General features: G+C 41.0%; 2 protein-coding genes across 4 annotated transcripts; one reads left to right on the top strand and one right to left on the bottom strand.

Moving 5' to 3' along the window:
• The first annotated feature begins 18,174 nt into the window (after positions 1–18,174).
• On the top strand, positions 18,175–23,074 carry LOC125018475 (indoleamine 2,3-dioxygenase 2-like). Its single transcript, XM_047602392.1, has 10 exons — positions 18,175–18,387; positions 19,125–19,220; positions 19,328–19,447; positions 20,057–20,175; positions 20,289–20,303; positions 20,409–20,508; positions 20,642–20,759; positions 20,872–20,923; positions 21,175–21,323; positions 21,487–23,074. Exons 1-10 carry the CDS (start codon positions 18,298–18,300, stop codon positions 21,861–21,863), a joined length of 1,236 nt encoding a protein of 411 aa, XP_047458348.1. The 5' UTR covers positions 18,175–18,297; the 3' UTR covers positions 21,864–23,074.
• A 1,060-nt stretch (positions 23,075–24,134) lies between these two features.
• insyn2ab (inhibitory synaptic factor 2Ab) lies at positions 24,135–44,021 on the bottom strand. 3 transcript variants are annotated; one of them, XR_007113949.1, is made up of 6 exons: positions 43,901–44,021; positions 43,532–43,694; positions 36,724–37,894; positions 33,443–33,514; positions 25,666–26,137; positions 24,135–25,501 (listed from the first exon to the last, which is right to left on the bottom strand). XR_007113949.1 is itself a non-coding variant. In XM_047602364.1 (4 exons), the coding sequence occupies exons 2-4, from the start codon at positions 37,887–37,889 to the stop codon at positions 25,954–25,956; spliced, it is 1,422 nt and encodes a 473-aa protein (XP_047458320.1). In that variant the 5' UTR covers positions 37,890–37,894; positions 43,532–43,866; the 3' UTR covers positions 24,135–25,953. The 3 variants fall into 3 exon arrangements, 1 of the variants encoding a protein (XP_047458320.1); XR_007113950.1 differs by lacking the exons at positions 43,532–43,694; positions 43,901–44,021 and having other exon boundaries at positions 36,724–38,206; XM_047602364.1 differs by lacking the exon at positions 43,901–44,021 and having other exon boundaries at positions 24,135–26,137; positions 43,532–43,866.
• Positions 44,022–64,232: the final 20,211 nt, after the last annotated feature.

Below are 64,232 nucleotides of genomic sequence, written 5' to 3'. Positions count from 1 at the left end.
GACGTAACATCTGTTGTTTTTCTTGTACAGTGTGTATTTACAGTTTAGAGTTCTCATCAACAAACCACACAACATGAACACCACAGTCATTGTGGGTGTCATGCATTAGAAATCTCTGTGATATTTACACAATGAGACAGTTATTAGCATAAAATGCATGACATGTAGGAATTATAGAAGTAGGAGATATGTTATGTTGAGCAGTCATTAAGTGCAAACAAACAGAAATGGCCTTAAATGTGCATGACTTGTTTTATTATGAAATATAATACAATACATGACTTCACGTGAAAAGACCACTCTTCTTTCATGGGCATGGGCCCCACTAAATGTCATACAAAATGTGATCTGACATTTTTGAGATACCCTGCTAACGAGTGAAATGACAACACAACAGGACTATAAACACAACTCTGATGGCAAAAGTAATTACACTGAAGGTTTAACGGAGGCAGGAGAGCTCATAATCAGTTTGTCAGACTTAATAAGATCTTGCTCCCACTGAGTAGAAGTAATCTAGTGGAAACTGATTTGACTGATGAACCTCCAAACAAACCACCAAGCCAGTGAATCCGTCATATTATACAGTGCATTATTTCAGTGTTATTATGGTGATCAGGGAGGTTACAGTCTGTCATAATTCTGGCACTTTATTCTGTGGTGATATGACACTGTATGACATTATTTAGTTGTGAAATAAAGAAGGTTGCAACAAACTCTGCAACAGTGGCTTCTGTGTTAGGCCTATATCCATTTTTTTTTTAATTAAATAATGTATTTCATTGGGCTATTACTTCACCTCTTTAAACCTATTTCCATTCCCCTCCATCATAACCAATTTATTTTAAGACTGACCAGTCTCGACCTCAGTAAGGAGTCCAAAGATGGACAATGCAGAGTCAAGCCCAAATCACATTATAATATTCAGTAAAATGTCACTGTAATTGCTCTTGTGTCTCCCATTATTAGTTAAAGCACAGAAAACATGTGGCTATGAAAGGAATCAGCTAGCCACGAGGGCTCAAGCTGTAATGCAGAACACACTGACAGAGGTTTCACAAATTAAAAGAAAGCTGAATGTGCAGTGTAACATGATAAACATGCACTAAAGGGACCATCTGTCCATATGGTTGGCAATTACATTCCAGCTTGAGCTCTTAGATGGTGATTGAGTGGAAGAGAGGAATATAATGATATGCTATGCATGGCGCATAAATGTTTCTCATGGTAAGTTAAAGGATTCTCTCCACGTACAAAAGCATCTTTTGACAAATCTCTCATACTTTTGCTGGCCTGGTTTGGAACGCCTTATTTCGACAAACTTGTCTTTGTTGTCAACGTAGTTTTACTGCTGCTGGAATGTCTTCAACTAATTGTAAAATTTTTGAAAAGGCTAAAAATGTTTTTTTATTTATTTATGTATTTTAGAGCAGAAAGATGCCTCCTTTCTCCACAGACAATTATCACAAACTCCTGAAGATTGGAGTGCTGGAGACAAAAAATCACAAGCTCAAAGTGAATGTGGAGGTAAATGGACTATATGGGAATGAAATCCCTTGACCGATGACCCAAAACAGTGGACATGATTAGGCTAACAGACTGCTAAGTAGCATGACTAGAAAGGAGGAGACATCCTTTGGCTAAGTGTTTTTTTAAATAAAGATACATCTGATTCAAACCAGCACCAGAAGATCAGAGATGAACCTGGCTGGCTTGCTCTGCCTTCACGCAATAGCGTCTCTTCAACCCCTGTCCCAAGGAGAAAACAGCTGTGGACTGTGGCCACAACGAGGAGTAAGAACAAACCTATTCAAGACAGTTAGATCCGTTTGGAGAACTGATTTCTTCCACTTATTCAAGACCGTGAATCCTCAAAAGAATGCTCCTCTCCCAACACTGGAACAAGGTATGAGACTTGTCTTTTAATTCTAAAAGGCTGCAGAGAGAGCTAACCTCTGGGCTTCAAACACTGATAGTGCGTGATGAAGCTGTGAAAGATGTGAAATGCTTTTGCAACACAAAAAAGTTTTCCCAGCGACGTGGTGTCTGACATTTCCGAGAAAATCCTGAAGATTGCTGATGAGCATCCGACAGTGAAATCTCTCATCATACACACAGACGCCCTCGATGTTGTGAAACGTCTACCAACAGTACAACGAGGAGATGAGAGATTCATCAGGCTGATGATGCTCAACAGATGGCTCAAAGATGTATGTTCCGCTCTATTTGTGAACTTCACTAATCATTTTTGCATTTTTTGGGAACGCAGGCTCTTTAAGTCATATGGTTTTTACCTCAACAGGTCAGGAGTGCTGTTGTTGAGCTCCAACATGTTTTATTGTGTGTGCCAGATCCTAGCACACGTTTTCAAGGACAAGTGGTGAGACGTCCTGAATCAACAGATAAGTAGGTGTGCCGGGGAGAAACTGCTAGTGCCTGAAATAACGACTGACCATGGAGAGGAGCAGAAACAGTCACTGCCTGAGATAAGGACTGATCATGGATTACAGCAGTCCCAAAGAGAGGCTTCATCTCCAATATCATCATCTCCACTCCAATAAGTCAGATATCCCCCAGCCCCAACAGCTCAACATGAGGAGTCTACCCTGGCCCCAACAGTCTTCATCGCCCCAGTCCCCACCCAGCTCCCTTTTAGTCTGAAGCAACCATCAACCAAAAACTATTGGACCCCACCATAAATCTCCACGAGTGCGAACCTGACTGATTTGTGCCGGGTCTTATTGTAACTGTGGTATACAAACACCCTAAAGCCAGTGTTGGGAAAGCTGCTTAGAAAATGTAGTGAGCTAAGGTATAAGTCAATTCTACATTAAATGAAGCTTCACTACACTGAAGCTACCCACAAGAGAAGCTACAATAAAATGATAAAAGTAGCTACATCACATCGCTAACTACATCAAAGCTTCTTTTTTAATGAACTTACTTCATTCCAAGTCATTGCTATCTAGTGATCAATGAAACTGTGAAACAAACAGATCAGATTAGTTCAATTGTTTATTAAACTCTTCTCTCTCAACAAAACCAATACTTACATAGACACCACAAAAAACATGTTGTGTCTGTGACACATTTATGATGATTTCTTACAATTTGGGTCTGGATCTGAGAAACAAGTGAAAAGAGAAATAAGGATCGCTAAACGAAACTACAAGAACAAAGTTGAAAGCACGCTCAGAGATAGGAAATCTCGCCCAGCTTGGGATGGTGCGATGGTGTGTAGTCCGTCATGAGGATGAAATTCAATAAGTGCCCCATTTCCTTCTGTGGCAGAACTGACACTGAGCTGGCAAATGAAATTAACTCCTTTCATAGCAGGTTTAATATTAATTATTTTAGTGATGAGCTGGTACTTTTTAACAATGATGCTCCTCTGAGCAATCATTCATCTAGCCTGCAGCAAGCAGCTTTTACTTTTTAGTCAGTTCACAGGAGGAGTAAACAGGGACAAGGTTGGAAAAAATCTTCTGCAATATACAGTAAAAGAATAGAGAAGTCCTGGTCCTGATGGGGTTGGAAGTTGACTTCTGGAAGGATTGTTCTGAGCAGTTGGCGGACATTTTTTCAGCCTCCCTCCAGCTAAACGGCGTCCCTCAAATGTGGAAGAACTCAATTATTATTCCAGTACCCAAAATGAATGTGCCAAAATGTGTTGATGATTACAGACCAGTAGCTGTGACCTCGCTGGTCATGAATCATTTTAGAAAATTGTAAGAGAGGCCCTCTTGTCTACTCCCCCTAGGGGGATGGCTGATGCCATTTGCACCTTGCTGGACATGACCTTGTTGTCATGATTCTTTGTCTGTCATTTACTTGTGAACATGTTTTGAGTTTCCTGTCTTACTTTGTTAAGTTCCTTGGTTTCCTGTCTGGCGTTCCTCCTTGTGTTTTTCTCTTGGTTACTTTATTGGTTTCTATTTGTGTGCTCTGCCCTGATTGGTTTCACCTGCCGTCTTGCTTGTGTACATAAAGCCCTGCCTTTGTTCCTTGTGACATCGTTTTAATCACCCCGTCTTCCTCTTCTGCTGTCGTCATTTTGTTATCCATCAGGGTTCTTGTCTCCTTGTGGTTTATTGCTTTTGTGTTTTTGGATTTTCCTGCCATGTTTGCAGGGCTTTCAGTCTCCTTTTGTTCCCATTAAATACTTTTTGTACAACTCCTGCCTCATCTCCTATTGTTCTGCACTTGTTTCTAACCACACAATCAACATCCCTGACACTTGTCGCACTTGGAGGGTGCCAGGACATTGGTGTGACTACATTTTTTTTTGACACTGACAAGACCAAGTCCAAAACCTTGGTGTGCTGATAGATTTTGATCTGACCTTCAGCGATCATATTAAAGCTTGAGTGTTGACCAGAACGAACTGATCAAGCACATTACACTGGCTCCCAGTAAGATGTAGAATAGATTTCAAAATTCTGCTACTGGTCTACAAATCACTGAAGGGTTTAAGTCCAAAATACATAATTGACATGATAACTGGATATAAGCCCAGCGGAGCTTTGAGATCGATGGACTCAGGTCAGATAGTAGAGCCCAGAGCTCAGACCAAACAGAGTGAAGCAGCTGTTATGCTGGAACAAACTACCAACAGAAGTGAAATCAGCTCCAAGTGTGAATGCCTTTAAATTAAAGCTAAAACCTTTTATCTCTTCAAGTGCTTATGGATGAGCTCTTTTAATGCATTTTATCATTTTGATTTGTAATCATTTTAAAAGCACTCTTTATGCCCTACTTTAGTCTAGTTTTTCCCCCTCTATGTCTTTTTATAGTTCTATAACTTCTCTATTGTAATCCTTGTTTGTTTTTCTTTAATGTTTGTCAGTTTTTAATGGTATGTCTTCACCTTTTTTGTAATGTTAAATCACACTGAGTTTCCCTGTGTACGAAATGTGCTTGCATGCAATGTGCCTGGCAGTGTACTGAGAGTTTAATGTTTTCTGTGCAGCAGTGCGGAAAACCCTCCTGCGCGTGCAACAGTTTTGTCCTCGCAGGAGGAGTGAGTGAGGCTCGTTAGAGTGAAAGTGTCATGTGGCAAATTGTGACAACGGTTTTTGCACAGGGAACAGTTGCCCCTCTCCTGGCAGCGTTACACAGGACGGCCATCTGCAGCGCGCATGTCAGAGAGCAGCAGCCAACATGGTGGCAGATAATTGGTGAGGGAAGAGGCCCGGAGCGGGAGGCCGAGTCCCAGCCCACTGAAATCAATTTGCAAGAGATGGACAAACAAAACACTCACATTTGTGTGCATGTGTTTGCACTCACTAATGGAGAGTACGTGGGCACATTACCATTTACATATCCTCTGTGTATTATACAGTACAGGGCAGCAGCCTTTAGAAAGATTCACTGGGTGTGAAGGTCTCTGAGTTATTCATGGCCGGAGGGGGAGGACATCATTCTTATAGATTTCACTGCACCATTTGCTTCCATTTAGAATCATTCATGTGATGTCATGACAAGTGTCAATATGTTAAAAGAAATAAAGCATTTCTGTAACAGGGCAACTGGCTCACACAATTTTTAATTTACATTTGTAGTGAAGTGCTTTGGTCAGTCCTTTTGCATTTAAGTACACTTAATTGCACGGAGCGTTTATTTTGTGCTGGGCTACAATAAAGACAGAAACGATACATTACCTATGCTGTGTTAAAATGGTATCATGTGTTTTTCCAGGTAATTTCTGTGAAAGCGTTTAATTCGTAGGTTGCCACGTTTCAAACGCAGCCCATTTGTTTTCGAGGGAGAGTTCTTCGCTGTTTTATGAAATGACAACCCTGTCCCAAATATACAGGAAACAAACAGACTCAGACAAACACACGCCACCTCTGTCATGCACACCAAGAGGTGGCACACACTGAATGACAGACACTCTGTCAAAACTTGCGCACGTCTCATTTGTCTGGGAATTAAAAGACAGCTGAGGAATCTCAGACAGCAATCTATTCCTCAGACAATATGCTACCACCACTTGTATGAGCCAAATGATTATTTACAGCCGACTGTCAGCACAGAATGTATGAATAAATTCATGTGAGCGCTTTGGACTGCGTGAGGCGCAAGAATCAACATGTCCGTGCACGAATTGGAGACGACTGATTCAGAGATGAGTATCATGTTCTTTATTTTCATCTTCCAGTGATCCAATTACAGATAAAAACACAACTTGTATTATTTATTCAAATTTATTCGCTTGCAGTTGCTTTCGTTTTTGACTAAATTGGAATTCAGCTGTGGTTTTAAAAAAATGCATTTGATCATTTTTCACTGGCGGCCCGTGTTGACTAATGTCATCTGTTTGGTAGTGCTACTGGCCTGATGATGAAAAGACAACTATTGTCTGGTCCATTGCATCACTTGGGGGCCTTGTGTCAGAATTGGCAGGACTGACTTCCGGGGGCCACCGCTGACAGGCAGCAATGCATCCCAGACAACAAGCTTTCATCGTCTAACAGCTCAGGGCTGTTGTTACAAAAGGCAAACTGAAGATTAGCTTAACCGTTAAACAATGCCTAAAAGTCGATGACTACAACATGAGCAGTTGTGGGTTAAGGATGCATAGTATGAATAATCAGCTTGCCCCTTGTCTCCAGTCTCAGTTATTGTCTCTTTCATCTTAACACGTTAATGCTTCCATTTTGTTGCACAGTTTGTCCTACGTCTGCCTGGAGACATGTAAACATCCCAATTTGGTGGAAAAGCAAAACCTGTTAGCAAGTGTGCAGATTGTCATGTGTGACGGTGTCAGTGAATTTGGAAAGACACACTGCTGTCGTCAGATGTAATCTTTTGCTGTGCTGAACGCAAGAGAGCAGATGGCGCTGGGTGAATTACAATAAGTAGATATAATGGGTATGTATATAAATAACATCAAAGCTATCTGGATGAATAGCCTCTCTGTTTTCCATTAAGGTCATTCAGAGGTGTTTCACTCCGTGTATGGAACCTTTCTGGGTTTTCCTTTTCCTTTTTTCTCATTATTTTTTTCCCCCTGTTTGTGCTGCAAGAGCTACAGTATGTGCATTTTTGAAAGTCAGCCAAAAATGCTGTGGTCTGATGTTCACTTTATCACAGCTAGCAGCCATTAGATAGAATACTTTTGTGGCACAGAGAGAAAGAAACTTATTTTTCACATTGTGGATTACAATCAGTGCAATACTGTGGCTTGTAGATGCATTAATCATACGGTATAGAATTTATTCAAGGGCACCCATTAAGTCTGTATTTATCAGTTGCGGTCAGTCTCTGACTGTCAAACAGATACATTTGTTACATATTGAAGTCCAGGACCCAAGCAGAAAATGTATTATTTTCTTTTATGTACACTTTTAAACTTTCTGCATTTCTGGTATCTTGCGCTGCCCGATCTTTATGCCACAACTTTGTACATTATAATGATTGCATGCGGTCCAGGACATCAACATTGCTCCTTTCTTCATGTGTACTAAAGTGAAATAGACACAGAGGTCAATACTCATTTCACATGCAGCATTTATTTCTGTTATTGCAGTTCTGCAGCTGCACTAAAACGTATAGTAGATACAATTAATGATTTAAGTTCAGACTCGCAGGTTTAATATGAGGGTATTTGCATTCACATTGGAGGAAAGATGCAGGAATTACAACCATTTTCATCCGCAGTACACTATTTTCGAAGGCTTCAAAATGAGAGGACAAATTAATGCGATCATAAATAACTTATTGGCATACATTGTGCAAAGTCCTCTGTAAGCAATGGCTGCATAAAGTGTGGAAAAACAATGGGTTTCATCCTCTGTAATGCTTTGCCAGGCCTTTACTCTAGCTGTAGTCAGTTTGTCGTGGGTCTTTCAGCCTTTAATTTGATCTTAAAGTGATTTCCATGTTTGATTGACTTGAGATCAAATGACTGAGATTTAGGTGATTCTATGTATTCACCTTCAAAAAACAAAAAAAAAAACAACCTTCTTTCACATCATGTTTTGGGTTTTAGTACATCTCCAATCAACTTCGTTTGGCTGAATCAGAGCATCACAAATAAAGACTTATGAATCAGTGCCACCAGATATACTTTGGATCAGGAGCCAAGCCTCCTCGTTATAGTTTGTACGTTGTGGTGAGCTCTCTGTATTTGCTCGTGTAAAGGGATAATGATACGTCTATCTACTATCTTCTTCACTTGTTTAGTTGTTGTGACGGGTTTTTTATTTACAGTGGAAAGGATGCGGCTATCATCCATCTCTGTTTGCCATTGTCGTGAATGCATTTCTATGTTGTTGAGCAACTCAGTACCTTCATTTTTTATTTCAGTGTGAATCAGTATGGTAACACCTAATGTTCCTATTATCTGTCTTTTCTATTTGTGTTTTTGCAACTTAAGGATGGATTGTTTCCTCCTTTTCCAAACATGTCAAAAACCCTTTGAGCTCCTGAAAATAGAGGACTGTGAAAAGCTCCAAAGGCTCCTTTAGGGTGCTGCATGACACAAACAATGTAAACTACAGACTATGCCAACACCGGCACGAGTCATTTAAACTTGTGCGCTCGTCAGTGTGTCTCACTCTGTAACAGCGGCAACCGACCACTAGTCGGATCAACATAAAAGCTTACATATTAGTGCACTAATAAAGGACACGGTTGCTATGCGGCTCTTAGTCTGGACACATTGAAGAATTACTGTTGGTTCAAGCAAAGGTCAAGATGTAAAGGCTTTATGCAGCGTAAGCATTTGAGGAGAAAATGCACAGGCACCGATAATGGTGCTGTCAAGAAGAGTATGTAAACAAACACACTTAACCTTTTCACCAGTTCTTGCCTCAGTGCCCCCCTGGGCAATGTTACGCTTGTTATCCATTTAAAAAAGCGTCCTGGACATCTTGGTATAAGTGATGTAACAGGAGAGCGCGTAACCATGAATTCCGACCTCTATGCATTTGTTTCCTTTGTCGAAGACATGAAGAATTTATTCCTTTGACATTTATCGTGCCGGGGATTAGCTGCACACGACATCATGTGGCCTTGTAACTCCATGTGAGCTTAAGCATGAAATCCTCCTGTTGGATAGTTGAGGCCAAATAAGACGGGCCTTCTACAATCAAAGCCATCTGACTCCATAAGATAAGATAATACAACTGGGCCCTTTCGAAAGAAAGTGCTTCTTTTAAATGAGCACACTTCATTCTTACAAATCAGTTCCCCATAGTTTTCCATAAAGTGCCATCAGATTATATTACATTTATTAAGTGCTCAAGTGAAGAGTGATATTACAGATATGCAAATCACTGCCCTTCTTTAGTGTGACCAAAAAAAAAATAAAAAAGAAAGAAAAATCTGCTTTTCTGAGTCATGTAACATTGTGTACACCCCTTTTCACCAATCATTTGCTTCATGGATTCATTTTAACGGAGTATTGTAAGTGTGCACTCTCTCAAATATCTTCACTTGACAGTTTGACTACACCGGGACACGATCACTCAGAGGCAGCGCACTTCTGTTGCAGAGGCGGCGGTTGTGCCAAACCTCATATTGTCTGAGTGGCTGCTCGCTTCCATCCGTGCCCTCGGCTCTAAACAGGCTGACAGTTAGCTGAAATATGGATGCAGTTCAAGAGGGACAGAAAGAGAGGGCGTTCTCCGTCAATCCCACCATCACTTCAGTGCTAATGCGGGCGGGGACAGAAGGGGCATACTGCTGTTGCGCAGAAAAGACACCACCCCGCTGACTAATGACCCGCTCTTTGCTGCATCTGTTAGGTTGGTCGCAGCACGTGGATGTGAAAGTAGAAGAGAGGAGGGTTGTTTAGTGGGGTTCTGTCAGTATGTATGCATTGTTGCGGGTTAAAACGCGGGATACTGAAATTACAAAGACAGATGGTGGGAGCTACAACTGTTCTCGATCCAAAATGTTTTCTTTCACTGTTGACATCTCCCATACATTAGAGTCATGACCGGCAGGAGAATGGATCACTTGTCTTATGTGACATCTTCTGGAGATATACTAGACACAGTGGATTACAAGGGAGACTGATAAATTGGCTGCCATAATCTGCCAAGCCTCTCATTGTTCAACAGAGTCATAGTTTTCCATGCATATTAATGATATTTTCAAGGTCCAGACATAATCTCGACTTTATGATATTGCTTGAACCACACAATAACAGTCTTAAAATTCAATCACTGCACGCCTTAGACCCCAAAATGATTAAAGAGCACCTTTATACAGTGTGATGTGACCTGTTGAGACATGGACTCCTCAAGAAGGCGTGCAGTGGTATCAGGGATCAAGATGTCAGCATTGGGTCCCTTTAGTCCTTTTATCCAGTTGAGAGGTAAGGGCCTCCAGGGAACTGACATGTTTTTGTAGCACAAAACATAAAAACTCAGTCAGTCTAGATATCTGGGGAACTGGGAGGCTGGATCAAAAACTTCAACTCTAGCTTTTGTTGCAGTGCGGTGAGGCACATTGTCCAGATGTTTTCACCCAAAATGATCCACATGCATGCGGCAGTTAATGCTGACAATGTCCCCTTTTTCTATTGCATCAATAGTCCAGTTGTGACAGTCATACACCCACTGTCGAATGTCAAATGTGCATCAGTGAACCCTATATGCCTATGACGTTATTGCCCGTTGGCTGTTTGTTCATCCTTGGACCACTTTTGATAGAACCGTAACTCTGGGAGCACTCCACACTCTGACCCAGCTGTCTAGCCATCGCAGTTTGGTCAAAGTTCTTCGGATATCTTCACTTGCTCATTTAACCTACTTCCAACCCACCAGCTTTAGGAACTTAAAGTGTACTAGCTGCTTAATATATTATACTCTTTCCAATAAGATGATCCTAACATCTTACTTCAACTCTCAGTGTTTTTAATATTCCAAGTGACTGGAGTGCAAATGATCGAAGACAAGACAAAATTATGGTTTACATGCATTCAAATGAAAAGTCAAACACCATTTTGTTATTTTGTTAGAAAAGATGACATACCTCAACAGAGGGACCTCTTTTCTCTGCTTTCTGAAAGCTTTTTTTCTGTCAATAGGAACCACTACCTGAGAGGCACACAGATAACTCATCCCATCCCTCTCTTCCACAGTGCACGGTGCAGAACATCTTCAGGGCCAGGTCAATCAAATAATGAGAAACAGCAGTTGTTGTTGTTTTCTGTATTTGTTCAAGATATAGCACAGATGAAAGATATCAGTTGGGACCGCAAATTATTATTATTAGTTTTATATTTCTTTTACTGTTAATAAATAATCATTTATTTCTTAAGGGTTTGCAGGATGTGGCGTCCTAGACTTCCACCTATGCTGCCTTTGCCAAGAGCTGTTCTGCATATGACAGATGACTGCGGCAGAAATGCTGTTCTTTGCTGCACAAATGTTTTCATCGTTTCACTGAATGACACATGAACACATACGTCCTTCTCCTTATTCAGTTTGGGGAATGTTACACAGCAACCACAACAAATATTCCCACTGATAGTGTGTGACAGTATTTGACTGGGACATTCAACGTTATCCCATCGGTTACCACGGCGTTATGTTCTTCTGTTGAGCATGAATATGAGCATCTCATCTCATCTCATCTCATCTCATCTCATCTCATCTCATCTCATCTCATCTCATCTCATCTCATCTCATCTCATCGGGTTGCTGGAGCCTATCCCAGCTGTCATCAGGTGAGAGGTGTGGTACACCCTGGACAGGTCACAGTCTATGAGAGGGCTAACACAGAGAGAAACGACCATTCGCACTCACATTCACACCCATGGTAAATTTAGAATCACCAATTAACCTAACAAGCATGTCTTTGCAAGTGGGAGAACATGCAAACTCCACCCAGAAAGGCCCGAGTCAGAATATGAGAATCTTTGAACCAAATTCTTGAAAGCCACAGTTAGCTGCAGATAGGGTTTTCAACTAACTGAACTAACGTTACCTTTACTGTGACAATAAAGGAACAAGAAAAAAGGTGTTTTTCACATTACTCACAGAAATATAAATGATATAAAATCATGACAAAAACAAAAACAGTCTAATAAAGATCGTTCATTTTACAAGGTAATGTGATTGACTTGATTAGTCGTGAGCATTAAATGGACATATTAACTGTGAGGTTTTATCAGAACAACGCCCACATTTGACCTAGTTTAACCCCAATTAAATGGTTCTTTGCATACTAAAAAGGTTGCACTCGAGATCTCAGGTTGAGATAGTTATCATAGGCTTTCACAGATTACAAAGATATTGGCCAATTATTGCAGCAGCAGCAGCAGCTTTTGGAGTTTGACGGTTAACAAGAAAACCTATGTGTGTAACAGCCTGGATTTTGTAAATCTGTAGTGCATATTTGCAGGCGTTAAAAATAAATAAATAAAAAAATCATATACCATTATTATTATTATTCTATCTGTGGTTAAACAAAAACTGGAAAGTGGGAAGATTTGAAAAGGTTCTCCTGAGGATTGGACTGACTGATTCAAACTAGCTGATACTTGGTTCACGGATTACTTGACTCTGTTCATAATGAACACTGAGACTCGTCCTTAACCTCAGTTTCACTGCTCAGCATGCCTGAAGCCAGGAGGACTGTGCATGGGGAATTAGTTGAATTAATTACACATTAGGCAAAGCTGCCTAAGTCACTGTGAAATAACAAAAACAAATATCTTTAAGACCTTTTCCAGTTTATTTTCAACTGGACTAAATCTGAAAATTAGACAGACTTTAATGATCCTCGCCATTTCCTACAAAAGCATTGTAAGAAAGACCTCAGCTCGGTAATAATATGCAATATGCGGGTTTTCTCCCACTCCATAATAATCTCATTTTTTATACATACAGTAGCACAATTAACACTCAAGGGAGCCCGCGAAGGAGAACACTTTTCTCAGCGCTTCTCATTCTATCTGTTGATGTGCCAGTTGGACACCATCCCTTTGCCTCCAGACAATGTGGATGTGGGCGAAAACAAGGAGTGTCAGACAGTGAGCAAGAAATAAGAAGAAGTGCGGATGGCAGTGTGAGGGATCTGTGACTGAAACACTGAACACATCTACAAGATGAACCCCGGCTTCATCCACGACTGCTATTTAGATCCCACCCCCTTTTCCCACCATGAGGTATAAAATTGCACAGATGCTGCCCTGATTCCAAGTCCCTTTTACCAATTTATCTACTTCTCCACTTGCTTGAGTAAATTTACTGTCCCTTTGCACCCGCTGTTGTCTGATCACTTGGTAAGTGGTCTTGAAATTAATTTAAACTCCACAGCTTTCATCCCTCCTGCTCCTCTCTCCTTCCTGCTGGTTCCTCCCGCCAGTCTGAAGAGTTAAATGGTTGGAGAGATTGCTGCCAGTGGCAGTAAAGCATGTTGACAATGGGGGCCGGAATCTCAGGGCTTGCATGATAGGTGGGGGGAGGCCACCGCTCCTGCTAATGTTGCCGTGTTGCTGCCGTTTGACAAAGCGGCTCAGATATGGGTCTAAACTCTAGACATGATCAAATCCCAGAGAAATTGCCCTGCACCTCTTGCTGAGCGAGGAGAAAAGCGGGCTCCATAAAGCAGGTTCATTTCATATCATCTTCTATAACTGCTAGTCTTCTAGAGGGCTGGGGAGGGGGGGCTGTACACCCTGGACAGATCGCCAATCCATCACACACTCACACTTACAGCCGATTTAGAATCCTCAATGCACCTAATGAGCATGTCTCAGGATGGTGGAAGGAAGGAGGGAATATACTGCATGCAGTACTGTGCAAAATCTTAGGCAGGCGTGGAAAACATGCTATAAACTAAGAATTCTTTCAAAAATATAAATAATGATAAATTTACAAAATGCAGAACTCAAAGTGAGTGAACAAAAGAAAAACCTAAGTCAGTGTTAGGCATTACTACCCTTTGCCTCCAGACGCAGTGGTTGGCCAAGGAAACTTGAAATGTAAAACACATCAAGCTCATTTCCCTTCAAACTGGCAGAAACCAGTGGGACCCAGGTACACCCATCTACTGTCTGGAGATGTTTGGAGAGAAGTGGTCTTCATGGTAGAGTTGCAGGCATGGAAGCAATGCCAAGTGACTCCACTAGGCACGAAAACATAGGAACTGCAGAAAAATGGCAGCAGGCGCTCTGAACTGAGGAGTCAAAATTTGAAATATTTGTCTATAGCAGAAGGTAATTTGTTCACCAAAGGGCTGGAGAGCGCTAGAATAATGAGTGTCTGCAGGCAACAGTGAAGCATGGTGGAGGTTCCTTGCTAGTTTAGGGCTGCATTCCTGCAAATGGAGTTGGGAATTTTGTTGGGAAGATTAATGGTGTCCTCAATGCTGAGAAACGCAGGCAGATACAATACATCATGCAATACCATCAGGGAGGAGGATGAATTGCCTCAAATTTATTCTGCAGCATGACAAGGACCCCGAACATACAGCCAAAATCATCAAGAACTATCTTCAATGTAAAGAGCTAGAAACCTTGGAAGTGATGGTCCCCACAGAGCCCTGATCTCAACGTCATGGAGTGTGTCTGGGATCACACGAAAAGACAGAAGGATTTCAGGAAGCCTATATCGACAGTGCAAGTGTACCTAGAAAAATTGATGCTGTCTTGAAGGCAAAGGGTGGTCACTGTATTCACTGCATTGTGTGTGTGTGTGTGTGTGTGTATAATCATTAAATAATGTATGAAGCATTTAACAAGGGGAAGTGTTTTTGTGTGTGCATTAGCATGAGAAAGATGGAAGTGTTTTGGAAATGTATTATCTTGCTGGGATTTTTCTAATTATTTGAACCGAGCTTGCCCTGATGGGTAATAAACAACCTTCCCGAAGTCTGAAATTACACAGCCTCAGTAAACATTACAAGTTTTATTTGGCATCAACTGTGAAGCGACTGCAGATGTGTCTGAGCCATTCTAATACATGCATTTGAGTTCCAGAGAAAACACAAACTGTGCCAGAGCAGGGCAGTTGTGTTGATTATAAAAGCCCAAACAAATGCTACTGAAAATTGAATTTTTCATTTATATAATTTCATGCTGTTATAAGCTTGTGACAGTGCATAAAAAGTTTACAGTTTACTTTTTCATTGACTTCATTTGAGCTGCATTGCATAGTAACCCGATGAAGATGTGGGAGTGGGATAAAATTCACTACAGTACAAATGAATGTTTCCACCTCTGTCTCTGGTGTATTTATTGCCTCAGTTTTAATGCACACAACTGTACTGTAACAATTAGACCAGGCAACCTACAATTTCCACTTAAAACATTAACGGCCATTAATTGTAAAACACTAGTAAGGAGGTATTGTTTAAAAATGTGTCAGGTAAGTAAAGTGCAGGAGAGGTTACTTGTATAAACCAGTATTATCGTATATAATCTACTGATGGTCCTGTTGCAGGCACTGCAGGCTGATTGCTATTAAAACAGGGAATTCCAAGAAATAGGCAAGTGACTAAAGTGTGGCTCTGACAAAGTCCAAATGAAAGGGAAAAGGGAAAAAAGGGAACAAAACTAAAATTTTGAAAAGAAAAAAGAGGAACTTAGGGGAATCCACAAGACATAAGACACAGATGAATCTTGTAAGCAAAAAATCATGGGACACTAGAGGAAGCAAAACTAATTGAAAGGCAGGCTGCACCGCTAACCCAGGAAAGTAACCGCATAGAAAGACCAAAGTGATTAACAGAATTCCAACACATAATATTTTGCACTTCATGGAGCCTGTAGTGTCAGTCTGTCAGCATCGCACATAGTACTCATTACTAGAGCAACAACAACACAATCTTCTTCTTCTTAGACAATTTTAATCGATATAATATGAAGCTGGAGCAGTGAGGTGAACTTACACCGATCACACATAACATAAGATCTTTTTACCTTTTTAATATTGTGTAGGTCCCCCTTGTGCCTCCAAAACAGTTGTGACTCAGAATGGACATGGGTCTTCTGAGTGTGTCCTGAAGAGTCTGGTAACAGGAACTTGTTAGTAGGGGGCCTTTGGGTCCTATGGGTTGAGGGGAGGGTCCACAGATACTTGATCAGTTTGGGATCTAGTGAATATGGAAGCCAAGTCAACACCATGTGCTGTTTTTCATGTTTTTTGAGCTGTTCCTAACCCCTTTTTAAAAGGTCCGACTGCCAGCACTTCTAAAGTATGTTAACTAAAGCCACGTATTTTGCTGCATTTTAATTAACAAACTAGCACTATCAAAATTAACACGTTAATGAGGATTAATCCAGCGTCGTGATTAATCTGATTACATTTTTTTAATGCAATTAACCCATCTGCAACGTATAATGAGTCTGAATGAATGAACATCTCTGGATGATGATGATTTCAGGTGGTTTGTCCAAGTAGAGTACGGAAAAAAGAAACGCAAGATAGAACAGTTGACCGACATAAAATATTATGCACACTCTGCACGAAGGAGTTTTCTGTTTACTGAAGCATTTTCGTCTGAAAATACCACATTAATGCAAAGCATACGTTAGTCTGGGATTCAGCTAGCACTTCACCTAGCTTGAGACAAAACCAAATAGCTTGCAAATATTTGGCCACTCCCGCAACCACTGTTCCATGTGAGAGACTGTTCTCAGTTGTAGGCAACATTGTAAATAAGAAGCGGTCAGCTCTCCTCACGGACAATGTCAAGAAGTTAGTTTGTCTTAGTTGCTGCTGAAAGAGGAGGAACAGGGCCACATTAATATGGATAAATCTTTGTTTAAAAAAAGAGACAAAAAGTGGTTTCAAGTTGTTTTGTTGAAATAAACACGTTAAGTGCATATATATTCCCGTCTTTCTAGAGTCAGTTTTTTTCATGCAAAATGTAACATGATTAAAATGAATGATATTTAATCGTGATTAATCAAAATTAATCCACAGCAACTCCGTAATTAATCTGATGAAAATTTTGAATCCTTCGACAGCACTAAAATAAATGCATGTTAAAACAATCAGTCATAGTTTTACAGTGACTTACATGATAAAACTAAACTTTTTTGAGCAGGTTTCTTGTCGACAGACAAGCAGCGACGACCCATTTATGAGTAAAATAAGGTCTTTCAAAATACTGTCTTGGTATGAATTTTTAGAATTCAGGAAAATATTAACTTGACACACATCTTGTGTAGATTGATACTTTATAGATTTATAGTGCAGTGATTACAGCTTCACTTATTTCATTTTAACACAATTAAATTTTAACAGAATGTAAATTCAAGTATTTTTCATGCTAAACACTAAACTGTTGTTCTCTGTTCTTGTAGAAATGCGTGAAGTTGAAACCCCACAATCACTTGAGTTGTTGCCCCTTTTATGATCCAGCCAGGAAGACACGTTGTTCTGTGGAAAAATTGTAAACGCTTCTGTTGTCCCACTTATTTGCATTCATTTCACAGTATTGCCTTCTCGCCGTTTTGCTGAGGATGAAGATGTGACCTTGTTGGAAATACCTCTCTCAAACTAACAGCCTCTGTTGTGTCAGGTGTCAGCCCTCAGAAAAAAACAGAATACATTAATGTTGATTTTTTTTTTTTTTTTTTTGGAAACCCTCCATCTTCAGTTAATGAGCTGGAAGAATGCGTCTGACTCCTTCAGGTATTTAGGTTACGCTGACAGGGGTGCTTAGGCTCCCCATCTTTTTGTGAAATACAACAAGGATCAAGGGCATAATTGCCTAAGACATATTTGAGGTTTTTTTTGAAAACAAGAAAAAACTGTTTTTAGCAAGCACATTGGTATTTTTATTGATATTGTAACAGTCAGTCAAAAAATGACTACTAGGCTGCTACTAGGCTAACGATATCTATATCATGTGCAGTGTGTAAACAAAGTTAGTGTGTCTTATATTTGAAATACAGTGTAACCAGCTGACTGATAATCATCACTTTAGAAACAGTTGAGTCACATAATCATTGTAACTATGTGATTTAGCACATAATGGGAGCAATTTAGCACACGTACAATCATTCCCTGGAATTTTCCTGTAACAAATGTCTGCACTTTATCAACTACTTTTGTTTTTTGTTTTTTTTCTGCAGCAGCAAAAGAAAAAAAAACAAAAAAAACGAAACCCTAAAAAACAGGAAGATCATTACTCACATATCAAACAGGGAGTTTCACCTTCGCTCTGTGAAATCTGATTGGCTCTTCGCATTTGAGAGTGCTCAATAAAAAGGGATGTGACAAAGACAGTGAAAGCAGGCTCGGAGCAAGTTCAGCGTCAGATATCACATTGAGCAACCTTTCCCCTCAAAGCTCAACTACTACGGTGGAGCACGGCATAGAGCACATGGAGACAAAAAGCAGGGAAGCCATGCAGGCTGACTTTGACGCCTTTGATATTTCGGAAGAGCTTGGATTTCTCCTTGAAGAGCCTCTGGTAAGTTTCATCATCTTCTTTTGTCATGCACAGAATATACTGTTCCCATCAGTCAAAGCTGATCTGAATACTGTAAAGTTTTCTTTTGTTTACCCTTGGGGCCATTTTCTCTTTTTCCATTTTAGTGTTTTGACCAGGAGCCTACGTAGTCCTACTGGAGTGATACAGATAATTCTGTTTGTTTTTGTTTGTTGTTTGTGTAAAGGTCAGGAATGGTTATTGATTTGGTGAACGCCTGCCTCTTCAAGTTCTGTTGAGCTCCTGACATGACTGGGCCTGCCTACTGTCCAACATAAAGAGTTTGTTAGACTCAAAATGCCAAATCATTACATCTTATCTATGGCTAACGTTCAGGTGACACTCCATAGGAATTATTTGTTACCTACAGCTCCAATTTTGACCAATTGAAATGTCAGGATTGTTTTCTAAATGTAATTATACTAATCAGAGAATTAAAAACTGTGTTTAATCACAGACTACTATCCGATTTACATGGTAATTTCCCTCCCGGACAGCCCATGTCTTCTGCTTGGCTTATTTTTTGTTTGTTTGCTTTTTTAGTTTTTTTTTTTTTGTGATTGATAGCACTAATCATTCACCAACATGCAGGTTGGGCGGCGTGGCTAATATGAGCTGATACTGTTACTGATTAGTCTACATGAAGATCACTACACACACACACACAAAAGAAAAAAAAAAATCAATGAGCAATTAATTTTATACTTATTATCTTCTAGACTCACCTTCCAGACTATTATCAGGTGTGGCTGGACCTGGCAAATAATCTGACACATCTCATAGAAACACAGAAGCTGAGGGACCTGGTTCATAAGGTAAGAGTGGGTCAAGCCTTCCTACACAAAGCCGCTCACATTGTGGACTCCATACACGTAAATGTGGACACACTGCATTCATGTAAAATATTATGATCAACATAAAGATGCCGGTCTTGAGCCCCCACCTCTTGAGTAACCACCGGGAGCTCCGGCTGGCTCACTTAGCGCTGGGATTCATCAGCATGGGATACGTATGGCAGGAGGGACAACACGCACCCGCTCAGGTAAAACCCCACTCCAACTGAATGAGAGGCAGTAAAAATGATGTATTTCAGTAAATGGTGCCCTGGCAATGTGACATGCGACATGTGTATAACATCAATATATCTACTGGCAGGCTGCACTTATGCACAGAATTGCTGAAGGTGCATTGTTTACCACATTCACCTTCTTCGTTCAGCTATTTAACGTTGAAATTTTAGCACTTCACACGAGTTAATGGTCATTATGAAGATAGGAGCAAGTCTTGGCCTTCGACACAAATTAAAAATTTAATCTGATAACCATGATGAAAGTCATAAGGATAATCAAAGGAAAGTGAATACCAGACATCCTGATGGGGAGACATTCTTAAAAAATAATTTTGTGGCAGTCTCTCTGATAGGTAGAACTTCAGGGAACATCCAGTGACCCCCAAAGTACCAAATAAGATAAATAAGGAAATATCCATCTGTAGAACAATCTTTGGTATTTCAAAGACTTTTCAGACCAGACGGAAGTGGTAGACCATTCGACACAAAATCAAGAAACAAGAAACTGTGGTTACAAACCACTGAAATCCCAGCAAGGCATTATTGCTAAACTCAATCTTTTCTGTTATGGTTGTTTGATAGGTTCTCCCAAAAGCCCTGGCGCAGCCTTTTTGGCTGGTATCTCGAAGGCTCGGCATTCCACCCATCCTGACCTATGCAGATTCAGTTTTAGCCAACTGGAAGCTAAGGGATCCCGCAGGGTGAGTAATGTTTAAATGTGCTGCACACAGCCAAAAAAGATTATTTTATTACAACATTAGAATCAAATGGTTTTATAGGTAATTCACTGGCCACTTCTTTTATTTCATTTTAGGGATATGGAAATTGGGTGAGAATTTTTTTTCACTTTGTCACCTTCACATGCTTTTTGTACTGTCACAATCACATGGCATCTTGTTCATCTATTATCAAAACTTCCTTTTATTAAAAACAGAAACATGGACTTGATATTTTCCTTCCCTGGTGGTGAGAGTTGCAGGGGTTTTTTCATTGTGTCACTGCTGGTTGAGATGGCCGCCAGTTCAGGAATAACGGTCAGTAATGGCTATTGTTAGTCCGTCTCTTTTCTGAGCCTCATCCTTCTTGTTTTGCATCCTGTGCACACGCTGTTTGTGTATTTGTCTCCTCTAAGTCACTGATGGAATTTTAACTTTCACCTTTAACCAGGGGGCCCTGGAAGTGATGCGAGCTATGAAAATCTCTGACCTCATCGGCATACAGAACGGTCTCGTCAAAGTAACTCAGTCCTTGAAGAAAATGAAAGAAACTTTCAAACTCATGCACAGTAAGTTTGAATTAAAGCTGGCTCAGTTTAATCAATTAACATGCTGTGCCTTTTATGAAGGCAGGGAAATTTAAGGTAATCAGTCGAACAACTGAATTTGTACTCATTCCAGATCATGTGGAGCCAGCCGCATTTCATGGAACACTGAGAATTTTTGTCTCAGGGTAAGTTTTTTTTTTTTTTAGAGCTGTTGCAATATCTTGCTGAAGTTGTACTGAAGTTATTAATTCTTTTAATATTTCTCTGATCTGGTGCCAATGTATCTCATTAAAAGGCTTTCAGATTAAATTTCTCTATCTTTCAATTGTACTTAGGCGCTGTATATTTTATTGTATGTAGAGTGGTACCACGTGCTTCTAATCACACGTGGATCTATGACAAGGAGGATTAATAATTCTTGTTTGAATATTTGTAGGTGGAGAGACAACCCCATGCTTCCAAGGGGGCTGTTGTATGAAGGTGTGAGCAACGAGCCGATCTTGTTATCAGGTGGAAGTGCAGCCCAGAGTTCAGCCATTCAATGCTTTGATGCTTTGCTGTCCATCCAGCATGGCGGTGAGACAGGTGAAGATGCTCTTCCTTTGACCTTTGACTCTCTCGGACACTTCCCATGATTGAGTCATGTTGCTTTTGGCAGTCTGTTGATTGCCCGGCAGAATATGTTTCCAGAAAGGTCTGTCTTTTTAAAGTCTGTTTCCTTTTCTCTTTATTGATTCCCCGTGTCCAGGAGCCTTCCTAACACGCATGAGGGAGTACATGCCTCCTGCCCACCGTCAACTGATAGAAGCTCTCTCTGTGTGTCCACCTCTGCGAGACTTCGTCCTGTCCTGCCCCAGCTCTGACCTCTGCCAAGTATACAACTGCTGCGTCTCTGCGTTGGTGGATTTACGGAACTATCACCTCAATACTGTGTCCAAGTATGTCATTGTGCCTGGTAACCAAGCCAAGTCCATGGGCTGCCCACTCAGAGGTGGGTGCACTGCGTTGAACACCATTGGGACTGGTGGATCCAGCCTCATGATCTTCCTCAAGAGTGTTCGCAACACTACCCAGAAAGCTCTAATCTTAGATAGACCCTCAGCATCAAGAGAAACTGATATTTAATTTTAGGCATGTCAGTGTGGTAGGTTTGTGTGTGTGGCTCCAACCAATCTACTTCACACATGGATGAGCGATTGTAATATTTTAGATATGCACGGGACCAGAGGCAATTACTCTTCAGCGAATGGGCATGTGCAGTGACCCCCAACCTTAAACTACCAATGGACGATTTGCCGTGACATCTGTGTCATAAACCTCTCATAAGGGTCTCTCTCCGAAGCTGCCCGGCAAATGCAATGCTGCTGCTGCTGTCTGTATGTGAACATGCTCGACACGTTCACTATCAAACATCAGTTACTTGCAGACTGTTAGTCGTTTACCCGAATGAGACCTCATACTGCTTTCTCTTCTTATGTCTATCATGTGAAGGGCACGACTGTGGTTGTTTGAGAATAAAATGCCAACACCAGCATTTCTTCCTCTGCAATTTGGTGCTGGCACTGTGGGCAGCATTTTTGTGCCAGACTGTTCATAATAACCTCAAAAGAAAGCCACACTTGTTCAGCGAATAGCTGATATGCACCTTAAACACTTTTTACCACAAATAGTGGTGCAAGAGTTATTTATTTTATTTTATTTTTTCAAATTTCAAATTGTGTACTGGCAAGTCAGCTGAGTTCCCCAGCCAGTGCCATGTAATGTACTGAGTGGTTGTGGTTTGTGTCTGTTTGTCAGTTCTTTTCACATTTGATTCAAAGGTTGCTGTTTAATTTTCATACAATAACAACACTTAGGTCAATGTGCCCAAAGGTTGTGTATGGTCATGAATGTGATATTGTAGGTACCTGAAAATTCGTGGAAGTGTTTTTACATGTTGTGAAACTACATGTGGGAACATATGAATACATGGGAACCAAAGAAGTCAGTGGAACAATGTTTTTCAGGATGTGGTTAGATGAGATGAATTCTTGGAAGAGACTGTATTCATGACTAACTACTTCCTGCTACTCTTCAGATCAACTTGTACCAGGAGAGAAGAATTATCAGTCACTTATTTATGATTAAGATGTTCATTGTCAGCAAAAATGATGAGATACTTAGCATAAATATAAAATGAGAACAATGTAAATGTCATTTTTTAATGTTACTAATTAAACTGCACTTTATATAATAAAAATTGTGATATCGCCATGCTTCAGAGACGCTCTGAGATGCAGTGTTGCTTTTAATTTATTTGGGTTTATGGAGTAAATGCATAATTAGCAAAACTCAAATGTGTGTGTCAACCTTTAATTATTTTATTTTTTATTTTTTACATATTATCTGAGTATATGGTTTTCAGACATTTAATTTCATATTGTCTCAGCTGCTTTAACAGGTGCTGATCGCATTGTCATTGATCTGTTAGAATACGAAAAATGTGTCTATGTAATGACGAGAAATAAAGTCCAAACGAAAGGGAAATACGTTTATGGCCATGAGAAAGCGGGCTAAGTGTTCTGTAGGTATCAACTGATGGAGAGCCTGTTTTTATGAAATGAAAGTGAAAGCAATCAACTGTGGAGAGTGAAAGAGACAGACGCAACAGGGATGATGGGGAAGAGGGATGAGACAGGATCAGGTCACTCAGTTTGATAGACTGTAACCCCCCCCATCCAGGGCTAGAGTCGAAGGTTGTGTCTTTTCTTGCTACTGAAAACTAATTACATTAGAAGAGTATAGAAGGAGCTCAACTGCACGGCTGCTGTTGTCTCGTCATGCTCCAAGTCTGCTTCTCCAGAGCACAAAAGACTAAAGATGTGTGGTTTGGCAGTGGGGCAAACAGCCCTGGCTGCAGCTACACCCAGCTTTGGTGTAGTTGTCTGTTTAAAAATATATGTGTATATATATATATAATAGTTTTTTGGCTGAAATCGACCACCAAAACAGAAGAAAAATAATCTAAGGAGCAGTTTTCTCAGCAGCTAAATCTTCTTCTTTTGCCTGGTGATAATGGCGCACAGAATGACAGAATATTTAAGAGTTTAAGGTTGTGTGTTTTCCACCAAAATTCACAGTGGAGCTCTAAGTTAACTTTTACAGTCGTTAATTTTTTTTCTTTCTTCTTATTATAAATGAATACAGTTCTTACTCATTTCTGCTGATGACTCAAGAGTATTCCATGCCAATTGGAGCCACGGATGTACTCCCAACCATGGGTCACCAAACACTGGAAAATGATTTTTACTTCAGTGGCTTCCAATTCTCTCGGCAGGAGCTTCCAAAATACCTCCCCCCACTTGTCAACTCGTTTGCCTCTGGCATTCAGTAGACATAGGAGCACACCAAGTCACCTTCAGTTGAAAATGTTTTAATCGTGATGTAGAAACAGTAGAAAAATGCATAATATTGCACATAATCCCTAAATTGCACTTTCTCAAGGTACAGATCTTTGCATGGTGACCTGAATAATGTAACCTACTGTATGATCTAACGATGGGAGGCCTGTATGTGTCTTCCTGACGTTTCTTGTACATTTAACAGTACCGTAATCTACATGAGAGCAGCTGTTATAAAAGTACTTCAAGGAGTTCAGTAAATACCTGCTTTGTAACAGCGTGCAAAATCAGGATCATTGCTACATCCTCAGTGGGTTTTTTCTTTTTCTTTTTTTTTGTCCTCGGCCAAAGCTGGTGGCTACAAGTCTTTTCTGCTGTGATACTGCTACCGAAGTCCTTTAGCACTGTGTATAGCCCTTCTGCTCTTGCTGCAAGTTCAGTGCACAGTTGTTTGTGTGGGTTGTTAGACACGTGTTCGGCGTTCTGTTTTGATTTTTGCAAAACAGAAAAAAAAAAAAAAAAAGCAGCTCTGTTTGCTAAATGAAATTTGCAGTCAAATGGCAAGAAAGATCCGTATTCCAAAATACTAGTATTTACACTATAAATAGTGTTAGATAACAGGACAGGAAAAAGATTTCACGTATAAATGCTTTGCTGCAACACGCTGTGGGACTGAGAGGCAATGCAAACTCTTACCGGAGCCAAGAGACATGTTAGAAAAGCCTTTACTATTTTGTCGGAGATTGGAAACCAAATAAAAACCAAACACTGTGTATCATAGAAAATACTCTGCCTTAATCAAAACATTTTATATGTTGTTAAAAATCCGACCTAACCCAGAATACTTGCTCTTTATTTTTAACAGTTGCACCTGCTTCAAGATGAGGGGCCGAAACGTGTAAGTTGTAAAATTTAATTTCACAGTACTTTGCTAAAAAGATGCAGATTATCTAAAATATACATTCTGAACATCACGCGTCAGTTTAGGAACAGAAAAAAAAAATTGCAGGATGACTGAGGCAAAGTTGGCTGGCTAGTTGGTTGCGCAGTGAGCTACATAAAGAGGAAGAAGGACGAAAAGGGGATAAAAGGGAGAAAGAGAGGGAGGAGACGGGTTATTAGCAAAGGCAGGCGGACAAGGAGTCAAACGGACAAAGTGAGCAGGATGGTAACAGATAAGGAGGAAGAGGACAGAAGTTATAAGAACAGCGCTGACATACTGTCGTGTACAGTACTGTGATTCAGTCTTTTACACGTGTTCCTCTCAATAGTCAAATGTTTGTGCTTTACTGGAGGTGGGGGCTGATGTCCATTGAAAGAATATAGCTTCACTCATAAAAGACCCTCCGCATGGCGCCTCCTGTTGTTGCCAAGCAATATGCTCTAAGGGGGAAAAGACCAAAAGTGCATTGCATTCACTGGAAGATGCAACATAAAAAAAAAAGATTGAGCTATAAAGTGATGGGTGCGTTTAGCCAGTACACGAATGACATCCATCAATACACAGCTTATAAAATGCATGAACAAAAATGTGTGTCAAAGCTCACCTAGTTTTTGCAGGTGTGTGTCGATCCTCTCCAGCAAACATACCAGAAAAGGGTTAGACTGAATTTAAAAATGTTACTTTTTTTTGTTTGTTTGTTTGTTTGTTTTGTTTCTGCTGTTCCCGGCTGTCCTCGTGTGCAGTCTCAGCTCAGAACCTTAAATCACTTTCCATCATCATCCATTCTCACGGGTTGATTACCCCATCTGAATATTCCTTCAACCGGTTTCAGTATAACAGGGGTATTAACATGCCCACCAAAAAGGCCGTTTCCGGAGCCTTCGTGTATTATTCAGAGGAACCAGAGTTTCCAACGAGCATGCTTTTTGGACTCTGTCTTGGACTTGCGTTTCGGGGTGGATGTGAACACTTCATTGGAGTAAGGCAGAGCGGGGCATTGTTGGCTGTCGAGGGGGCAAAGTCTCTTCATCAGGGACTGTAGTTTGTCCTCCTGTAGCTTAAAGTCCAGCTCAACACTGTAACATAGAGAAAAAAAGAGTTTTAGGACTTTTACAATACTCGGTTCACATTTTATCTGACTGTAAGATCAGGAACATTAATCTAAAAGTTTGTGATTTGACTGTTGGGCGGCTATAACATTTATGACTCAGTCTTTTGACTTATTTTTTATCTTAGTTATCCACTGTTGTCCAGATGGAGGCTGGGAGGAAGGCAAATGCTTCAAATGCTCTGACAGACACCCTGGCAGCACATATTAGTTGCGGCACATATCCATATTTGAGACTCATCCGAGTCATAGACTTCCTTTGCATCCTCTCTGCGTGTTTTTTTTTTTTTTTTTTTTTAATACATGCAGTCAAAGGGCTTTTCTTGCATAGATTATTCTTGTATTAAGAAAACAGGCAGAATGTGGGTTGCTCCTGACATCGGCCTTCCACGGTGTAATCCCAGGCTGGTCATCGTCTGATTTGGTTCTGGTACCGTAGTTGAACTCTCTCTCCGATTAAATCTCTAAGGCCTGAGAGAAATGTGGGGCTTAATCCCATCCAAATGAAACCACTGAGAGGCCAAGCAGGCCCTGATTAACTGTCTGCATTCAAGGAAGGGATAAATGCACCATTATACACCATCTCCTTTCACTTTACTGCTATTGATTTGTAAGCCTCTGTTAATGTACATTGTCAGGGAATGCAATAAGTTAGGAACGCATCTTGGTTGAAATAAAAAATTAAGTAGCAACTAAGCGACTCTCCCCAGCTAACCTTACCTGAAGCTGTTCGGTTTGGGGGCGTTTTTGCCAGCAGTACTTAACGTGCAGCGCCTTCAATAAAGACAGTGAACACCACGAACTACGAAACCCAGCCCTGTTACTCGAAGTGTAGAGGATTAAAGACGGAAAGGAGAAGCGGAGCTGCCAAAAGCATGACATCTCAAAAAGTCAAGGTCAAACATGGAGCCCCCTGCTCGTCTGTAGGCACAGAAATAGGGTACGAAGCTTTGCCTGATAGGGTAACCACTTTGATGGGCAGTGTAATTAGTTCGCTAAAGGATATGCTCTACTAAATGTGACATAATGAATCCTGGGAACTGTCCTCACCCTTAAGATAAGTGTCAGTTTGGAACAGAGCTCTATTAAAGCCTTCTGGAGAGAGAGTGGATGGAGGACTGGGTAGCTGTTTGGCCCACTGGGACTTCAACAAATCAATATGTTAGATTAATTGAACAGATTGCCAGAATTGTACAAGTGTGCGTCAGCTTAAACATCAACGTTATTATCGTGAAAAAAAAAAAAAAAAAAAGACTGTTCAAAGAAAATCTAACAGGTCTTCTGAATACCAGATCCCTGACAAAGAGTTTTTTTGACAAGACCGATGCCTTTACCTTGGGCAGTACTGCTGCTGCTTCTCGCAGAACGCAACGCACATCTCTTATTTATATTACCCATTGTTCCATTTCCCAACGCTTTTATATCTTTCGTCGTAGTTTAAAAAACTTTGTATCGTTTACGGCTGGTGTTTAAATATCTTAACAGAGACTAGAAGCAGGATTGTGGCAGTAACAGTAACAGTGCAACACAGAGTAGTCTCAGCAATTATTGAGCAATTAATCACTTGCCAGATCAGTGCAATTACTGTGCGCTGTGGACAAATGCCTCGATGGGAAGCCAGAGGCAACGCTATACAACATGGGTGGCACTGGGGAGCAGGTGCTTGAACAAACAAAAGCCTTATATCTAAGATCATCTCCGTACAAAAACAGATTGAAGCGTCTGGAGAGAGGGAGGCTTTTCTAGGGCATTCGGCAAAGCAGATTAATCATCTCTTTAGCTATGCAGCGTGAGTAGCTGTGGCTGGGATCTGTGGCGAGCCGTTTGTTTGTGTCTGTGGTCGTGGTGCGCTGAGCATCATTCAATGATTGTTGCTCCTGGGAGGGATACTGCTGCCATGAGTTGTCTTTTTAGCATGACACACTATTCACTCAGCAGTGTATGCCTGCTCAATACTGTGTTCTGTTTTTCTGTGCTACTGGCACCGCTCGACGTTAAGTCATTTCCTCTCTCGTGATTTCCCCTTCGGCCATTCACAGTTCAAACTCTCCACTTGACAAAATGAGTGGCTCGGGCCCAGTGTAGCCCTACATCATCAGAACTACATGATGCAGCGTCACAGTTTAAACCGTGTGAGAATGGCAGGCATTTTGTTCCGCAGACAGGCAAAAGTTGAAGCAGCTGTGGGAAACTTCCCACAGTTTATGTAAATAACATGCAGATATTTTTCCTCTGTCATGTGCAGTATATCGGATATAAAGCCCTGGCCGCCGTCTCTCTCACTGTCTCTGCTTCTCAGATGCATAGAGAAAAAAAACAATCTCATTAATGAGGACAGAGCAGAATAGGCAATCTTGACAACTGCTCAACAAAACCACAGCCATGCCATGTCAGCATGGGACACTAGTGCTAATTAGCTCCTTGATTCTCATCATATTGCGCTGCCATTGCCATTCCCTGAATTTAACTGTTTTTCAAAGTCCGCATTTGTTACAAATTGGAGCCACTTCATTGTATACAGTACTTTGATTCAAATGCTGGATCTTAGTCAACACAGTATCATCAGAACAGAAGCTGTTAATGCTTTGATCTGATCATCCTTTTCTTATATGGGCTTCCTGCTGTGGTGTTGGTGGACTTGCATAATTTGAAACTGGTGCACTTGTAAATCTCATCTGAAACAAAGCGAGCTGATAAAAATAGAGCGTAAAGAAACTCGTAGGATGACGGTCTGTGGTTTATCAACCACCAATAAAAGCAAAGGAGGAGGAAAAAGAAGAAGGCATGTAACTGTGGGAAAGTTGGGAGGCTAAACAAGTGGTGTTGCCAGTCACACAGAAATACTTGTATTTATATATCACTTTTCTACGCATTGGCAAGCCTTTTACAGTCAAACTGTCACTGTCATGTCCCATTGGTTCACCCAAGGACACACATTCACCACAACAGTGGCAGGGCACTTTGGGGTTCAGTGTCTTGCTCTGGACACTTTGGCATATGGAGAATGTTCTGGGATCGTGAACCAGCTAACACTCATGGTTCGTGGACAACCCTACCTACTGAGCCACAGCTGCCTAAATAAAAATTTCGCAACTCAACCGACTAGAACACCATCTGCTACATACTAATGTCATCCCCCTACATTTTTAGGGAAATTATTAGAATTGAAAATGTGTCATTTGGCTGCATTGCATCCAGGTTTTTTTTTTTTTTGGGGGGGGGGGGGGGGGGGTATTATGGGTTCAATAGCTCTCTGCAACACTCTTAGCCTTGCAGTACATTGCAGTACAGTATTATAACCATTTCTCCTACAGTTTATTGCCTGTATGCCCTGTTTGTTGCAGAGATGCATGCTGCAGTACACCAATAGTGGGTGGAGACTGTCACAGTTGAGCTGCCGCCCGGACAAGACCCTTAGATTGACTACCTAAGCCCAGCAGCTGCTGGAGTCCTGGATTTATCGAGCATTCTTGATATGCTGGACCACTGCTGAGGTTGAGCGCTATATCTCGGGGCTGATGATCTTGGTTGAAATTGTAATGTGCAGTTGCTGTCTAACTTTGGGTAATTGGTCCCAACTTGCTCGTCTTGGCCGGTTTTAATTTGCCTCACTGTACTCAGACCTTCTTATCAAGATGTCACATGAAGTAGTTTGTCTAGCAAGATGATTACTGCTGCCCCATCAGCAGTATAAGTCTCTGGATTAAGAGGATATAATAACAAGGATCCTGGTGATAGGCTCATACTGCAGTTTGAGTAATGAGGTTGTATAGGGTAAAAACACATTTGAAATAAAGTGCTTAGATAAACAATAAATAAGTACTTTTATTCTTTTTTTTCCCTCTAAGAACACACACATTCAGTCTTGGAAATTTGGGCTGCTGGTGGAGAATGCTAAACAGCGCTATTTGCAGTATTTAAGATATTTATGACAATTGCTTTGGCAGGGATAGATAGGACTGTGATAGATTACTACCTTGCCTGCCAACTACAGCTCTGCTCCCTTCAATGACTGTTAAAAAGCATTTGGATGAACTGAAACAAACAACTATTTAATGGTACAAAATGACAACGTTCCACTTTATTAGCATCAAGTCAAGTTGGTGACTTACGGAATTGGCACATGTCGTCTTATCGAGATACTCAGATCCGTGAAATGAAAAGGGGAGCCTCAGCTTTGGTTTGTGCCTCTGCGCACGCTTTTTTGTTGCTTAAAGCACGTTGCTGTTGCATCAATAAAATGTGCCTCTCAGCTCGATGAAACCCAAACGGACACCATTCATGGAGAGTAATTAACAGCCAGGTCACGTCAAAATCACACGGTAGCTGTCACAGCATCACCTGGACGTTTATTTACATACTTTCAAATATAATTTAATATCCTCTCCGCTTAATTCACTCAATACTGAAAGCCGCACCTAATTTACAATAATGGCAAAACCCCTGAAAACAAATCAATCAAAAGGCCTGTTTGATCGATACGTACACAAATGGACGCACATATACACACTACTGTATTCTGAGTGTAACACAAGACAACTCCTACAGTGAATGTTTCTCTGTCACAGTGCAGTGGGAGACGTTTCAATGGCTCACTTCTCCAACTGAGGCCGTGTTCGTTTTTGCAGCGCAACGTGACCTTGTTCTCTAAAAGAATTGAAATAATCACACCATGATTCCTGTGCACGGCAATGACAGAGGCAAGTGTGTGTGTGTGTGTGTGTGTGCGTGTGTGTGAATGCGTGTGGATGTGTTTTTCATCTCTTTTACTGTGCCGTGAGAGAAATGGTGACCTTGGCATTTTTTAATTCGTCGTGTAATAAAATGATACTTTAACGGTTTGCACTTCAACATTTTAATCATTACAAAAAATCACCCCGACTCTGTGCTGGGAATGTGACCAGCATCTATGCTTTGACCTTATCTAATGAAGAAAGTTTGAACTGAACCTTAGAGATCACCACAAGAAATACTGAACTCCCCCAAGGTAAGAGCGAGATAATGAGTTAAGAACTGAGCTAAAAAGGCCAAACTATCCTGAATGCAACAATGATGTTAAGAAACAAACATAAAATTGTGAAGTTGTTTACTGCTTTGGGGGGTTAGTCTTTGACGAGAGCTGTGTCAGATCACTTCACCTTCTCCTGTTTTATAGCTCAGTAAAGTGCCTGAGACTAAGGAGGGGCTTTGAAGTTGAGCAGAAAGAGGAAGAGACCAACAAAATGTTTGAGATAACGAAGCCATTGTTTGCTCGGTGCAAAACTTTGATAAGTTTGCTTTGGGAGAGGGATGAACAGCTGGATGAGTGCACAGTGTTAAAGGTGAACAGCTTCGTCCTGGTTCTATTTCAGTGAAGACCATCTGTTTAAAAAACCTTTTCCATATCCGCAGTGCCTTCCCCAATGGCTTGGTAGATACGACTTGCTTTACATTAGCAGGAAACCATTTTTTTAATATATATAACTTGAACTGCTGCCACCTGTTAATGTTGCAAGAGAATTGGATTTAGATCCCTTAATTTGGTTTTTACTGAGATCTGTTTGTTAGCATAGAGCCAGGGTTTCAGTTCTCGCATAGGAAAGTGTTCTACCTTTTGCTTAGTTGTTGAATCTTATTCTTCTGGGCTCATTCTGTCGAGCGCTGAATCTGTTTTTCAGTTTTATTGACTACTGTCCAGCTGCTCTGTTTTGCACCGGTGTGGAGGAGGAGTGAGAGTGGTTGTCGCTCTGCAGCATTCTGTCCCTGCTATCCTCTTGTGCGTGTGTGTCTGAGAGATATTGATGGAGGAAAGCATTCTGTTTCTATTTTTACGCTACCTCCCAACATCAGACCGAAGATGCTGTTTTGCTGCACAGGGTTAGAACATGACATAGTTGTTCCAATTGCTTCTGAAGGAAAGGCAGCAGTACGTCGTCTGGGTCAGTTCATGTCCAGTTGGTCTTTATTAGTGTGCAGTCCAGCTCCAGGGACCTCCAGCGTGAAGAGCAGTCGCTGAGGCTCAGGCAATATTAAATGTTTTTTTTTTTCTCACCCTTTATCATTAAGGCTGGTGTGTGCTATTGAGTAAAGATGGACATCACCTGGGGTTTTTTTAAAGAACAAAAACTGTGATATTCAAAGTGATGCCTCTGGGCATTCCTTGATGGTTTCTGACTCTGCTTAACTTCCGGAAAATTGCCAGAGAAGTGGAACTTGAGCAGCTGAGGCAGATGACGCCCAGGCACGTAGTTAGCAACCTGTGATAGCACTCACGTGCTTTAAAGTAAGCTTTAATTCAACTTCAATGTGTGAAATATAGAAACATCCACCTACCTAACATTTTCCCTGTTTGAGTTTAAAACCCGAAACCACATGTTTATTTGTTCTGTACAGTTGAGCAGTGCAGCATGGGAGCCTATTGTCTAAAAAAAGGGGAAGAAGCGTAAAGCAGAAGCTGATAAAAAAATCTTATAACAGTGGCAAACATTCATATTCAGATATAATAGAATGCTAAAATGTATAATCACAACTGCGTAATGTTTCCTGTTTTAGAGAACAAGGTGAGGGGCGGGTGGGGGTTTAGCAGTCGAGGCTTTTCGATAGAAGTGACGAATGTCACAAGGTCACAGCTTGAGGGGATTCTCCACCTTCAGTTTTCAGCTAAAACAGCCACTGTATGTTTTGACAAAAATGAAATGTTGGCAAAAAAACTAACCTGGTATTTGAATTCTGTGACAAAATTTTAGCTCCTCACATGCTCTGCGATGAGGCCAGAGCATTTCTTCCTTTTTCCAACTTACTTCCCACTGATGCGTGTAAAACATGGTATAGTGCAACACCCAACACCACATCCAACAGTAGTATTCGCACTGTTATGCTTTCTATATCCACATATAGCATATACTTATGTAATGTTTCCTCTCTTTGGTGTTACACACAAATAATTTCATTTCCTATTTAGACCTCAACTTCCCACTAATCAGAACTGAAGAAGCTACTCGGATGAGAGGCGAAACGTCTTCAAGAAATTCTACAAGTCCAGCTGCCTTTATTCAACGCCTCTTGGATTACCATGACCTGGATGACTGAGAACCTTCACAGACAAATGATTTCATTATATTCAACATGTTAAGTATTCCTTTGCTTTCCCCCATCAGTCAGATAATGTAATGTAAATGCAATGCTCTCCATAGAGACCATTTACATTTTCCGGACAGAGACGCGTTACTGCACCACTCATTTCACACTGAATCAATTCATCACACAGAAAACAGCACTCGTTCAAAAGGCCCACCTGTAAATGATGCAGGCGCTGTTTCGACAAGTGTCACAGTTCGCCGTGTCTTGTCCTGTTCGGTAGGAGAGCCTGTGGAAAGGGAGATTGACAGGTATATGTTGTCTCTGGCCACAGGATTTACCTTGTGTTTTGGCACCACTGGGGCATCAGCCATCACCGGGATTTGTTCAGCTTTGTTTTCACCTGCTATCGTTCAAAGCTAACAGAAAATGCACCGAGGGAACGGATTCTGCAGTCCTCTCAGATTTGGTTAATCAAGTGTGCAGACTTGCTTATTTTACATAAAAGGATTATGTTGCTTTGCCATGACATAATTTGGAGGGCCTTTTGTACAGGCAATAGGAAATAAGCAGCAACTAAAATGCCCCTCGACTTATGTGTAATGAAGTATCTTTACATTCCACACAATGCTGTATATCTTTTTTCCTTGTCCAGCTCAACTTGCTATGGGAATATATATATATTTTAAAAGCAATCAGGTCTGGATCTGCTCTGTTTATAGCTAAGGCATATTGCTCCTAGGGTCTGTTGCCTTTATATTTTTATGAAAGCAAAGCACCAGCTGTAAGCCAGGAGGAACATAAGGCTTATATCTCCACACATTAAAGAGCTTTTGTATGTCCAACACACTCTGGCTTTCATATTGGCAGCATACACTTTTCCTATACTATAACCATGCAGGTGTGCATTTTGTATTCACGCTGTATGTCACCGCATTCAATGGAGCGCTGCAGTCGCATGTGGATGATGGGAGGGGCTGTCTTAGAGGCGCACATGTAATTGCTTGCTGTCGCAGTAGCCCTTCACCCTGATGGATGACATGTAGAGAGGGTGAACCTCAACTGCTCACCATGACATGAGAGGTGACCTCATTGGGGGAGACAGAACAGCCTCGGTGTGGATCGAAAATGCTGATGGGAGCTCAAGGTCAACAAGTTCATTCATCCTGCCCTATTCTGAAATAAAGTCTCTCTGAACAGCTGTGAGCAAGGACAGCGCTGTAGCTCCCTGCACAGGCGAGGTCTGGTCTAGTGCTCTGCCGCTGCCTCGCTTTCCATGTATTTCCTTATAATATAAAGAGCTTCACTGTAATAATCAAGGCGTATTAACCTAAATTTATAATCACTGTGTGCACTCAGCGAGTCTTTTTTCCCCCCGATTCAGGGTAAAAAGCTCATGAGCCAATATGGTGTATTAATGTGCAGAATGTCACAGGGAATCACTTCATAGATGTCGCACAGGAAAAAAAAAAGAAAAAAAAAAACCTCTGAAAGTCGTTCTGCAAGCCGGCTGTTTGTTGGCACAGATTCACTGCCGTGTTGTTTGCCCACGTCAGCTGTCCTGGGATATATCCTGCCCTCGTCATTCCAGTTTCACTGTCCACACCCCCTGCCTACGTGCCTGCTGCTCTGCCTGCCTGAGCACTGCGTAGCGGGTGAACAAAAGCAACATTAAGGTCAGGCCACACTGTTCTCAAGTGGCGTCCTATGTTTTATGAATGGTGCAATGCACTGCACGCTGCCTTACGCGTGCTTGCATGTATCATAAACGCATGCGGTAGCAGAGAGGTGAACGCATTTCAAGAATGACTTAAGCTGAATGAATGAGAAGGGACCTGCGTTTGGATGATCCCATCATTACAGTGTAAACAAAAGCTGAAATACATTACACGTAGAAACAATAATAAACTAAGGATTCCTGTTGTGTAACTGGTATTTCACTGGTTTATGCAATATATTGCTAAGAGGGAGAAGTCTAACTTAATGAGAAGTGAAACATATGACAACAAAAACCTTATCCGTACTTCCTTTTTACAGGTTATCATTGAAATGTATGCAGACTAAGGAGATGTGAAAGCAAAGGCATTCGTTTGACTTCCTAGTGTACTTTTGCAGAAATTCTGAGAGCGAAAACTGATTTGTTATAATGTTATTTGCAGTGCAAATAATGAGACGAGGATAAAACCCCTGCCTTGGTCAGTTCCTAAAAACACGCGTGGATTAAAAAATGAGTGAACATCTTGTATTTATGGCTCCGAAAATGGATCCTTTAAGTTGCGTTTCAGTTCTGCTCAAAGTATGGCTTTAAAGAAGCCTATCTGACTGTCCAGCCGTGCAAAAAAAGGGAAAGAGTGTTTGGGAACATAGTATGGAAGGCAGGCTTTGTGTCCTGCAAATGCGCTTCTCTAATAACACTGGAACACAATGCAGGGACACAACACAGCGGCACTACAGCAGGCACAGTTTTGTGGAGATGAAAGGCAAAGTGTTATGAGTCTGTACTAATTGGGCCTTTAAAACCAAGTTCCACAGAGTCACATTAGGGTGTCTTGTTCTCCACTGGATATGGATAAGACTTAAATACAATTTCCTTTGCGTTGCTGTGGGTTTTAGAGATAGCGTACGTGATTCTTACTTTTTTACGGAAATAAGATGGTATTTTCCACAAGGGTGGAGGAAAATATGAAGTGTTATAATGTTTGTTTGTTTTTTTCTCCAGTAATGCTATGTCTATAATTAAATGTGACCCATAACTGTCTACTTGTTAGATTGGAACAAAATGTGTAAATACAGTACAATATAAATAGGTTTTGTGATCCCTTCATCTAATGCTAGGACGATTTAAATATCCCAACAGTGATGGATGGAGATGGATGAGTGTGTAATTTGGTACCGTTAAACATAATCCCCAGATGATCAACTGTAAAGACATAAATCTTTTCTAATAACTGAATGTGTCTCCAACTTGTTTCAGAAGATTATTATATTACAGTCCTGACACCTTTAGTAGATGAATGAATGAATCAAATCGGACAAGGTAAGGACCAAGCCGTCAGAGTATCATATAAGTTTTAAATGCACTTCCCTAGCTTCTAGACACCCTCACAAATACTAGTTGGAAGAGAAACCGAAGATAAACTGTGAGCATGTGCAGACAGTTTTCCACCGAGATAAGAGACTCACTTAAGCAATCGTCTCCGAGTAGAGCGGCTAAAATAACCTTTACAGCCAGTTCAAATGTCTGCTTGTATTTTGTTCCCTGTTGAACTCCAAGCTGTTACACTGATGCTGCCTTATTCCCAGATGTTTGCAAGTACTTTGGCGCATCCAGTAATGTCATGATGAATAGATGTGGTGCCCAATGCTATGAACGTAGAACAAATTGTAATGAACCAGCACTCCTGTTTGTCATAGTTTTCCTCTGCATAGCATGCATGTACCTAGAAGGAGAATATATGCATGTGTAATAGTCTCGTCTGAAAAGTTCACTCTACTCACCCCTCTCTCTGTGCTTCACCTTTCTCAAGCTCCTGAATAACTCCAAGAAGGACCTTGATGGTCTCCTGGCTTGAGTTGATGAGACTCTCCATGGCCTGCAGCTGTGCTTTGATATCCTTGTCTCCAGATAAAGGCATTATCTGCTGGCTGCTCCCCATGCCTGGGGCTCCCGTGCCTCCAGAAGGAAAGCCCTCACCCCCTCCAACTGTTTGCTGGAGTTTGGAGGAGGCTGATACATGCCTTGTCCGACGCTGCCCTTGTGACTGTACAGAGCATTTGGCACTGTGGGGAAGTGTCTGTGATTGCTGTTCATTTAGCTGTGTATCCTTTTTCCGTTTACAGCTCACAGAGGGGCTTCCTAAAGACTCCACCTGTGTCAACGAGTTCCACGCAACGGGGCCCGATCCCTTTGGCTTGTCCTGTGAAAACTCAGAATCAGCCAGTTGGCGTTTTGATGAAGTGCCAGCCTCCATGTCTTCTTTGGGTAATCCTTTGTGTTTGGTCCTCGTCCCACAAACCTGGTATTCTGGTTCACTTTTGGACGGAGGGCTGCTTGGATGGCTCTCTTCTGAGAAATGCGAGGAGTCTGGACATGAGGGTCCATCCACGCAGTTGGCACTGGAAAGCAAATCCTCCGTATCACTGCTGTCATCAGTGTGGTGAAGCAGTGCCTTTGTCTGGCCTACAATCTTTCCCTTGTACTTAGAGGACTCTCCAATAGGTTGTCCATCCTCTCCTCCGGCCTTTATATCACTCAGAAATCCATTGTTTTGTCCTTTGTAATCTTCCACCAAAGCAGTGTGTTTGAATGTGTGTCCCTTTTTCCTCTCAAAAGGGAAAGTCTTGTATCGTTTAGTGAGGTCTGGAGATGTCTGGACACCAGTACTCTTGGTCACGTTTGGAATAGAGCGTCTGGCAGGCATGGTCATGTACTTTCTGTGCGTCACTTTGCAGGAAATGGATCTGGAGCGCCTTCCCCGATGCTCATTCTGAGCGTCACAGATATCCTTAAAGCGCACTTGTAAAGCCTTGTTTCTTTTCTTCACCTGCTGCTTTCCTGACTCTGGACCAGACTGCGCTTCGAGGCTGTGTGATGGGCCTGTCTCTGAATCTGACTCATCTGAATTTGAGAGAACAACACATTTGGTGTCCTCTTTGCTCACCATATTTCCTGAAAAAGGTCAAACAGAAAGCAAGTTAGACTGTGTGTGACTTTCTTAGGGACTCCAAGAAGGAAAGAATACCCAGCTACAGATGGTTTCTTTATCCTGTCGAGACTATGACTTTGCATTCTGGTAAGACATTATGAGCCTCCGTTAAAAAAAAAAAAAAATGAAAAATCCAAATCCGAGATCCAAAAATTGAAAAGAATGTTAACATATGCCAAAGAGAAATCGGATACAACTGCACAGCAAAGACAAAAAGCATATTTCAACTACAAGATAAACTGACTAATCTAATCACACAGGATGAGCTGAAAGTGTGTTCTTCCAGTCTGTCTCCCTAATGTTGTATAAAATACAAACTCAGACTTAGACAGACTCCTAACACTTCTACTACTACTACAGCAACATCTAATAAACAAGACGCCCTGCTTGTTTATAAAATGTTGCTCGATTTGCTTTGAGAGAACTTTTTGAAATGGTTATTGTGCACATGCAGCTCTCCTCATCGCCACTGCTGTCATCAATCAGATTCTCTGCTCATTGACTTGTCTTTACATCGGTTCTCATCTTCAAATACGCACCTCCTCCCTTTACCTCAGGTGTTATCACTTTCAACATGACGGACCACTTATCTGACTCCGCTAACTTGCATATAATGTAAGTATCTTCACCGCCGTGTTCCGGAGATGTTAGTGTACTTGACACTATTATTAACTTATAGGATTACCAAGGCTGTTGGCAGCTATTGCATCTCCATAGATGCAGTTGTGAATGATACCTTTGAGTTATTTTCGCCTTTTTCTTCACAAATACATTATGGCACGTTTATGTTACTGATTTATGAAGAGCCGGTATTATGGGTGCTTTGAGCGCAGTTTGCTTTGTGGCTTATTTCCCCTTTGGTTGATGTAGTTTTTGGGATTTCCCTATTGAATCCCTGAAAACTTCGGCCCCCTCGAATTGAGTGATAGCGCACATTCATTCTAGTGATTTCATATTCACTTTAGAAGCTCATCGTTGTCGTGCCTAAAATGTACATTTTGTCAACACGGATCATATTCTGAAACACATTAGATAAACGCTCCAACTCAAATGAAAGGGCTTATGTGGCACCTTGCTTTACAGTTCTCTATATCGCAATTACATCTAAATTGTTCTTTGCTCCACACCCATAAACTCGGCAACACACACGTATTGCCTGCCATACTGTATAACCACACACCTCCTTATCAATGCTGTAGAACTTTTCATAAGACATATCTTTATGAGCTGGGGTGTTTAGATTGTGTAATGGTGTTTTCCAAACAGTGGCGGGGGTGTAATATGAAGAAATGTCAACTTGATACCCTGATAGCTAAAAGTGTGGACTACATAATAAATTCCCCTTGTGGTTTGAGGGATCCGGGGGTGGAAATTGCCACACAGCAGCTGTGACCCCCTCACACTGCTAGACACTACAGAATCACTGGTGCTGGACTAGTCCATCTGTATCCACCTGTAAGCTGGAATCTAAACTCCCCAAGGAGAAATTTATTATCATCACTCTGTGATCTCTGCTGTGTCGAGCGGAGTGACGAGGTCAGAGCCTAGACACCAAATGTAAACTGTACATGTGCTGTGGTCACATCATAAATCTGCCCTATGTCAACTGGCTCAGTGAGCTGACCTTAACCTTTAAATATTTACAGATTACAGCGCGTTAAAGTCTACACAATATAGTCAAGACAATATAGAAATGGCAGAAAGTGAAAGTAGAAAATCAATTGCACATCTTCAATAAAGTTATAGCGTTTATAAGATCTCATCTGTACTAATCATCAACATACATTTGTCACATAATTCAGTTAATTTAGTTTAATTTTTAAGTCTTTGTATTTTCTATCATATTTTCCAATAGTATCACTTCATTTCTGTTGTTATTTATAGTCACAAGATTTTGAAAATTAGATTCATTAGATCCATCAAAATGAGAAAACTTACATGTTCTGTTTCATCTGAAATGAAACACGTTTCCTAGCCAGTGCATGTACTACATCTGGCAGCACGAGGAAATGAAACGATGTCTGATATGGTTGAAAGGAAACATCAGAAAGTGCTGGTTAATCATTCTCATATGACAAGACGCGGCGCGATAAATAAACCCCAATGAATCATTTATTACCACACAAAAGGATGCTATTCATGGTGTTGCGGCGTCTCTGAGAGTCATCATGTTTTATCGTTCAAAGACACTGTAAATCTATCAGTGTGTGATTGTTGTCGTGGGTAAATTTATGCTGAAGAGACACTTCCTTACTGTCAGTGTCACTGGCCGAGCGAAATTTGTAAAAAAGGAAAGCAAAGGGTGGGTTGTTAGACTCGTGTTAATTTATCATTTGCATTTACATGTGCAGTACATGTAGGGATCCATCCAAAATTGTGTATGCTTGCATTGTTCGCTTTTCGTGGACGTGAACAGGTTTGTGTGTCTGTTTCGGGATATGATAAAGAGTGAGAGGAAGTGCGTGAGCAATGTGCAGGCCTTGTTGTCACCTCTTCAAAGAGAGGCCTTTGCCAGCATCTTAAGGTGAACATGCAGACACGGTCACATACACACAAACGCACAAGAAAAAACTGGGATTGATAACAAACAGTGTGAGGTTGTTGGGATTCCTGCCATGTGTTTCACCTTGCAGACTATCCACTGCAGCCCTCAGCTATAACCGCAGATGAAATGGAGCATATTTAGAGGCGACTATGTTCCGTCTTGCCCCCTTTCAGTGTTGGAAAACAATGACACTTCAGTTACTGCCACAGTTTTAGTGTCAGATTTTTTTTTGATTTTTTTTTTTAAAGGCAAAAGAAAAACAACTAGTTCAGTCTCATTATACACAAACAATATGGTGTGCTGTGTCATGAATTTACACACACACTTGTTTTGGTATATGGAGCAGATGAATTTTATTCGGGGGCTGGTATTTGTTCTGAAACACAGCTTACTATGCACTTTGATTCGAGCGCAACTTGTTTGTCAGAAGCGGTTTCCATGGATAAAAAAGAATTTGTTCAAGGCTGATTCACATGGGATCATGCTATTTCACACTCAGAAATACCAATCTCACACCACTGAAAAGGTAATCACATCTGCAGGAAGTCTCCTCTAAGCGCATGCAATTTCTTATGCAGTCATGTAAGGCATGTAAAGCAGCTAAATGGTAATTCACACAAAGGGAATCAGGGAAAGCTGTTCAGTGATTTATTATTGTTGGAAGTCAGATACGCGAGGGAGAGGGAGAGAGAGACGGATACAGAGAGACAGACTGCTGCAACACACGGGTATGTGTATACGTCCAGATAGTTGAAAGCGAATCTCGTCTTTCCTCGCCGTCTTCCTCCTCCTCCTCCTCCTCCTCCTCCTCCAAGTCCTCCTCCTCAAAGCAAGCTATCTTTGCTAATGACCAGAGGTCCTTCCCTGATTTGGCCTCAGCTATCCAAAGGATTATGAATAATGCATTGACTCTAAAATTGCAAAAGTAATCCTCTGAAATCTCCTTATGTACCCTGGCAGACCACGTTGTCTGTCCCAATTGCCCTTCACTTTGTCGAACTAAAATGATGCCGGCATAAAAACAAAAACAACAAAAAAACATCCTTCTTTACAGTGTCGTGATTGATTATAATGACCACAATGTGGTAGAAATGTCGCTGTCTGTGAAAAATGTTAATGGGGGTTTGGGTGCATTTTCAGTGCAATAGCAGGTCTGCAACAATGCTGACTCATGATTTATGCCCCCTCGCAAAGCAGAGAGAAAGAGACAGCTTTGGTCAGATCGCCTTCCATCCCTGTCCGCCCGCATCAACTCAACGATTACTGAAGTGCATCTGTGGGATATTTACATGTGATAACGCCGTCTAGCCACGCTCATTAATGGCTAAGTAACTATCGCGAACTCCCACTCTTCAAACATCAATACGTGGCTGCCGAACACATCATAAACGCACTGCCTGCTCTTTAATGCTACAGCTTGTTATTTTAGTAACAAGTGCAAGATAAATGCTTCCTCGCCATTCCAACACTGCGCTCATCCTCCCCCTCGTATTCTACCGTCTGCATTGTTACAGCGCGATGTACCCACTTTGCATGAGGAATTTTCACTCACTATTAGCATAAATTAAAGAGTCTGACATTGCACCATCTATGCCTTCACAAGCGCAACGTAAAGGACGAGATGCCTCCGCACGGCGTTTGCCTTTGTTTGAGGTGTGTGGTCCTGTGCACTGCCATTTCACTGGGCATCCGTCTGTTCCAACAATGTAGGCCACTTTGGCCCCACATTTTTTTTTTATACTGTCCTGTGTTCAGTTTTTGAAAGCAATCAAGTCATGAGTCATAAACACATACATACACACTCATCTTGCTCCAGCTGACGTCCTGAGCCACCTGTACCTATGCCGACTGCAGGGCGAAAGTTTGCTTTATGACTTTTATTGGCTCCAAACATTTATCACTGAGCAGCACTTTCTGTTATAGGGGGATAGCAGGAGGTTTTCAAAAAGCCCCCATCTCAGTGTCTCTTGGATGAGAGCACTGGCTGTGAAATGGATCCTTGGAAAGAGTAAGTTTAAAGGGGCTGATATGAAGAAGGGTATATTGGGTATTTTTTTTTTTCTTCACATGCTCTACTGCCAGTGTGGCCTCTTTTCATATGAAATGATGGAGGAGTCAATCTCTGCCTTTAACACTTGAGGGTTGACACCTATAGTGCATCACCCTGATGAGTTCATTGATTAATGAGGGGCTGGGCTCTGGGCATACATGATGATTAACTCCGGTGTCATGTTGAAGACTATTTAACAAGTGAAAGGAGTTCCCTAAACAGACGAGCTTTACATGTGTGTGTGGCACCCGTCTACGATCCCTCTAAATTCAGGTAGTCAAGGACTGACGTGCAGAACGTAGAAGGACCTAGAGAGAAAGAGAGGCCAAACGCGAGCGCAGCTCTGTATGTGATGCAGCACCCCGGAGTCTTCCAGATCACACATGTCATTAGTCAAGATAAGCCTGAATCCACCTTTCATCAAATTCAGCCTTGAGGAGCACCTCAAATGTCACACATGAATGCATTATGTAGTTCGCGGCACTTAATAAAAAGAAAAGGTGTTTTCCAATAAATGAATATCACCCTGACAGTGTATCATTGTAGAAAATACAATAGTCTATTAGTGAGCGCTCATCAATATTCTTCACTATCCAGCCCTGACAATTCACAAGTGGAGCAATCTCGATATTCAGCCTCTGCGTCCTCAGATAAATACTGCATGTATATCAAAGGCTGCAAAGACACGCACCGTGGTAAGTATAGTAATCAAAGTCAAATTACATCGCAATTGATCTTCACTTTCAATTGTGGCGATAAAACCTTTGACATGCTCCCCTGATTAGTCATTAAACCTTCAAATGCTTGGATGCAGAAATGCCCCCTCCCTAATGTATCTATATCTAATGTGTGCAGGGATCATAAACATGCGCGTAACACAGCGACTTTCACTGGATTCTTATCCTAATTCATGCATGCTTTTTCACTTAGGGCAGACAAAATGATTTAATGCGATACCTGTGAATACGTGTGCAACTCCAAAAAACGAGGAAGTGCAACTCTTACCTTGAGAAACAGATCAGAGGTGTAAAGGATGAGAAAACACAGATCCCCTGTGGATCCAGTGTTTATCCATGTATTCAGAGGGTGCCAGGGTGCCGTCCAGCAACTGGAGCAGCCCTCGCAGGCTGCGGGAGTACTGAGAGAGAGGCAGCCGGTGCAGTGACAGCTGGAGTAGTTGTGGCACATCCGGCAAAGATTCAGGTTATCAAGAGAGCAGAGGGGAAAAAGCAGACAGACATTGCCTCAAAACCTCACCGGGTCCTCGCTGATACCCCCCCTTCCTGCCTTTTACTCCGTCCTCTCCCCCTCTTCTCCCGTATACACCTCATTCAAGCATCCCTGACAGTCATTCGCTCTTGTCCCTGCACTCACCGGGAACAGGCACTCACACACGCAGCGGAGATCTCCATCTCGCGGTGCTGCTGCTGTTGCTGCAATCCCTGTGCATTCGTGATTGAGTGTATGTGTGTAAGGAAGACAGGGAGGGGGTGGGCTGGTGGGTGGATAGGTGGGTGGATATGGCAAGGGGAAGAAGAAGGAGGAGGAGAAGGAGGAGGAGGAGGAGTGAGGGATAGTATGCAAGCGGCTGGGGAAAGTCCAGAGTTGGTGAGCTGCATCATCGGCGAAGACCCCCTTAACTTGTCCTCCACAGGCTGGCTCCCTTGACACAGAGCTGTTATATAATGTGAAGGGCTTGAGGAGACGGCAGAGAGGATGTGCCGTGAAATAATAATGTATTGTGCTTTTAATTGGATGTCTCTGCCCCCCCCCCTTTCACTGACACATTGTTTATGAGAGGTCGCGAGCGGTGGGGTGGGGGGGGGGGGCAAATGGAGCAAAGGAAACGCGAAGTGGCTCCGTGGCTTCACAAAGAGAGGAACAGAGGAGGTGAGGAGCCAACAGGGCAGCAGTGTTAATGAGAATCCAAGACAAGAAAATGAAATGTCAGTAAGGACAGTGGAACTCACAGAGGAGAGACATTTACAGGGAAAAAGGGAAATATTGATTTTGCCTATGTCTCATATTTCTTAAGAAGTTCATAGTTTAATGATGAACTGTGTCTCATATCTCTTGGAATGAACACGTATATGAGCAATTGATAAATTAACTTGACATGCAGGAAGCAGATGGTACACACACACACACATACATTATTTATTATACTCTTGTTACACGCTTGTTATATTGCTTTTGTTCTTTTTGACATAAAGCTCCTGAGTGTATGATTTTCACTGTTCCACCTTATGGAAGTATTGTTGGAAATAGATGTTGCAGGTGAAGTACTGTGAGGCATTCTGATCTTTAAAAGTTTAAAGAATAAAATAGCCGGTTGTTCTCTGATAAAATATATTTACATGCAAATACAGAATGGTGCGAATAGATTTTATTTTGTTGTAATGCAATATTGAAAGGCTAAATATGGATAAAAATCCATATCTATTTTGGCAGGGGAAAAGTTTGTCGACAGAAAATAGCTTAAGAAAAATAAACCTTAAACATAAAGTTGTTCCATTGTTACAGACCTTCCCTTTTAAATATACACTGCCCGGCCAAAAAATAGTCACCACCAAAAAAGGTCACACTCTAATATTTCACTGGACCGCCTTTGGCTTCTTTGATTACAGCAGCATTTGCTGTGGCATTGTTTCAATAAGCTTCCACAATGCCACAAGATTTATTTCCACCCAGTGTTGCGTTAATTTTTCACCAAGATCTTACATTGATGATGGGAGAGTCTGACCACTGAGCAAAACCTTCTCCAGCACATCCCAAAGATGAGGTCGAGGTCTGGACTCTGTGGAGGCCAATCCATGTGTGAAAATGATGTCTCATGCTCCCTGAACCACTCTTTCACAATTTCAGCCAGAGGAATCCTGACATTTAAACTCTGGAATATACCCATGCCATGAAGGAAGAAACAATCCATTGATGGAATAACCTGGTCATTCAGTATATGCAGGTAGTCAGCTGATCTCATTCTTTGGGCATAATGTTGCTGAATCTACAGCAACCTGCTACTGCAGCAACCCCAGATCATAGCACTGCCCCCACAGGCCTGTACAGTGGACACTAGGGATGATGGGAGCATCATTTCATCTGCCTCTCTTCTTACCCTGATGTCCCATCACTCTGGAACAGAGTAAATCTGGACTAATCAGACCTCATGACTTTCTTCCATTGATCCAGTGTCCAAACTTTACACTCCCTTGCAAATTGAAGCTTTTTTTTTTTTTTTTTTTTTTTCAGTTAGCCTCACTGATTAGTAGTTTTCTTAAGGCTACAGTGATTATCCAATCAGAGGCTTAGTTGCTTAAATAAAACTATGTTTTTGGCCAGGTAATATATTTTCCAATAGGGCATGTATTTATTTATTTACTTATTTATTTATTTATTTATTTATTATATCTATAAGCTCAGTTCCTACAGTACTGTGCAAATAGCTGATGCATGTTTACGGCATGGTAGATTCTCACCTGTTACAATACCATTAAAGAGGTTATTGCCATAAATTCATTTTTTACTCAGAGTCATTGAAACCTGTTTGGGGTTATTGAAATGTATGGGATTGCCTGAAGTAAATGTTTGGTTAGCATTGTATATGTACACGGATGGGCAACACTGGTAGAAAAAGTACAATTGGGCTGGAGCATCTAGCATCTTTAAAATTGCAAAGTTTCCAGAACACTCACAGTCAGCAAAGCCTCAATGTGGTCCTGAGAAGTCAAATCACAAATTAGCGAATTGGTGTTAGATCCAAAAGATTCAGCATTGCACAAGCAAAGCAAAAGCACGCATCTATCAAAAGTGATCCTCAGAGCAGTGACAAACATTAATCTGGTCTAATGAGTCCTTTTTCTTCCCCTGGTCAGCTGAGAAAATGGATTTCACTTTGATGGCGATGGCACCAGGATTCAATACATCAGTGACTGTGATGTTCAGAGCAGTTCTGCTGGGAACTAACCCTGGTCCCAGGAAGGCTCTTTCCTAACAACATTACTCCCAATGCCCCACAACTCGGCATGCTGTTTGAGACTGGTTTATGAAAAGAGTTGAAGGTGCATCCAAGCATCTAAACTCCCCCGATCTCAATGTAACTGAGCATCTGTAGGGTGTGCTGGAGTAGTAAATCCAATCTGCTGCAGCTCCAACAACATCTTGGGCAAAATACCACAGGGTGCTTTCAGAAATCTTGTAGAATCTGTGCCTCGGTGGGTTTGAACTGTGTTGGAGGCGCACAAGTCCCCAACACATTATTATTTGGTCAGAATGTTTTGTCATGTGCATGGTGTGCATGTGGCTGTATTTAACTAGACTATAAGCTGCAAAAGTTGTATAGGAGTAGGTAAAGATGTGACTCATGCCAGCAGGCAGTAAATTCATTGAAAAAAACTTATGTCCTGGGAAATGTTGCTTCGCCACTATACACTCTTCCCAGTTCACACTCCAATTGAAGAGTTGGTTCGAGTTCGGTCCTTTACAATACAGATCTCTGAAACCTTGACATGTGTTTCAAAAGGGAGTTTTATGATTTAAAGCTTGTTATTTCTATTGATACTGATTGATTATTTCAGAGTTAAAAGTAGTATAGAGATATCATAAGATGACTCCTACACAGCACTACAACGCGACTTTGATCAGTCTTATCTTATGTAAGCTGAAGAGTGGAAATGCTTTTTCAAATCAGTTTTTCTACCAAAAGGCCGTGGGGGAGCGACAGTCGGAGCAGTGATCTGCTGACTGCTGTCTTATTGATTTAATTGTCTGTTTCCCTCCCAGCCCTGCCTGTTCTTAGCCCTATGAGGAGCTTCTGACTGGGCCCACTGCATGCATGCCAATCCAACCTGCCGCGAGCCGCAGCTCCCCCTCAGTCTCAACACCAGCTTAATCTCACTGTGCTTAATGAGTGGAACAACACAGACTTGACAAGTACGAAAAATCCCTCCCCTCCAACACTTTAGTCAATCCCTTCTCTACTACCCTGTTTATTGACCTGCCAAAGGCTGTGAGGGGAGTGTCCACATTTATGCAAAACAGTCCTCCCTATTTGCTCATGACTGTCAGCTTAACCATTCATTGCAGTCGGCTCCCCGAGGAAAGCTTGAGCTTCTGGGCCTCTGTAAATGCAGACATTTTATAGTGGTCATATGCCACTGAAATGAAAGAATGTGCGTGAAAGGGAAAACAACAGATGTTACATGAAAGACTGGAGGTGAATGTTGAGGTTTAGACACAAACACTGTTCCACTCGTTCAAGTTAATTTCCTGGTCTATACTGAGCTCTCACAAGTCTCAAAGGGGAGGGAACTGCGCACTGTCAACCGCTTCTCTCAGATCCACAGAAGATCCCTAGGTGAAAGAGAAATGTGTGAATTAGCATATGAAACAACCAAAGTAGTAAACATACATTTTTATCTTTTATCTAAATTATTCATGAGGATTTCCCTACTGTAGGTATTAAACGCAGGGGGATCAGAACATGTAAGATAGCTGAATATAACCGCGAACATGAATAAACAAAGGCTCATGTCCCCACTGCACCTGATGATAAAAAGTCTTTGGTAACTGATAAGTGGAGACTACAAGAGCATGAATGTTCAAAGATACAAAGATTTAAGCCATGCTAATATTTAGGCTGTGGTTACGGCTATCCAAAGTTGATTTGCTGACTTTTCCTCTTGCACCAACCAACAGCAGGTCAAAGTTTTCCATAAACATGTGAAGTATCCCAACCTCTACAGGAGGGATTGGCACAAAATTTGGCACATGCATGATTATGACGCATCCCAAATTCATAGATGATTCAGCACTAAGATGAAATTTGTAATTTTGTGGTAATAAATACTCAGAAATGACCCACTTGCAACCCAATCTTTAATCCCGTCAAACTAGAACTGTACGTGTCTGCTAATACATTCCTGTATGTTATGCTGTTATCATCATACTTATTCAGACCTGACCAGTCCAAACCTGCAGTGGTTTGTTGCATTTATGAACTAAAAGTATTAATAATTGCATACACCTATCCATAGTCACCCTCCAGTGGGTCACAGTTTTAAAATATTTGGTGAAATTTTGATGCATGGCTTCCACATGAGGCATTGTTAAATGATATTGTCCTTGTTAGGGAGACAGCCGGTCTTAATGCACTCACTGCTACCCTGAGTCTTTTCCCCAACCTGCCTCTCCTCTTGAATCCCAACAAAAATCCTTAATAGCTCAGAGCCATTAATCACTATTAATGTCTGTGGAAAACTGGCTTACCTATCTGTAACAACACCCACAGAGCAGCCAACGCTAACACTGTTAAACTCATTTTCATTACACAACACAGGCATGTAAATGCAAGACAAATAATCTAATATAGAAATGTTACGTAACATATCATCTCCTTATTGGCTGAAGTGATCACTGCGCAACTATTATAATGTAAAAAACATACTGACAGATCAGTCATAATATGCTACTGTTTTGAAGATTGCCTCTGTTGCTCATACCAATGACACCAATCAATAATAATATAATCATATTTAAAAACTCCAATCCATCAGACTTCTTCGCTCTATGGCTCTTAGTGCATTACTCTACTTTGTGTATCCCCCTTTCTGTTGTGACAGGTCTCTGCTTTGTGGTACCCTTTTGTTTGAAGAGTTTTCAGTGTAATTGGTTGTCTGTAAATGTATTTGCATATGCACTGTGTGCCCAGCCCTCCTGAGACCACATTCAAACACAGCTAATCTGGCATTGGGGACTTAGAGCAGTGCGCTTTTGTTGGATCAACAAATGACAGGGAATGAGGAATGAAGTTTTTCTTTTTTTTATTTTAATTTTGTAACAGTTTCTCCAAAATACCAGAGACTAATATAGTATATTTGCCAGAAACACTGGCAGTAATATATAAGTTAGCTAATGATAATAAAGTTAATAATTTCTAGTTAACATATACAGTGGCGCCATATAGGGCAGAAAAGTTCAGACAATTCCTATAGCTCCTGACTGTCAGGGACCCAAAAGATAGGTAGGCAGTAGGTTGGGCAATAAAAGTTAAGTTAAACATCCGCTAATAAAATGGTAAATAATATTAATCACCACCATGTTATGGTTCACTGTCAACATTTCACATTTAAATTGGTTAATTTCTTCTAAACACACAATGAACACCAGCTTGTTCAGTTGATGAAGAATGCAACAGTTCGTGCAAAAGGATAGTGTCACTGTGAGCATACCTTTCCAGAGTAAAAAATACTCTCAGTGAGGCAGTTCCAGTTAAAAAAAACAAAAACATTTTAACATCGTTTTTAGACTATAGCTTCCTTCCAGAAAATTTTCTGGACAGCCGAGAGTTTTATTTCATTCTTTCTTCAAGAGACCATGAATTCATAGATTTCAAGTTACATTGGTAACTTTGAAAAGTCAGAAAAATACTGAATGATTTTCTCACTTAGCTTAATCAGTATTGTGTTTGGTAAGGGTCATGTGTAACTTGGCCCTAATTTATCATATTAAATGTGGCATTAGAGCTGTGTGGTCTTGAAACTGTCAAATATTTTAAGTCTTTGCAGTAGCGCTGACAGCCTGCAGTCCACAGAGCCTAAAGAGTAAGAGTTCCAGTCTCACGGGCACATCCTCTTCCATCATTAAATACATAATGGCCCAGATTTTGTTTGCTCCCAGTCTGTGTCAACACCAACTGCAGTCTCTGGTCGACCGTGTACTTCAAAGTGAGAAATGATCTCTAAGCCCCAGTGATGTTGGATATGCTTGGTTCCATGTCTCTTTACATGCACCACTTCAAGCTGGAAGATGTTTGTTTCCATGGCAGCCCATATTGTTGCCACTGATCAGATATTTTCAGACATGCCGTCGTTACTCGGTGGTTTTATCTCATAAATATCTCAGAACACAGAAGAACACAACACATCCCGAATAAGGTGAACAATGTTCTGTGTGCTGCTGGAACAGTTAATACTGTAGAGACAAAAGTATTAATCGCACATTAATATTTGGAACTTTGATTGATCTTGGCTAATCTGAAAACTTCAAAATTCACTCTTTGTCAGTCGTCGTTTGTGACTCACCAAAAATAGCTTTGAAGTTTTCTGATGCGTGAAGATGTCATTTCTGCTCATCCAAATTAGATCACTGTTACTCATCGGCTTTTCCACTTGAGTTCATATGCTATCTCTGTGGTAACCGAACCCTTTCAGTGAACCAGACATACAGACGACACTGTATGTTGCTGGAATCTCAGAGGATTAACCCTTGACACAGCATTTCCGGTTTATGATACTTTTATTACTTAATTCTTTAGGAATGCAATATTCCACGACCCCCTCATAGCTTTAACTTTATTTGACCTTGTAGGCCACATCAGCATACTGTATCTAAATTAGATTTAATATGTCATTCATGCAGGCATGACATGACATTGTGAACATTTGCATGCAGTACACTGTATGTAAGTTACTTTTACGTTTCAAAAAGTAAGCAACTTTGGCTGCTTTAAAAAACTGTTTGAGTTGAAATTATTTTTAATCTGTATTGTAAAATAAATGTGAAGATACTGCTAAAATTAGTGGCGTGTGTGGTTTGAAAAGTGGTGGTACCAAAAATGTTCAAGCAACTGGTGCTCAAATATAATATCAGGCAAAGACCATATGTGTAGTTATTGCCAAAAGTTTCAGGTACCTTTGGTGTAGCATGTCCTAATTGACACGTAAGGTAAAAAGATATCTAATGTGGACAGCACCAGCTCTCCTAAGAACAAAACCTATAACAGTTTTCCTGCGGAATCAGGATCTCATTACTCTGCCTCACATTTTTTTTCACTTATTTGTGTGTGTGGGGGGGGGAACAATTCTATAATGTCTCCATAGTAAAGCTAATTATATTTCACTCACCATATGGCTTTCTACTTTAGCTGGAAACTTAATATGATGTGTAATCACCTACAATCAGTTAGGCTAAGACATGATGAGCGCGCACACACAAAGACACAGCGGTGTCCCCATCACTTCAGATGACATTTCATTGTCTTCCAATAAATGTCTCTGAGAATTTCCCTAGTCTTAATTACTGCTTGTCTAAACCTAACCTTGTCCTACCCTTAAAGAAAGTATTTGTGCTAAAATACAATTACACACACACATCCATATTCATGTCACAAACTGTATATATCATTACATCATATAGTCAGTAATTCAAAGGCATACACAGACCTGTGAACATATTACCTGGAACAGAAGACCTCACTGTTAGGTCTGCAGTAGCAGAATAGAAATTCTAATCACGGCGATTCATGAATATATCAGCTGCTCTAGGGTTGAAACCACTTCCCCCACTACCTTTCTAACTCACCTCCGATTTCTTCACCCCCCCTCCCCAGCCCTATATCTCACCGCATTCTTCGCTTTCTGTGGACTCTGTCATAACACGGCGTTATGCTTGCCTGGAAATGCCGCTCGAATCGCTGCATTAGGAGGAATACTCTGTCTTGCTGAAACACTGTTTGTGGAGGAGGCTCCATCAAATTGCAGCATGCAGCGTTGAGGACTTAATAATGACAGTTCTGAATCACTCCCAAAATAATTTGTCTCGATTCATACACCCCTGAGATGAAGCTGCAGCTCGGTATTACTGGAGAGAAGCTGTCAGATCTGTCAGGAGCAATAGTGGAAGTGCTTACTCATCACTGAGTTTACACACCGTGCTCTTGAACACCCACCGCTGATCTCTCCACAGACTGGACATATACTATTTATTGAATATGTTAGTGCTGTATCCAATACCCATTGACTTATTTTTGCCTCAAGAGACACACTGTGTGTTAGTTTAATATCTCTTACTATACACAATATTATGTTTGTCACGTCAGCACAGAGGAAAGGCTGTTTGCGCTAAGTGTGTAACCTATCTGGCAATAACAGACAGAAAACATCCCATCAGTCGTTTTTCTCTCATTCCAGGACAGACAGTACACACGTCCAGATTTTCTTCTAGCCGCTGTGACTCAGCATAATCCTTCAATTAATTTTTTTTAGAGGCAGGGACCATGATTTTGATGGAAGGCACAGCCGTGATGAAAAGACTTCCGAAATCAAAAGTGTATATTCACGGAAAAGGAAGTTCAAGGTAATGCCTGTAGGCTGATCTAAAGATCTGTCTCTAATTGGATGGCGGTAATTGTAGCAGTGTGACACAGGTCACAAGTAAATTGGGTATTCTGGCACAAGAAGCAGGAGGTTTCCAATTATGTAACCATGAGAGCAGTGCAATCCCCAGCCTTTGCCTCTTTCCTCTGCCCTTATGTAGACGCAATGCTGTACTTACAATTAGGGGCTTTATACACAAGATTCGGACTGTGGGTCACTGAATGCAGACCAACCAAGAGAAACAATATAGTAAACACTGTTCAGAGGTCTAAGGTTTTCTTGAGAATCAATTTGGAAAAGTAACTTTGTACATCAGAGCCTTGCTAAAAGGTGGTTCTGGTAGTTTATAACATAACAGAGATATCAACAAGGCAGATGTGAGCTTCAGCCTGCATACTGATGAGTAATACCTGAGTGTTAAAGAGAGCCAGTGTAGATAGCTAGCTAGTTTGGTTGCTATAGAGGGACAGTGCAATGTTCTGCTAGCAAACTTTTGGACTGATGTTAGACAAGTAGACCAGACTAGTCACACCCCATCCCATAGCAATGACCTTCTTTGATGGCAGCAGCCATCCTCAGCAGGATCCAGTCTGACACAGGCTGTCAGACAAAAACAGTTTATAGGAACAACTCAAATATCACGTAGAACAGCACAAGGTGTTGACTTGGCCTCCAAATTCTCTAGATCCCAAAATGTTCAAGTATCTGTGGGACACACCGGGACAAACCTGATTCACAGAGGCCCCACCCCTTAACCAATATAAGCCAAAGACCCCCGCTAACAACATTCTGCTGTCAGACTTTAAAGGACACAATCAGAGGGCCCATGTGCATTGTTTGATGAGTCCCAACTGTTTTGGAGGATTAGCATCGTGCTGGCACATCCAAATAGTACCCTTGCTCTCTTTTTGCCAACAAAGCATAGCGATGGACACGCAGTTATATTTTAGGTTTAATTGCAGCCAGACAACAAAGGCACTGAATAAATCATTAACAGATTGCTTTGGCATCACCAAAACATGCAGAAGACATTTCCATGCAGAGAATAGGTGCGTGTGTTGTGAGAAGAGAAAGATGCCAATAAGATAATGGTTCAACTCAGCTGGTGGCTTGTATCTGTATCAGGTTGTGGTGCACAGTAATTTATATTATCTGCCCCCTTAAACAAGGCTTGCATTCATGTGTAGATAATAGTGATAACGAGACAGAATGAAACCCTGGTCATCAGATAAGGGGGAGATAGAGTTTAAATGAGGGAAGTATATTATATATATATATATATTCAAACAGCCTCTCCTGGCAGACATTAATTGTGTTGCACAGCTGAACAATCACGATATGAAACAGGTGTGAATGTCGGATTTTTGGTGGTTGGGCACAGGCTCTTTCTGATCCAACACTGGAAAAGGTACACATGGAAGGGGCTTAGAACCAGTTCCACCATTGAAGGTGGAGTATACTGATCTAAATAGTGGCACAGCTGGAAATAAATCAGCTGCAGTGAAGAATAGGGCTGAGAGTCTGTTACCCATTTTAGCGGCTCTGTAATGCTGTACTTGGTCACAGTGTTCATTGAGCTAATGCCAGCTAACATGCTGACAATGCCTTTTCTGAAAAAGCAGCACCAATGCAGGTGTTATGCCGTTCCCCATCCTTGTTTACCATCCTAGCATGCTAACAATTCTCAACTGAAATTTTGATGTTTTTGATGCTCAGTTACTCAACCTCACAGTTGCTCAAGATAAATATTCAAGAATCAATACAATCAGCAGGATTTATCTGGGAGCTGTGTACATAGATTTGTGCCACTCCACCCAATCACTGGCGAGGCATCTCACTGAAAAACCTAAAACTTTCACCTGCACTTGGATCTTTAGAAAACATCCAAGTATCTCCAAAGTTATCAGGTCACATCCCCTGGGAACCATTAATGTCAGTCCATCCAATAGTTCTTGAGATATTTCAGTCTGGAACAAAGCGGTGAACTGACAGACCAAAAAAAAAAAACACAACATTGCCATTCCTGGAATGATGTTTCCAGGGTCTAACGTCTGACTTCATCCTTAAAAGTTGGCTGTCAAAAAGTTGTTTGATTGTGCTGTATTACGAACTACTTCTTGATGACTTCCTGATGATTGCTTTGCAGCATCATGTGATGACAAGGCTCCTTTTATACAGTTCTTGCTATGTTCTATGTTTACTTCTGAGCACATCTTCTGAAGTTGTGTTGAACGTTGCTAAATGTTGCAGAATCTAAAATGCAATTTCCTTATGTAAGAATGTATGAAGAAGATATGCCGTATCTTCTATGTGGTGTGAAGGAGACAACATAAAATGTCTGAGGGCAGCGGTGATCAAAATGAAAGCCGGAACGAACGGGAAAGGGCTTGTGCCTTTGCAAGAGCAGGTGCTAATTGTCCACAGTCCTGAAGAAGCCGGTGGGCGTGGGATTAAACAAAAACAGTCGTGCTTAGCCTCTTTCTCTTGTAGCTACTATATGACAAAAATGAATGTGTGCACTGATTGCTGATCAGTGCTGATCAGTGTCCCGTTCTTTATGCACCCCATCTTTCTAGCCACTCAACGGCCAAATGCACACATACTCTCATATTTCTCCGACTCTGATCAGTTGTCAACGAATATTGTGCTTTTTGGAGAAATCTCTTCATTTATTCAGCAGATGTGGGCATGAGAGCTGCTGAAAGTCCCTCGTTGCTGCATTCACACGTGACCCATCAGGCCAGCCTAGAAAGGCTGCAGCTGCTCTAATTGCCTCTTGCTGTGCTGTCCTGTTTGTAGACTTTCATCTACCTGCACTCACTCATGTTGAACTAGCTGGAATATGTCGTATAGAGAGGATAATAGTGGATGTGGATACAGGATCGTCTTAAACTAATTCTGTAGTCATAGCATGAAAATATCCGTCCTCTCATCTTATTTTTAGTCTTTTAAGTCCGTATTATTAATCCTATTGGTTTAGAGAAAAAAAGCTTTTTCCATTGCTTAATCACTGGCTCTGTAGTGAAAAAGAAAATGACAGTCCTTTACAGTGTCATGCTAAGAAGCCACCGATTGTAATACACTGTACCAAATGGCAATGACACACACAGAGCAACTCAACAAAAATACAGCTATCTATATTTGTAGCATGTTACAGTGTGTATTCAGGAGACCGTCAGTAGGAAAGAAGAAAAAAAAAGAAAAGCGCTTGACTTTTACCATGCAAAATAAAAATGCTTTTAATGGACTCCCCAGTTGGAAACAAAGAGAATCTTTTTTTCGGCTACACTTCCACTTGCTCTGCTCATGGCTGCATTGATGTAAATGAAAGGCAGTGTTTTCATTCCGTGCGTGTTGAGTAATAGCCCACTGAGCGTGGCCTACTAATTGTCCCTGTCAGGCTTGTAAATCATGCAAGTCCCCCCACCTCCTCCCTATTCTCCATTACATGTGGCCCATTCTTGCATAATCCTATTAGCTGCAACATTATCAAACAGAAGGAGCAATATTGGGAGCAATATTTCTTACAAGGGGTGTTTTTTTTTGTTTTGTGAATTTCCCTCAGTGGTAGTTTGTAGTTTTTTTTTTTTCCAATTCACAGAATTGGAATGCAATCCTTATACATGCATTATACATGCAACTTGTACATGTAACATAATATTATAATAATAATATTTCCAGATGTGCTTCCATTCGTTTCTTCATCCTTGATTCGGCAAAAAAAATCAGTGTAGTAATACTGCAGTGTGACACCTTTGAGGCACATGCGCACATTTTGCCATGAAATGGTGTTACATACTTGGATGAGTCAGACATCAAATATTTATACGTTTAAATAAAGCAGAATTTTCATCGTGGCCTTGCTCATGAAGTTTGTCAAGAAAGATTAAAAAAAAAAAAAAAAACAGCAGATCCAATAATCATTAACATAGTGTGCTTCAGTCTAAAGTTGAGACATCATCTTTCCTATTCTCAATCAGCACTGTCACTATGAACAGGGCCGCTGCAGTTGTCCTTCGATGTGGAAGCCTATCTGCAGAATCTCTGATAGTGAACAAGCAACAGGACTATCACAGATCAGTGATTCCTCTCTGATGTATTTGCACTGCATACAAATGTCTTAACAGCAGAGGTTTGCACCTATAGGTGGGGTCTAATGGTGTCGTGACCTACCTCCGGCTCCAGATGTTTGCTGTTCTCTTGGCCTGGATCAAGTTAACTTGAACCAATCCCATTCAGATCAGAAGCCAGGAAATTAAGTTTGGCTGTGGGCCACCTCAGACGGTTTGTGGCAGGTCAGATTTTTTTCTCCAGTTAAAAGCTCCAAACACTTAAGCTATTAACCATTTATTTATTTATTTAATTATTTTTTTTGCACAATCAGGAACCAGGAGTCTTTCCCATTCCAGCTCCCGTCTCCTAATGTGTTTTTTTATAGTTGTGAAAATGTTGAGCCTACTTTTTACCATTAGATGCTGAACGAGAGACAGACCTAAAAATCCCCTTAAACCATTTCCTGGAGACAGGCATGTGCTTGAACAGCCAAGGAGAGCCAAATGACTCAATTTCAAGCCCATTTGAGTCAATTTTGAAGAAAGATACTGGATGCTTGTGTTGATGTTCTTGCAGTGGGTAAAACTTCCCAATTAAAACTTCACACTCTATTGTAATGCCTGAAATACTATTTTACATAACTAAATTTTACAGTTAAACAATAAACACAAGCAGCACTAAAAACTGAGCTTGAGAAATATCAGACCTCTTGTGCAACACACAAGTCTTCAACAGGGTGTCTGCGGAGGCACTGCAGGGGGGTCGCAAAATCTTTGGTTGATTAGACATTTTTATATATTTTTTTTTAATTTCCTCCCACAAATTAAATTTCATATGCACATTAACATGAAACGTATTTTAGTAAAGCGATAAGGGATAGCTTAATATTACACACAAAATGATAGTAATACTGTGTATTTGTAAAAGCACTAGGCCAGGTTTAACATATAACATAATAATCTGTTAATCTCTCCATCAGTTTGGGGGACGCTCGCCTGAAAAATGAGCCCTGGTGTAACATATACCCTCCGTTTTTTATATAATTTAGACTAATGGCGTTTCCAAGTCCCTGAGTAACAAGACATAATAAAGACACATTTTTTTGACATAATCAAAACAGCTAGTTATTCAGAGAATGAAATTAATTATTTTCCCTGTGCTTTTTTTTCACACTGCAGTGCAAACCTTGATTACACAGAGTATAATGGAAGCAAAGGAAATTTGCACAAACAAAGGTTTGACATCTTTTCCAATCTTAATAAGCTGCTTAACACACAGAGATGCAGCAAACCACGATGAATATTTTTGGGTTTTCAACGTTCAAAGAAAAATAGATAAATCTTTACAAATGTAGTTCAACTTTTGTAGAACTGACTTTGAACTTCTAAGGGGTTGGTCAATCTATTTTTTATTTTTTTTTTGTCAGAAAGTTATTGTGGTCTCCTTAATAAAATGTCCTCCACACAAACTTGGGGACGGTTTCACGGTCACGCTGTCTGTATTTAACAGTCCGTTGCACATTTCTGTGAGTACTTTATTCTGACAGGCGTTAATCATGCATCTCAGCGTTTGATATTGCAGAATGGCTCTGGCATATTTTAGGATGTCCCATTTGCTATTCAATTATCACATACATTAAGACAGGGGAACATTAATCTCTTAGGTATGGCGAATTATAATATGAACTTGTGTAATCATCTTCTGTCAGATGAGCAATGGGCTAAGATATTAGAGGCATGCAGGCTCGGTTTCGTGAGTCTCGGATGTCTGACAAAATAATGGTTACGTTCACTGTTCACTTTAATCATCTCCCAGTTTCCACATGTTCTGTGCAGCGCCTTTACTCTGGCCAGTGTGTCTGCTGATGGACTGATTGCTGGCATGTTGCATTACACGTCGTCTATGTAAAGCACCAGATGGCATATACTGCTGTGAATGCAGCCACTCAAATATGTTTCACGGCATCAAACGCTAATGAGGAACTTATTATTGCCATATTGTTTTTTGACTGCGCCCAAGGGTACTTAGAGTACAGTATGGTGTAGTGAATCTATAGGGACCTCAGCAAAATGCCTGGATGTGGACAGTGATGGATGTGTGTGTGTGCGAAACAGCAACACTCTTTTTTTTTAATCATGTGAAAGAGCCAAATGACTCATCCCCGATACACAGAGGAAGCACAAAAGTCCATACATGTGATCTGAGAGTGAAAAAAAAAAAAAGATTTACTCAATAATGAAGCGGTGCTTAATATTAAATGACGTTTTACTATATTGTGAGTGTGCACTCATGCAATATTAGACACATCATGCAACAATAAAACTCTTAGAAATCTCTCAATGAGGATTTCTTTTCCAGCGTAATTGGACTTTCTTTGACAACTTCTGCTTCTAGTCTACAACAACATGGATTAATGAAAAAGAAAAAGCCTTCTCGGTCTTATTCTCAATTACTCGGTGGTGAAGTGAACTGTATGGGGAGCACAGGGTTAATTGTGTTTGTGCCTATCAATTTTCTCAGCTACATTTTAGAAGCCACTAATGAAATTCAAGTCTGTTGTTATTTGCTACATCCTCCCTTTGAAAATTCATTGTATTATTTTTCTACACTGTACAAAAAACACCAAGCTGGTTAGAAGTCATGCATGTATAAACACATATGCACACACAGAGGTTTCCCTATTTTTATAGCATTGCACTTTTATGAGATCCAAAATAAACCTAAATAAACCTGGTGCCAACATTACTTAGAATATAACATCTTCACATTCTTTGGCCCAAGAAATGGTTGTTATGTAAATAGTAGCTAATGAAACTTCCAGCAGGGAAACTCTGCACCTCCTTCCTCTTTCACATTGAATGGTTCAGCCACAAACAAAGCCACCAACTCCACAAAGTCTTTCACAATGTTCTTCCCATAAACACAAGTGGATAGAGTTCACCTTCGTGACGAAGAGAGTGTTCCCATGTTTTTGTCGGCTTACCCCCCAAATTAACCATTGGCTTATCTCCCAATGACTGAGTCAGCTGGTAATGAAACAGATATGTTTTTTTCCAAACAAAATAAATTGAACTATGTCATGGAGTGGAGTTACAGCTTAATTACCCATCTACAGAAAAAAACAAAAAAACAAAACATAGTTGGATCAGTTGTGATCTGTTGTCTGTTTGGTGTCTGTTTTCCAGCTGTTTTCATTGGAACTGGTTAAACTGTCTGGGCAGGTGAACTGGTAGTAGTAGATTTATTTATTTATTTTTTTGGCATAGCACAGCAAAACAGAGACAAAGCTGTAAATATTCAAATAAGAATCTTGGCTGAGTTTGATTCGCTTGTGTTTCAGAGTCCTGGTATTCTCCATGTTTACTCACCGTCACACTGTCATGATTTACTAGGACACTTGAATACAAGAGAGATGTTGTTCATTTTATTAGTAACACCTGTGCTTGTCCTGCTGCGATAACTCACATGTCTCCATTGAAAAAGTCTCCCTGACACCCATATTACAACCTATCAACCTGAGGAAGTGGAGACACCTGTGAGCCTGACTGTAGGGACACACATGGTTTCAAAGCTGAGATCTGCAATATTTTTGCTATAGTTTTCAAGCTCTGATCAAGTAGAACCGTTCGCATTAGCGACTGAACAGCTGTGACCCATATTTACATTAATTCATGTTTCCCTCTAAAGCCGGGTATACATCGTGCTATTTTGGGGTGTCCCAGGTGAAAGAAAGCACTGGAAAAAAAATGTGATGATATTTTTTGTTTCAACTGACAAATCTGAATGTTCTCCTGTAGATTAGGTGGGTTAATAATGGTAATCTGAAAACATAGCTCTTTTTTTTATGACTCTAATCTGCCAGACGTCAGGCTTAAATCTGTCTTTCATACTTGAGTAGTGAATTAAAAGTCATTGAAGTTGTCCAAGGATTTAGTGTTCATGAGAGAGAGAGAGAGAAATGAGCATAAAGCAAAGGCTCTGGTTCGACTCAGACTCTGGGTGAAGATTGAAGGGTGGCTCAGTCAGGCAGCAGGCACAGCTGCAGGTTATCAGGTTGATTAGCAGCCTGATAAATAGCAACCTGACAAATAGGGTTTCTTTTGGCTGGGCCTGCAGACGCACACATAAAATAAACCACTCACACGCGGCACAAACCGAATCTGAGCTTTGTACTCTATGTCGTTTAGTCGTGATGGCCACACGAAGCCCTGAGAAGCCTTGAAGCTTTCCACCCAGTTGGTTCAAAAAACATTTCTCCATGCTTCACCTGCACACCAACCCCCCTGCTGGTCGAAACCTTTATTGTCATTTGAACCATTTGTGATGGCCTCTTGGCTGTCCTGTCACAGTGTCAAAGGAAATAATCCCAAATAAAAATAGAAATAAAACACCCTTATTTAATTTTCTGTGGTTCATTCGTTCATCCATCTAATCTGACTTTGATTAATGTGTGGGAAATGGTAAAAAGAGGCGAGCATGATGTCATGCTCACAAAGCAGCTGCTTCGAAACCTCTGCGTTGATGCATGGTTACTTTGGTCACGTGATTTATTTACATATTATGAGTCACTTCATGACTTCATGCGGTGCAGCAACCCTGTCACTGGTTTTGTTGTCTCAGCTCTTTGGGAGAGCTGAGATGAGCCTTTTAACCAAATATAAACCAAGTCGACAGAGGTTTGGTTTGACAATGTCACATTCAGTACAAATGATTCTATAACAAAACTAATCCATGACACCCTGAGCAAATGAAAATAGTTGATGTTGGAGCTGTAACATAAACATTGGAGGGAGCTGATTGAGACTCATGGAGTGTAGCTTGCACCCCTTAAGCAAGTGAAATTACCAGGTGTTGTGACTGGACCTTGTTGCAATTTCCCGTCATCGGTGTCACCGATGATGACACAGAGTGTCATGTGACTAGTCCATTTTAAGTCCATCTTCCTCAAAAATTTAGTAAACGAGACGTCATATGGAAACATGTACAAAATGCAATGTACTTTATCTGAGTTTTATCTGAAGCTGATCAATTATACAATGAAATGAAATCACATGTAACATCTTACAGGCCTGCTGTATGTTTTTACATGCAGCATACATCAAGTGGGATTTTGAGTCACAGATTTGGAACATACACTGGACAAACTACAAAAAGTTTATTTCCTGAACAAATGGCTCCTCACCCCACAATGGAAGAGGGAAGAGAAGATGGATATGCTCGTATCAGTAATATTACAGAACTCAACGCAACATGAGGCACATGAAGCCTCTGCTCAAACCATTTTCACTACTGAAAAGAGGATAAATTAAAGATGAAAACATCACTGTGCAAGGGATTTAACCTAATCCACTGTGCTGCAAGATAACAGCCCCGAACATGAAACCACGGAGAGTGTCATTAGAAACCTCACAAGTGTGAGTGCAAGCTGATGTTAAAAGGCCAAACAGTGGTCACATCTGTTTTTTTTTTGTTTTTTTTTTTCTATCTATAGCATACCACTGAACGTGTCCTTAGTGTAGAGCATTTTTGTGATTGAGTGCCTAAAAATTAGGTACTGGTACTGACAGTTGTTAGCAATTGATTTAGACATTATGACCTTTATCTTTGGTATTTTGTTACTGACTATGATAGCTCCTGATGGATTCGGTCAAATGTCATGGAGGTATCTGCAGTTCAAATGAACTTAGCCTGCAAAAGGTCCTACATTTTGAGTTTGAATATGAAGTGCACACAGTGTTGTTCTGGCATTTTGGGATTTGCTCCTTTGTCTGCTTCGAATGAATGTATTCTGTGGTGCTTCTCTCGGGCCTTTTCCCATATCACACATTTAGCTCACTTACTGGAGCAGTGAGGTTGTAGCAGTGACTATCACGTAAGGACGTCTGCCGATACATTTCTTTTAACACGGAGGTCCGTGTGTGGTCTCACATAAGTACAAAAAAAAAAAATGAAGCAGATGAGTGTGTTCCTCTGCAGAGGTATCAATGTTTTTACACAGCCTGCTAGCATGAGAAAAGGAGATCACATCTGTCCCTTTATCTTCATAGTTCAAGGCTGGCTTTTTTGTCAAAAGCAGACAGGCAGCAAATTGAACACTGATAGTGCTGTGCAGAGGGATAAAAAGGAGAAAGAAGACCAAACATGGAAACTGAAAGTATAGATTTATTTATTTATTTATTTATTTTTGGAGTGTTTATTTTGTCACGTGCATTAATATCATGTCCTTTGTCACGACAAAGGTGTTTTTCTTGTACAGGGGTGAATGAAGCCTCTGTGTTTCTTTGTTGGTGAAGCACCAGTTGAATGCCTTAATCTGAAAAGTGGCCTTACTGGAAGTTTCGTTCTTTTCGCTAGTTGTGACATTTAATCACTCCTAGTTCAGACATCTCCCATAACTGTGTACGTGGAGATCTAGTTTTTATCTGGCGCTAACAAAATATGAGGCCCAGACATAAAATGGAGAAAGCTGCTGCTTCTTTGAATTCCGTGCCTGACCTTTCAAGGAGAAAGAAAAAGGCAGTGGGCTTACAAAACCGACGTCTACCTCATTTTTAAAATGTGTTTACTGCTGCACTCCGGTGTCGTTTGATACCCCTTAGAACACTGGAGCGCTTTTATCATCTGAAGCAACTGCAGACGTTTTACTTTCACAGGCCGGATAAGCGAGGGAGAGTGTCTTATGATTTTATGGTTACGCTCTTTTCGGCTGCAGAATCATTCACACTACACCACTCAGCAATTTCACACTGCACAACTCTGTGCTTGTGATAATCTATGTTTTGAAAGGTCCAATGGATTATTTGTTCCCCGTCCACCAGCTTTGCTCCCAAATCCAAACTCCACTGGTGGTTTGTCAAAAGATGAATTTGGAACATCCTTTGCAAAACCGATGTGGAATTCATGTGCTTCCTGTCATAACTGATCCTGCACAACATCAATTTCAGTAGTTGATGTTGAGGTCATCTTTTGTGTCTGCTTGAGCCACCACATCTATGGTAACTTCTTACTGGAAAATGAAAATGAACCTATCTTCCTTCCCCTTTGTCTTTCTCTTTCAAAAAAAACCATTCGACTGTATGTCTTCAATGACGAGCGTCTCATGTCAGCAATCACATTTGCCTTCGGGCTGTTTCAACATTCAACCCACTGCTTGTTCAAGACTGTTTACAAGTTGTACATTTTCCGTTCAAAGCATGTACTGTCCCACCTTTATGTGTTGCTATTGATGTTGCAGTTTTTGGCGCGCCAGTCAAACAGATCAGTCGCTCAACAGTCTGATCCCTCTCTTAAGCCAGGCACGCTCACTCTGAGTCCAACAAAGGCACAGCTTACCGGAGAGCAACACTGCAGCTCCCTTTCTTGGCTCCAAAGCTCATCACTATTCAGCCGGTCATATGCGACACAGGCTCGCGCACATGCACCCACACACTAACATCACTTCCAAGTGGTTAATGAAAGAAAGAGAAAACTTGTCTTATGCTGATGAGTTTATAAAAACAAAA

Source organism: Mugil cephalus, chromosome 13 (genome assembly GCF_022458985.1).
Source record: "Mugil cephalus isolate CIBA_MC_2020 chromosome 13, CIBA_Mcephalus_1.1, whole genome shotgun sequence".
NCBI classification, from domain to species: domain Eukaryota; kingdom Metazoa; phylum Chordata; class Actinopteri; order Mugiliformes; family Mugilidae; genus Mugil; species Mugil cephalus.
Note: the sequence above shows the minus strand (reverse complement) of the source record. Positions and strands in the feature narration are given on the sequence as shown.

What these genes read in the sequence shown, in the direction of transcription:
- LOC125018475 (XM_047602392.1), top strand. Translation starts at nt 18,298, where the DNA reads ATGGAGACAAAAAGCAGGGAAGCCATGCAGGCTGACTTTGACGCCTTT. An exon ending in TGAGGGACCTGGTTCATAAG is followed by an intron (nt 19,221 to 19,327) that starts GTAAGAGTGGGT and finishes ATCAACATAAAG; the next exon opens with ATGCCGGTCTTGAGCCCCCA. An exon ending in CCGCCAGTTCAGGAATAACG is followed by an intron (nt 20,509 to 20,641) that starts GTCAGTAATGGC and finishes ACCTTTAACCAG; the next exon opens with GGGGCCCTGGAAGTGATGCG.
- insyn2ab (XM_047602364.1), bottom strand. Translation starts at nt 37,889, where the DNA reads ATGGTGAGCAAAGAGGACACCAAATGTGTTGTTCTCTCAAATTCAGAT. An exon ending in GGTGAAGCACAGAGAGAGGG is followed by an intron (nt 33,515 to 36,723) that starts GTGAGTAGAGTG and finishes CCCTTTCCACAG; the next exon opens with GCTCTCCTACCGAACAGGAC. An exon ending in AGCGCCTGCATCATTTACAG is followed by an intron (nt 26,138 to 33,442) that starts GTGGGCCTTTTG and finishes TCTATGTTACAG; the next exon opens with TGTTGAGCTGGACTTTAAGC.